Source organism: Pan troglodytes, chromosome 8 (assembly GCF_028858775.2).
Source record: "Pan troglodytes isolate AG18354 chromosome 8, NHGRI_mPanTro3-v2.0_pri, whole genome shotgun sequence".
NCBI lineage: Eukaryota > Metazoa > Chordata > Mammalia > Primates > Hominidae > Pan > Pan troglodytes.
The window spans coordinates 81,983,700-82,054,719 of record NC_072406.2 but is presented as its reverse complement, the minus strand read 5'-3'; the positions used below and the strand labels follow the sequence as shown (position 1 = coordinate 82,054,719).

General features: G+C 50.1%; 1 protein-coding gene and 1 pseudogene across 1 annotated transcript; both read right to left on the bottom strand.

The window, feature by feature from the left end:
- Positions 1-15,027: 15,027 nt before the first annotated feature.
- LOC129136120 (collagen alpha-1(XIII) chain) lies at positions 15,028-35,783 on the bottom strand. Its single transcript, XM_054659683.2, has 3 exons — positions 35,373-35,783; positions 34,803-35,106; positions 15,028-15,132 (listed from the first exon to the last, which is right to left on the bottom strand). The coding sequence occupies exons 2-3, from the start codon at positions 35,094-35,096 to the stop codon at positions 15,043-15,045; spliced, it is 384 nt and encodes a 127-aa protein (XP_054515658.1). The 5' UTR covers positions 35,097-35,106; positions 35,373-35,783; the 3' UTR covers positions 15,028-15,042.
- Positions 35,784-61,214: 25,431 nt separating this feature from the next.
- On the bottom strand, positions 61,215-61,966 carry LOC107966926 (large ribosomal subunit protein uL18-like; annotated as a pseudogene).
- Between the last annotated feature and the right edge of the window lie 9,054 nt (positions 61,967-71,020).

Here is a 71,020-nt window from a genome sequence, read left to right as displayed (position 1 = left end):
TCTTTTAATGAACAGCAGGGGTGTCACCTGTCAGGAAGGACAGGCTGTCTAATGGACAGATGAATCCGGAACCAGGTGCCCAGCTTGGCTGTAGCTCTTGGCCTCAGAAGGTGTCAGGAGTCTGTGGCGTTGGCTGACACACCAGTGCCTCTGAGTGCCAATGAGCAAAGAATGATACAGCTGGAGCTGATGTGGTCAAGCATTTGGAACTAGAACTGTACAGAGACCCACCAATCAGAACCGACACCAGCCAGGATCATTGGTAAGGTCCCCCATGGGATGCTGATGGGGCCTCATTGTCCAGATTCCCGAACACCCCGAGGGAAAGTAAGTTCTTTGTTGAGAAGGACTCACATCCAGGTTCTAAGCCTATAGGAAAATGAAGAGGACATTCAGGCTGTCAAAGCTCTTGGGCCCTGGGCACCCTGGAGCCGGAGCCCTGGCATGGAGACCCCACCATGACCACAAACAGGCAGGTCTCGGGAACACACGGCACAGCTGCCCAGTACCTGCTGCCCCTGGGAGGTTGGGACCCGCCCCACCCTCCCTCCGGCCTGTCATGGTATGCCAGGTCACCCCGTGACAGCTCACATAACTATGTGGGAAGCTGGCATCCACTTATACCCCCACCACCTGCTGGGCATCTTTCTGTGGCTGGCATTTCCTCCCCAGTTGGGGTTTAAAGAGGCAGGCAGGCACTGAGGGAGCCTCTGCCCATACTTGGTCCTCATTCTAGCTCCAGGAGGCTCCCCAGGGTCTCCACGAGGCTGAGGAGCCAGCCTGCCAAGGATGTAGCTCTGTGTGCCCCAGATTTGCCCATCTCCAGCTCTGTCAGCCACACACCTTGCCTACTGGAGACATTCCAACAGTGCCCTGCCTGGTGTACCTGCCACACAGACAGATGGCAAAGGCTGGAGGGGTGGGAGGAAGTGAGTTTGTGAAGTGAGCTGGAAAGAGAATGAGCAACTGGAGCTCTGACCCTCCCCTCCCTCCCCTGCCTATATGTGCATAGCCAGCTCCCCTTTGCGTGGTAGGGGGGCCTCTCACCAGGAAGCCGAGTCAGCTGAGCTCTGGAGTCCCTTCTGAGTCCCAGATCTGATGTCTCAGGGCCAAATGCCAGCTGCACAAGCCACCAACAGTGTGGTTCTAGACCTGTGTCCCTGCCTTGGCCCCGCCTTGCTTGGGGCCGGCCTCACAGGGCTGGAATCCTGGAGGATGCGGCCCTAGGACTGTAGCCCACACTGGGCACCGCCTAGCCCCACCGGAGCCCTGGGTCTCTGCAGCAGCCACTGAGTTACCCGTGTGTTTCCCCTCCCTGGACTGTGGGCTCTTCTCTGTCTCCTGAGGATGGGGCATGGCACAGAGCCAGTGCTCAAAAACTGTTTGCCGGGGAGTGAGGGAGTGAGAGAGAGAGATAGCTAGAGGTTGGCGGGGGGAGCTTCTGATGCTGCTCTGGTTTGCCCAGACTCAGACTACTTAAATTCTGGCTTCAACACACACTAGCTCTGTGGCCTTGGCCCCGTTACAGAACCTCTTTGGGCCCCAGTCTTCTATGGAAATGGAGATAATAATAGTACCTGCCACATAAAGTAATTATGAGGATCAAATGAGACAATGCAATAAAGTGCTTATCACAGTGCCAGGCGCAGAGTAAGCCCTTAATAGATGTTGTTGTTATCATTACTAATTAATGTCCTCCAGCCTTATCTGACTCCATGCTCCCTGGACAAGCATCACGGCCACTGCCGAGTCCTCGGTTTGCCACTGTGCTCCAGGGTAGCACTTGGGTCCCTGGGGGGCATTTGCCTTCTGATGTTTCAGAGCTTATTTCCAGTCCCAACCCTGCCACTGCCTAACCCTGTATCCTCGAGCAAAGAATTCTGAGCTTCAGGGTCCTCATCGGGAGAATAGGGCAGTGTGAGTCGTAAGCTGGAGAGCTGGTGGGAGCGTGCAGTGAAGAGGGCCAGGTGTGTGGGGACAAGAGTGCCACTGCCAGCAGAGGCCACCCAAGTCGCCTTAGTGGCTGAACAGGAACTTGCCAGGGAGTAACAGGGGAGAGGCTGGCTGGGTTATGGCAAGAGTCGGGGTAGTCATCGAGGGAGTGGGCAGCCTGGGTGGGTCCAGGAGGAAGAGCCAGGGACTGCATCCATGGGTCTGGCATGTCCCACCTTCTAGTCTGTTATAACTGCCCAAGCAGATGTCGTGGGCTCTTCCCTCTTGCTGCTCCTTTCCTCCAAAGGAGCATCTGGCATTCCTTTAGCATCACTGTGGCAGAACCTTCTCCTTCAGGGCAGAGCAGGTGGTGGCAAGATCAAGGGACCCTCCACTGGGTCTAGGGCAGGGAGCTCATCTGCCCCCAGCAGCCTGGGACAAGCTGCACAGCACCCATGGGTGCTGCGGGCAGGATCGTGAGTCCTGGGTGAAGGGGCACAGGGCCCTGGGCTCTGGGCATGTCCTGGGGCAGAAAGTCTCCCATCTCAGTGCTTCTAGCCAGCTCTCCAGCAAGATGCACTCCTGTTCTCTCTTCTGTGAGCAGTGCTGCTGGCAGGTGGCTACAGGTAAGGCCACTTCCCTGAGCATTGTCCCCAGACGATGGCTACAGGTAAGGTCTTTCTTCTCTAAGTCCACAAGCTCAGAATGGGCTTCTAGCCCCTCTCCCTCTGGACGAACTGTTCCAGGGCCCTCAGCACTTCCATGAGGCATCCTGCATCCCCCACCTCCCAACCTCCAGCTTGTCCCAAACAGAACCTTGACCCTTCCTCTCCAACTTACCCCCTTCTGCTCTGCCTTGTCCGGAGGGCAAAGGCGCTGGCATTGAAAGTCCTGGGTTCAAGTCCTGCCTCTGTCCCTTAGCCATGGACCTCAGGCAAACCCTGAACATCTCTGAGCCTCAGTTTCTTCATTTTTGAAATGTGGATAGCCATAGCCTTACATCACAGGGTGCTTGATCAGAATGTAAGTGATATTGTATTTAAAGCACAAGGTCCAAGGTCATCTGTTGAATATATGCCATGGTTATTATTAGTTACCTGGGCTCAGAGGCTCATAATTGCCTCAACCTCTCCTTGGCCCACACCTAGTAGGTAGCTAGAACTTGCTAATGTTACCTCTGCAACCTCCCTCTCGTTACTCCCCTCACCTGCTTCCTCTGCTTCTCTGTGTCTTCTCTTAGATCGGGGCTCCCCAAGCGCTGGGCCATAGATCAGGACTGGACTGTGACCTGTTAAGAACCAGGCCTCACAGCAGGAGGTCAGCGGTGGCAATAGATTCTCATAGGACCCCAAACCCTATTGCAGACTGCGCATGCGAGGGATCTAGGTTGCAGGTTCCTTGTGAGAATTGAACTAATGTCTGCTGATCTGAGGTGGAACAATTTCATCCTGAAGTCATCCCCCCATCCCCATACATGGAAAAACTGGCCCCTGGTGCCAAAAAGATTGGGGACTGCTGCCTTAGAGAGACCATTGCTGTCCATTCCCAGCTTCTCTCCTGCCCCTAATTCACCCTCTACACTGAGCTATACACAGCTGGATACATCATATCCCTCTGAGAAACCTTCCGTGGTTTCCTGCTACCCACCAAATAGAAGCTGGCTTTCAGGGTGGTGTCCAACTCTCTCCACGGTCTGCCTCCCCAACCCTCAACTTTTCTTTCCAGCCGTACCTCCTACTCCATCCCTCCACGTGAGCTTATTACAACCACTCCAGATCATTCCTCATTTCCCAGAGTGGGATGTGGGGTGTGGGGGTGTGTGTGGAAAAAACACAGTTGTTCAGGTCTCTATTCTTTATTATGTTGTTTCATTGTTTTAAAATGTCCTCATGTACATTCTCATTTACTGAAATCTTACTTGCCATTCAGGGATTCCTTCAAATGCCACTTCTTCCACGCAGCCGTTTCTGATTCCTCCCTTCAGGAGTAGTCACTCCTTTTCTTGCATTTTCCAAACTAGATGCCTATGCTTCTGTTTAGCACTTGCCCAGCCCTGAACCAAGGAACTGTGCCTGATCACCTTGCATCCCACGGCACTGAACACAGGGCCTGGAGCAGCCATCTACCCACAGGTGGACCCAGGCTGCTTGCTGATGTAGTTCGTGTTCATCCTGGAGCCCTAAAGAGCACATAGGCAGTCCAGAAGTCTGGCTGCTGATTCCTGGCCTGGGCTGAGGTGAGGAGTGGAGAGGTGGGGGTGCTCAATCTAGTTACTGTAACTTCCAGTTATTGTAACTGCCCAGAAGGGCAGTCCTTCTTCACTTAACTCCTCTGGCTGCAGTTTCCACCCTCACAGGGCAGGTGCTAAGGGAAAGGCTTCTGATGGGTGAGGGTGTGATACAAACACATGGAATCATTGTGGGAGTGAATGACGCCCCTGGGAGCTGGAACAGGATGGTGTCTTTCTTCCTCAGGACTCTTCCACTGGTCTCTCTGAGACAGGCAGCCTGGCAGACAGGGAGAGGTGACCAGGCAGTGCGTGCTGCGGTCTACCTTCGAGGCACTTGCAGTTGCCCCGCGTTCTCCTACTGACTGTCCCTGGAGAGTTCCCTGGACAATGGATTTCCTGCAAAATCCAGAATCACTTCCAACCTAACTACAGCTGCTACAAATGTAGCCCATTCCCTCTCAGGATGTGGAGAGAGGATGCCCGACTCTGTCTGGAGAAGGGGCACAAACACAGCCTTTAAGGCAAGTCCCACTCTCCAGAAGCTCCTGCTCCGCATGGTGGCTGGATGGAGTGGGGCAAAGGAGGGCGAGTCTTTCTTCATAAACCAGGGGTTCCAAGGCCCTCCAACACTAAGTATCACCAGCAAGTTCCAGTGTCTCCTCCAAGGAAACAATGGTCACCTGCACTTGTAATTCACCCTTCCTCTGCCCTGTCCACAGCCCTTTATTTATATCCCACAGCACTCAACAAGGTCTACCTTCTACAAAATAACTGGATTGTGCACCAGTCCAACTCCCCTCCCATAATATCCTCCATCTGGAGTCAGACGCACTACCATTGTGCCACGAGGTGGGCCAAATATCCTCCATTTGTATCTCCATGGTTGACCAAGAACTTTCATAATAACCCTGTAAGATCCTTATTTACATGTAAGAGATGAGCCAGTGAAAATTCAGAGAGGGTAGGTGGCTTTTGCTGTGCTGGAGAGCTAGACAGAGAGCTGGGATTCCAACTAAGGCCCCTAAACCTGTGACAAATCCCACATCACATCTTTAAGGGCGGGTATACCTTTCGCCCATCTCTTGCAGTGCCTTAGCACAGTGTCTCATAAATAGAACATCCAGCATTTTTCATAGCGTTGGAAGGGCCTAGCCGTCCACAGGGCAGATCAGGGAAGTAGGAGTAGGCCAACGCTTTGAGCAGCCATACCACATTACCTCCTTGCATTCAGTGGCAAGCGTGCCATTGCCTTCGGGACCTCACATGGCTGAATGCAACTGGGCAAAGACTATGACCTCTCCTCACAGCCCCAGGTCACCCGAAGCCCTTTTCCACTCATGTCATCATCACCATCATCATGGCAACTAACAATCATTTCCCGCCAAGTGTGTGTCGGGCCCCACATTGAGCCCATCAGTCCAATAAGGTAGGTGCTGTCATTCCCATTTTATGTGAGGTCAAGAGAGTAACCCATCCACAGTACCATGACTAACAAGGAGTAGAACTGGGACTACTGGGATTTACTGGGAAGTCAGAGCCCACACCTGTAACTGCTGGGTTAGCCTGCCTCTCCCAGGGCAGTGGGTATTGCAACTCCTGAAGCCAGTCCATTGCTCCTTCCTGCAGACAGCACAGCTCGTGCCCAGGACAATCTTCGTGTCCAGTGAGTGAGTCAGAGGCACAAAAGCAAATCCTTCACCACCCCTGAAAAATTTCATTCATAACTTATCTCCCTGTCACCTCGAGTCTATCAGGCAAGCACCAACATCTTCATTTTCCTAGCGTGAGGACTGATGCTCAGAAGCTTGAGAAGCTTGCACGGCTGTAAGCGTGGCTGCTGCTCTCTCACCAGGGGACCAAATAGCCACCCCATGGTGAGTTAGTTTTCTAGCTCTAGGAACTGAGAAAAAGGGCCCCCAGCTGTGTCTGGGAGATTCAACAGAGACATCTCAGAGGAAGTGACACTGAGCACAGGCAGAGGAAGAGCAAGGGCGCTTCAGAGCACCACAGAAGGGGTCAGGTGTCAGAGTCCAGCTGAGCAGGGCTTGACCCCCTGGATCTGGGTCCTGGCAGGGTTAGAACCATTGCTGCCAGCCCACAGGTGGCTGAGGGTGCACACACACGGGATTTAGGCAGCAAGCAGTGATACATCCTTGCTGGTGAAGACCGCCAATTAGGTTTAGAGGCAGACATGAAGGATTCCTTCAACATCCCCTAATTCAACAACATCCGTTCATTAACTTTATGATTTAAATATGTTTTATCTTGAAATATTTCAGACATTCAGAGAGGTTTAAAAGCAATATAATGTATTATTTGGCAATAAAAAGGAATGAAGTACTGATACACGCTACAACATGGATAAACCTTGAAAACATTATGCTAAATCCATAAAGATGGAGAGTAGATTAACGCTTGCCTGGGGCTGGGGGTCGGAGGGCGGGCGAAAATGGAGGACGGCTGCTAAAAGGAATGGGGTTTCTTTTTTGGGACGATAGAATGTCCTAGAACTGATTGTGGCGATGGTTTCACAACTCTGTGAATCTAAGAAAACCCATCAAATCGTACACTTTAAATCGACCAATTGTATATGGGAATTACATCGCAATAAAGTTATTACAAAAAATATGTACTGAACCTGGCGTACCCACCACCCAGCCTAATAGCTACCCGTGTAGCTGAACCTCCCTAAGCACCCCAGTCTCTACCCAGTCCCTCCTCCCTGCTGAATTTGATGTTTACCATTTCCATGCATTTCTTTACATGTTTACTATCTATGCATATAGTTGTTGAAGATTCTATTGTGTTGTCTTTATGTTTTTAACTTTTGATAAATGACTTATATTGTAAATATTCTCTTGTCGTTTGCTTTTTTCCCTCCAGAGGAGGAGATCCAGCCCTGGAATTGCTGAGTCTGAAGGTCTCGTTTATCCTGTTTACTGTGTGTGCATTTTCATTGATGAAAGTACTGCAATTTAATACTGCACAACATATCTCTGCACACTCCTGCTGACAAATATTTAGGCTTTTCTTTTCTTTTCCTTTTTTCTTACTACAATAGTGTTGCAGTGAGCATCTCTTCTTCCTTTACGCACAGACGAGCGTTTCTCTCAGAATTGCCTAGGAAGGGAGCTGCTTTATTGGACACGATTCTTTACCAGATACTGCCAAATGATTTTTCAGTCATTCACCTTTTTATATCAGCGAGGAAACCAAAGCCCAGAGAGAGGAGAGTAATCTGCTCAGAGTCCCTCAAGGTCTGGGACTGATTCCCAGTCCAGGGCTCTTCTGGCCTTTCCGGAACCCTCCATTTCCTTATTTTTATTTCCCTACAAATCTCAGCCGACCACCCCAGTGTTATCGGAGCGGATCTAGGAGAAACACATTATCAGCAGCGTCCAGGAGGGCTGGGGATCTGGAAGTGCTTTTGGGAGGAAATGGGGAAGAAATGAACTTTGGAGAATTCCCCAGGCATTTCTGAAACGCAGAGCCAGAGGGCCTTGAGAGAAAAGGCTCTTCCAGGGGCAGATGGTGGAGCATTTTAGCAGCCGCGCAGCACCTGGTCTCCCAGCAGCTGTGGTCATTTTGGCCTCACCCACGCCAGTTACCTGACCCTCCACCCCATGAGGGGCATAGAGAGCTATGGCTCTGGGGGGTGGGGGTGCTCCTTAAACCCAGGGCCCTCTCCAAGGTGATGGTCAACCTTCCTTGTGGAGCAGGCCAGTTGCCTGAAATGGGGCTGCAACGGCCAAGGAAGGGTCTTCGTTTGGAGCCAAGAGTCCAAGCTTTATGAACTGGCTGATTTCTAAAGCATAACGTTCTGTCTGGCTTGGCCAGGGCTCCCGTCAGCCATAGTCTGTTACTCCAAATGTGGTCAGACAACCAGCAGCACCAGTGCTGCCAGGGGGCCTGCTGGGAATGCAGAAGGGATCCTGGCGAGGGGGGTCAGGGCAGGTAACAAGCTGTGTTAGGGATTTAGGGCTTTATCCTAAGGGTGATGGAAAGTATTGAAGTGCTTTGGTTATCTGGAGTTATGCAACAATGTTAAAAATACCATTCTGGCTTCTGTGTAAAGAAGGGTTTGGAGGAGGTCAGGTGGCAGCAGCCTGAACAAGGGTGATGACGGTGGAGGTGGAGGAAATTGACAGAGTGGGATGAATGAGACTTGGTGATTGATGGGGTGTGAGGGAAATGGTGGTGTTCAGCCTGATGCCCAGGTCATGGCTTAGATGCTGGGAGAGGTTGAGAATGTTGGAAAGGGCCAGGTGGGGGGAAGGTGCTGGCTTTCATTGTGTGCTGTTTGAGGATCCAGGCGGAGATGGCAAGGAAGCTGCCCAGTGTGGTTTGTAGGTGGGAAGGCTCTCCCTGGCTGGAAACCCACAAAAGCTACTCTTGCTGTGTAAGAGACTCATACTACATGCTGCTCTCAAGCACCTACACCATCTAAGGCAAATGGTTAATGCTAGCAGTCAGGGAGAAACCTCTGCAGGTGTATACATCTTGGCCTGTTTGCACTTCTCATTTTAGGACAAATTACTTGTCCCGGTGGGTGGTTTTGCCTGGATTGTACATCGAGCATACACCAGGCATTATGTTAACATACTCATCAAACAGCAGAACTCATGGCCAAGGCCAAGTGGGGAGGAGAGGATGGAAGGAGCTGCAGGGATGATGTAGCTGACATGGAGGGGTGAAGAGTTCACTGGCAGAAACTGAGAACAAAGATACCAGAATAGCATGAGTTGTGTGCAAGTGGGACACTGTAAGTTCTGGCAGGGGAGCAGCCCAGTTTTACAGAAAGAAAAGCAGGACAGCGGAAGACTGGTCAGAGATCAGGCTAGAGAGACAAAGTGGGCTTATCTTTGGGATGGGGGGTATGAGCACTGAGGAGCCATGGATGGTTTTTGAGCAGAGGAGTGGAGTTGACAGAACCTGGCTGATGGAGTGCAGTGGGTGAAGGCGAAGGGGGCACTGATGTTGCTATTGTGGGTTTGCACCTGGGTGTCTGGGAGGCCAGATGGGACATGCGGTGGGGCTGCAAAGTCAGGAGGAAGAGATGGGGGTGGGGAGGACTGAGGCTAACATCGCAGGGGAAAGCACACCACTCTGGCTGCAGCAGAACAAGGGGGAGTCTGAATATTGACGAGAACAGCAATCGAACAGTAGGATCTCTTAGTAGGCTGGCCCCAAGGGATCTGCTTTAAGAAATAGCAAGAATGACCCCGAAGTAGCCCATCAATTATTTGCATGTAAAGCAGGGTTTTGGAGCTACCTGAAACAGTATACCTTTAGTTTAAATATTCTCCCTAAAATAACCATCAACTCTTGAATCTTTTCTTCATTGATAGAAACAAAGGACGCTTTGGTCTGCAGATTCCTGAGATCTGAAATAAATCAAGTCTGAAATAAGAAGGACCACAAAGAAGGGGGGCTCGGGGTCTGCGCTGCTGCAGCACAGGGGAGGTAAGAGGAGCCTGGTTTGTGACCAAAGCTCTGGCTACAGGTCCTGCCCATGTAAATGTCATGAGGCTGTTGGGGGCAAAGTCTGGTGCCAGGGAAAATAAGGCAAGGCTAGCTAGAGAGTAGGGTTTAGGATGTGTGGGCATCAGCTCTCATCAGCTGTGGAAAAACAACCAAGGCTGGAGAGGCCATTACAACCCAAAGGTAAATAGCAGCTCATAAGAAAATAAAGCCCTATTCGTAGGATCGCAGACTCTCGTTGCCGGAAGGGGCTGCTCTCCCCTCCAGGCCAGCCTCCACATCACTGCTAGTTATTGTTCTAGAATACAAATTGTATCAGGTGACATCCCTGCTCCCCAAACCTTCTCTGATGCCACATCATCTCCTGTGAGGACAGCACAGCCAGGGCAGAGGCACTGCTCCCCCACCACTCCTGTATCCAGAGCAGACATCAATAAGCAATTACCACATTTTCTGCTGAACCTGGATACAGCCTCAGAAGCTGACTCAGCACAGCCCCCCAATCAATCAGGCAGCCATTACCAATCAATCACCCTCTGGATGAAATCATTTGCCTCCTACTGGACAGAGGGAGCCGGGCAGCCTCAGCCTGACCCTTTGTAGTCTTGACATCTCCTCCCACCCTCATTTCTCGTTACCGCTCTGAGCTCCAGATTTCTTCAACTGCGTGTCATCCCGAAACTTACTGCCTTTTTCTTGCTCCTCCGAGTTTTTGTCCATGACAGTCCCTCAGCCAGCCTGGAATGTCCTCTGTGCAGTATGCTAGTTGTTCTTTGATATCTGTTCTCCCACCTACCATCGTAATAAAGTTCTATCTGGGCATATCGCCACCCACAAAAAATACTGCCTGGCCTCCCTTGAATCTGGGGGTAACCAAGTGACTAAGTTCTGGCCAATGGGTTGTGAGCAGAAGTGATCTGTGTCTCTTTTTTCAAGTTTTGCTCTTGAGGGTTTGAGCACATACTCCACTTGTCCCATTTCCCTTTTGTGTTGGTCATGGGGTGGCAAGAACCGAAGCATCTGCCAGAGAAGGATGCCACAAGATGAAGATGGCAGAGCCAGCTCCCAGCCCTGGCCTGCTAGGGAAGGGAGACCTCCACCTCCACCTTGTCTAAGTCCTTGTATTTGGGGGGTCTCTTGTTATGGTGTCTATGTGGACACCATATGGAGTCTATGATGCCCTAACAATATGCCTTCCTACTTGCTTATTTGTTCCTTTTGAACAACCTCCAAGGCCTCTCCTTGGTGAAGTTTTCCCAGAGCCCCAGCTCCTTTGGCTCCTGGGCACTTCATGCACCTCTCACCAGCACATGACCCGGAAGGCAGCTGTGGCTTCTCCCATTAGGCTGGCTGAAGGCGACTTCTCTGCTTTCATCCGTCCTCTTTGCAGTGCTGGTCATGGCGCTAGTGCACAAGCCTGACCACATCACCCCCATGCCACCACTGCTGCAGTCCAAAGCCCTTTGGCCTGGCAGTCAGGGCATGACTCTGGCCTACCCTTTCCCTTGGAGATGAGGCCCCGACAGCGAAGTGATTTCCTTCAGCAGCTGAGCTAGCCATTCTTCCCTCTGGGTGAAAAACGTGTCATCCTTCACACTGCCTGCCCCACCCTGGACTTGACACAGGCCAGCCCCACCCAGCCCCAGCGTGGCGGGCCTGAAGTAGCTGTTTCCTTGCTGGCTAGACTATAATGTCCTGCTCCTCATTTGTTAATAAGAAAAGGGACAGATAATGCGAAAGTTTCCTTGGTCTTTGTATTTTTCTCAAGTGGCCTAGGAAGTCTCATGGTATGTATATCTGTTCCCAAGACCATTCTCCTATCCCACCAGGCCATATGCTGTGCAAATGGCCCACACCTATTCCTCTGAACTTCTGGCAGCCATGACCCTCCTAACTGAGGGTTGACCTTTGGCATCCTTCTCAGGCCTGCAAGCCCATCACTCCCTTGGCAAACAGCGCATGCAGCCCAGAAGCAGGATGCAGCCAGATCTCAGCCAGTAGATGGCTATTTTGGGACAGGGAGGATCCCAGGAGGATGCTGGCAAGGTCAGATAGAAAGGGAAAGAGGCAGGTTTTCTGCCCATGATTATGTGTCCCAGGCCTTCTGGGTGCCGCCCAGGGCCCCAAGGCTGCCACAAGGAAGAATACACCCACCGCAGGACTCCGGCTTGGCCTAGCTGGCCACAGAGGGCAGGCACCACTTTGAGGATCGAGGCTTCCATCTCAGCAACCGCAGTGGGCAGGAAGAGTGTGTTTGTTTTGTCCCAATAGCAGCAAATTCAGCATCAGGCAAGATTTGGGGTGGGGTGAGGGATAAGGTGTCTGAAACCAATCAGATGGCAGAGGGAGAACACGAGGAAGCAGCCAGTCATCAGCAATGACTACTGATACTCATTTATTGAACATTCACAGAGCATCTACTATGTATGGGGTACAGTATTAGGTGCTGCAAGACAAAAGTGAGTCAAGCTTTGAATTTGTATGTGGCACTTGACAATTGTATGAGTCCTTCTGCAAGGATCAGGAGCCTTAAAGTTGTTTATAAACTCCGACCCTCAGGAGATAATCGGAAATGCATGATGTAAGGGCAAGAATGACAGTGATGTTCTCTTTGCGAATTTGAGGATGTTCAGACATTCCAGAGTGTTAGAACTGAACTCCCTTCTACCTACTTTTAGTATTTTGAGGAAGGTTACCAATGCACATAAAGTGCTCAGTCCTGTGCCTGGCACATAGTAGGTGCTCAAGTGGGACACAGCGGCAGTAACTGCTATTATTTATAATAGGTTGGGTTTGCTGTTGAGGAGGTTACTGTACCAAGGCATGAGAAGCCTCAGGTCAGTCAGAGAGAGGCAGGGCAGGGGACCCAGCAGGACCCAGACCATCCTAGGAGATTTTGCTGTGATTCCATGATGTGAAATGCTTCCGTGTGGCCATTCCAGTCCTTCCCTGACTCAGTTACGAAAGGCCGGAACAGCATCTTAGTTCCCTCTGATTTTGCCTGAGTTTGGGGCCTTCTCTTTAAATTCTTCAGGCATTGCCCACTGGCTCTGATGTATGCTTTGGGCCAAACTGCCTTTTTAGAAATTCTCAACATGCAGGGGTATCCCTTCCAGGAGCCCCTGCCCACTCTTCCTCTATGCCTGGCCAACTCAGTCCTTGCTGCTGTCCCCTCCCCGCAGAGGACCAAGGTCAAGCCCTTTCTTCTCCCCATGGTGTTTCCTCCTCCCCTGACCCTCTGAGCTGCTTCATGGTCTTCTCCTCACTGCCCAGGACCCGTGGGTTCCACACAGACTCCCAGCAGGCAGGGAGAAGAGAAGCACTCTTCCAAGTCCTTCCCCCTCCTGCCACATTCCTCCCCAGCTCCCAGCCTCCCAGGACTACCTGAGCCTGACTTTCTGAGGCACAATATTGAAACCTCTTGAGAACCACCCACTCTGATGATGGACTTGAAGGCCATCAGACAACTGATGTGCTTTCCCCAATAAGGCAGGGAAGGGAGAAAGGCAAGTCTCTGCCTGGCCACAAATGTGCCCCCAACACTAGGACATGGCATTTGATAAGGATTTCTCTGCATCTTTGAAGTGCGAGAGGCACTTGAGAAAATAATAATAATCATGCTTACTAGGAATCAGAGAAGATGCTAAGCAGTTCCCAGGATTATCTCGAGGAATCTCTACCTTGCTGGTGTCTATTGTCCCTGTTTTTCAGACAAGGCAACTGAGGCACAAGGAGGTTAAATAACTCTCTGAAGGTCATAAGACTGGTCCATGTTGGAGATGGAATTCAAACCTACATCCTCTGTGGCTTCAAATATCCTGCCCTTGACCAGCATTCTATACGCTGAGCAAAAATCGGTTGTCATCGCCCAAGAGTTATAAGGGCAACAGACATGATCCTTGGAAACATGGGCTGTCCCATGAGCCCTGATGCGAACGGTCTCTCTGCCCAGGCCCCATCACCCAACCCTTGCCTCCACCCCATCTCATTAATCTTGGCACTCCTCTCCTGAAAGCTTTCCCAGACCCCCGGGCCCTATCTTCTGGGCCCAGAGGGAGGGAGGGAGCTTTCCAGGGCTTCTGGACACCCTTTTAATTAACCCGGACGACCCTCTTCTCACCGGGTCCAGCTGAATCTTTTCACGGTCTCCTTGTCTCCCAGGGCAGCATCCTGGAACTGTGACTCCCACCCCAGCCCATTCACTCTCCAGCAAATGCGGTCCCTCGTTTCCCATATGCTTAACATCTGTCAGCCTCTCTTCCCTGGCTTAGGGACCTGGGTGAGTGTTACTTGGGTCCCTCGGCTTCTGGGGCCAGAGGAGGGCCAGCCAGACAGCCCAGTGAGCACCCTGCTAGTGCCACCTGCCACCGTGGGTGTCGAGGAGGCCACACGCTGAGCTGGCAGAGGCCAGTAGCAGACCAAAACTCTCTGCCATTACTTAAATGTGATACCTTGTCTCCTGCAACTCTTCTTTAGGCCTTCCTTCCCCACCTCTAAAGAGGTACAGTGCATTCTAGTTCCTCAGGGAAACAGTGAAACTTCCTCATCTGTCACTCTCATGGCTTAACAATAACAGGCACCTAGAAAAGTAACAGGCACCTAGAAAAGTTCTCATAAGCTGTAACTTATCACTTGCATTCATGGTGGACAATGCACTTGAACCCGACACACTGCATGGTGCCCAGCAGGTCCTTAGTACGCAGCTGTTACACAGATGAATAGACATAGTTGAGGAACAGGCCCAAGGATACAGAGGAAAGCACTAGAATAGACACGTCAGGGCTCCACCCATACAGAGCTAGTAAGTGGCGAAAGCAGATTTTTATTCTAGATTAGACCAGTTCACTGTATTACACAGTATCACCTTGCGACCTTTGGCTTGTGCCTTCATTCCTTGCATGTAAGCATGTGTGTGTTGCATGTAGCCTAGAAGCCATATAGTGAACACACATTGCCCTAATCCAGCTAGCTATAGAAAATAAGGTCTTACAATTATGGGGTCATTCATTCAGGTAACAAACATTTTTGTATACTTGGGAAGCTGGGGACACAATGATGAACACAGCAAGCAAGGTGCCCCCCCTTGGGGGGCTGATGGTCCCTTTGACGCTGCATAGCACTTCATAACTTTCAAAACAGTCATGCCCATCATCTTATCTGACTTCACCACAACCTGGTTCAAAGAGTATCAGGCCCATAAAATACTCTATGAACAAATGAATGGTGGGTGGACTGATGGATGCAGGGCGGGCAGGCCAATCTGTGAGCAGATGGAAGGCAACCACAGATATTGTCACTCCTGTCTTTCAAATGAAAAGTGACGGCCTGAGTGAGGTGTGGCTAGAGCATGGCCACCAGGAAGAGCCTCTGGTCTCAGTCTTAGGAACATCCGCGGTCACCTATTTGCAGGGCTGCTTACCTGGTGGGCAGTTACATCCTGGAGATGTCTTTGGGGCCTCCCGGCGCCTCCTTGAGTGGAGCTTCCATTTCTGTACAAGGAGACAGACAAGAGGAGTCACCAGGAGCTCGTAGACACCAAGCCCTGGAAAGCAGCTGTGGGCTGACGAGGAGGGCAGGAAGAGGGGGAAACCGGCAGAACTCTTCCTGGATCAAAGACAGGCAGTTAATGGCCTTCCACTGGCCACCGGGCATCTGGGTAATAACAAGCAGACAAGAAAGCCCATCCCGGTAATCACAGAGTCTGATGTCTTTGGAGCACTCTTAAAGAAATTAACCCCAAACACAGGATCCTATAAACCAGTTGCATCTTCCTGCACCTCATGCTCATGTGCACAATGACATGCTTTTCTCAGCTCTCTGCTAATTGTTTCCTGCCTTGGACTGGGCTCCTGATGGACCCCTGGGCAGGGACAGTGCCTTCTGTTCTTCTGGTGTCCCTTACAAAGCTAGCATTTGCAGGCTGGGCAGGGGTGCAGCAGTAGGGGGATGGCAAGGCTCTCTGCACCCCTCCACCAAATATCTTCCTCACTTCCCTTCAAATCACTGAGCCTACCTGGAAGGTCCCAAAGAGGTGGGAGCATCAGAGAGGTAGAACACCCCGACCCTCGAGGAGTTGTCATGTTCATGGTGGCAAGTGGAGAAGAGCAAGCGTAATGACCATGCATGCAGGATTCCCCTGTGTGTCAACTCTGCAGGCTTACACTGCACAGGGCAATGTGACAAGGGTCTCATAAGGACTCTTACTTGATTCTTGCAACAAAGTTGGCCAGACTAGCAGTTAACAGGGATATTTCTAGAGCCAGGCTGACTGGACTAACACACAGTTCTCAGACTCTGGGCTAATAAGAGTCCTCACTTCATTGGATTACTGCGAAGTTAGAAAGATTAATGCATAGAAAGAATGGCACCTGATACCCAGGAAGTTCTCAATGAATGTTAGCTATTACCATGTTCATGTCACAGGTAAGGGACTTGAAGCACAGAGAGGAGACTGCACCTGGCCAAGGTCAAGGCTGAAGTAAGGTACAGAGCTGGGATTCAAACCCACACTGTGATGCTCATGCAGCCATAGGAAGCTGGTAGCCCCAGGGCCAAATAGGCCTTTCAGTGTATTTTATTTGGTTCCCACAGTGAGCTTTAAATCATTATTATTATTGAATTTGTTGCCAATATTTTGAAGTGGGTGGTTTCATGTGCAAATCTGCATTTGTAATTTCTCTTGAAAAACTAACTGAAAGATCTGGCCACATGAAGCCTGTGCTCTGGCTGGCCAGGACTGACTGCACCTGATGTACTGTAGTCCCTACCCTGACAAGGTTGACGAGTTAGGATGACAGCCAGAGCTATTTGCTTCCTCTCTACTGTGAAATTTTGCCGCTCAGTGTGGGCCACAAGAGAGGTGAAGAAAGTAATATGGGAGGTGTCATAAGGGTGGTATCGCCTCTGGTTTGGGGGTGGGGAGGGAAGGTCAGAAAGCTTCACAAGGATTCAGAGCAAGTAGAGTGATTTGCTGAGGGTCACACAGCCAGGATGTAGTGGATCTGAGGTGTGAACTCACGCCTCCTGGCACAAAGCCCGCTCCACCTGCTGGAGGAAGGTGAGTGCAAATGCCTGGGGAGGGAACACAGTGACAGGTGGGATGGGGGGCTCTGAGGGCAGAAGGGGGCCGAGATCAAGGTAGACCAGAAGAGGGGAAACACCCCAAAGTGGGGACCCTCACTTAGAAAGGGGAGGCTGAGTAACAATTAGGAGGATGAATGTTGAGGCCAAGGTACAGGTGGGCACAGAGCGGCCGCTGGGCAAACAAATGAGCCCCCAGGCCAAAGTCTGGTGATAGCCCCTCTGGTGATAGCCAGCTCTGAGCCTGGCTCATGAATGCTGCTTTCCTGTAAGGGACTGTACGAACCTGCCTCCACATCCCTCCCCACCAATCACCTGGGGGCCTGGCACCCAGAAGGCACATGACACAGGTCGGCTAAATGACTGACAAGCCAAGACCAGAGGAGTCGGCAGCATTTTGGCTAAAGGTTGTAACCATCGGAGTTGTCACCCACTCAGCAGCAGCACTGAGCAAGCTGCCATCACAGGGTTGGGCTGGAGACAGAATTTGTGGCATGAGTGGGTGGCGCCCCTGCTCCATCCTCATGGGGCACACCCCTAGAGGGGCATAACTTCTTGTGGAAGAAAAAATCAATAGAAAAACAAAAAATGTATAACAGGCAGTGATAAATGCTGGGAGAAAAATAAAGTAAAGCAAGGGGACAGAGAATGATGGAAGGTGGTTTTTTTATACCAGGAGGTCAGGGAAGGTCCTCTTTTTGAGGGGACTTTGAGCAAAAACCCAGAGGAAGGTAAGAAAATGAGTCATGCGGTATTTGGAGGAAGTAAGAAAATGAATCCTTTGGTGTCTGGAGGAAGTGTGTTCCAGTCAGAGGGAACAGCAGAGGCGAAGGCCCAGAGACAGGATTGTTCATGGAGCATCTGAGGAACAGGAAGGGGTGAAGTGTGGCTGGAGTGATCTGAGTGAGGACATGGGATAGGAATGTAGGGGGCAGGAAGGCAGGTCATTAAGGCAGGGGCAGAGACTTTGAATGTGTAACATGGATCCCTGCCACTGGTTCCGGGGCTTGTTGACAGCCATAAAGCACCACAGCTCATGGGTGCTGTGGTGGGCCATCCAGGCTCCCAGGATTAGACCAGTGGTTTAGCTGTTGGGAGTGTTGGCTGCTGATGGCTGAGCCTCTTTCTGGGAGCTGCTTTCAGCTCAAGGACGCAGCCTTGATCAGGGTCACACTCTCCCCCAAAGGCAACCCATATTCAGTTACTGATAGACAGGAGGAATGCAGACCTGGTCCCTCTGCCTCAAATTGGACTGACTCTAGGGCCACCCCAGCTATGGAGCTCCCACAGGACCAGCTGGGGCCTCTGTCATGACTGTATCACAGCTCAGCCCCTCCTCTGCCCAACTGCTTCCCTCACTCCCCCTCCTATGTTGATGCCAATAAGTCAAATAAGTAAGTCATCTACTCATAGACCTCCACTTTGGAGACTGTTCCCTTGGGAACCCAACCTAAGGTAGACCTCCATGTGACTTTCACATTTCCTGAGACTTCACCTGACCCTCATCACTGACCCGTGCAACAGGCAGGCTAGAAATCAGCCCCATTGTATAATCCAGGAAACTAAGTCCCAGAAAGGGAAAGGGAATTGCCTTGAACAAGTAAACCCCAGAGGGCTTAAATTCTGGGTCCTCTAACTTCAGGACCCAGGAATAAAAGTTCAATGCTTTTATTCAATAGATCCTATATTTATTTTCTACTAATTGTGAGACTGCAAAATAGAGAATGAGTCACAGTCCATCAGCAAACAGCTGAGCTTGGTGTGGGAGAAGCATACTCAGATGTGTGCAGGTGACTGTAGACTTCGGAGGGCCTGGGTGTTGAGTTGGGAGTGGGAGCTGTGAGGGTTAATTTTATCTGTTAACTTGCCTGGGCTCAGGATGCCCAGATAGCTGGGAAAACATTCTTTCTAGGTATGTCGATTAGCACTGGAATTAGTAGACTCAGGAAAGAACAGTGTCCTCACCATAGGGGGTGGGCATTATCTGATCTGTTGAGGGCCTGAGTAGAACAAGGTAGAGGAAGGGAGACTCTGCTCTCTCTGCTTGAGCTGGACCATCCATCTTCTCCTGCCCTTGAACATTGACTCCCCCTGCACCACAACTGGTTCTTGGCCCTTCAGGCTTGGACTGGAATTTACACCATTGGCTCTCCTGGCTCTCAGGCCTTCAGGTTTAAGTGGAGCTACACCACTGGCTTTCCTGGGCCTCTTTCTTGCAGATGGCAGATTAAGGGACTTCTCATCTCCGTAATCACATGAGCCAATCTCTTCTGATAACTCGCTTTCTGTGCATCTATATACAGCCTATTGCTTCTGTTTCTCTGGAGAACCATGACTAATAACCAGGCCTTGTGTGCCCAGGTAAGGATTCTAGCATGGAGGAACCATTCAAAGGTTTTAAGCAAGGAGGTCATGTGGTCAAATTTGGGTGGTATAAAGGGCACTCCAGCAGCCCGTTGAGTATAGACCAGTGAGACCGCTTGGGCTGAGGTCCTCTCTGGAGGATGTCATGGTCATCACCCAATGGAGAGATGTGGGAGGAAGAAGGAACTGGGCACTGGATGGATTTGGGGTGGTTGTGGGAGCCAGGCCTTGCCTTGGGCAGCCAAGATGCCACCTCTAGGACATAACAGCGGCAAGAGCACGTTGCGGGAAGACGGCGAGTTTGTGGAGCCCAGCAGGGTAGGCATGGGCAGCTCTGGAGTTTGGGAGAGAAGGCAGGTGGGAAAGGTGGACCCGGAAATCGGGAGCCTTGATTGGAGGGGATGGAGGCATCTGAGCAGGCAAAGCTACCACAGGCACAGCTAGAAAACCAGGTCAGTTCAGGGTGTAAGTGTTTTCTTGGCCTGCCCAGAGTTTATTTTGAAAGAGTATTAACTCAACAGCACCATGACCCATCCACAGTCTAGGCTTCAACACTCTGCCCACAGATCTCCATTTCCCAAGGACCTAACACCCCGGCCCCAGGGACCCTCGAATCCCACAGGGCCTTCAACCTGCGGGTCCTACCAACTTTTTACTGTCCATTACTACCATGTGTCACTTCCCTCCATGCCCGGCTCAAATTCTGTGGCCAGTGATTATCACCACCCCCTGTCTGCACCCTCCACTGCCTTGACACCCGCCCTGTTCACTAAGCCACGAGCCTGGCTAGATCCAACGTCTCCTCCTACCCCACCCCTGCACACAGGCAGCAGGGTAAAGCGGGAGAAACACACGACCTCGCCGACTGATCTTACTTTAAATTCATGATCCAGATCTCAAACGGAAGCCCAGCAATCATTCTGTGGTTCCCTCAACCCTTCACCATTGCACTGTCCTGGGAGTTTTCACACTTCCTCTCCCCAAACCACCAACGCCCCCTCCCCCAACTTCATTGTCAACTGATGACCTTGAGAAGAAAAGCAAGCAGAAGAGGGCTTCCCGAGGCAGCCACCACTACACGTGCCGTCCATCTGCATCTGCGCCTGCCAGCACCCTTCTCTCCTCCTAAGCTCCCCATCTGTGCTTCCACGAGGGCCAACCCCTCCTGTCGCCAGCAAGTCCCCTGCCTTCCTGCCTCATCAATCCCCTCCTCTAGATTGGATCATTTACATCAGGGGCCGGCAAACATAAATATTTGAGGCTGTGTGAGACACATGATCTCTGCCACACCTACTCCACTCTTCCATCGCAGGCCAAAGCAGCCATAGTTTGGAAACAAATCAGTGTGGCTGTGCTCCCATAAAAAATATATATTTACAAAAACGGGCTGCAAGCTGGATTTAGCTGTAGTTAGCCCACCCTCACGGAATCATTATGCAAATATGCTGTTGTTGTTCCCAGCATAAAAACAGAAAAGAGAATAATCCTCTTTTGACTCTGGTTAGCTCTTTCCCTAGAAAAACTCCTGGATGACAATCTTCGCTGCCTCCTACGTCTCTCCTGGACCACTCCTACCTGGCTTTTCCCCTACTGTCCCCTAAGAACGGTCCTGCAGGTTGCCAGTGACCTCCGGGTTGCCAAATCTGGTGGACAGTCCTCATGCTTCCTCTCAGCCAGGCTGCAGCCTTTGCTCACCCCCCCTCCTCCTTGGGGCACTTCTTGCCCTTGGCTCCCAGGATACGCGCTCTCCCCATTTCCCTTCCACCACCCTGGCTGTGCCCTCTCAGTCTTGTGCTGATTCCTTCTTATCTACTTGATGTCTAAATGTTGGAAGTCACAGGGTCCACATCCAGGGTCTCACTTCTTTCTCTAGACACTGGCTCCCTAGGGTACCTCATCCAGTCTGATGGCTTCAAAGCCATCTATGCAGGATGACGCCCTCCAACCTATACCTTTCTTCAAAACTTCAGATGCATCTATCTGGCTGCCGGCTTGATATGGCCCTTCATAGGCATCTCAGAATTAGCCTGGCAAAACTGAGCTTCTGATAGACTCTCCCAACTCCTCCCTGGACCTGCCCCTACCATCAGCTTCCCCATCCCACCAGTTGCTCAAAACCTCACAATTATCATTGATGTCTATTTCTCTCACCCTACACCCATTCCATTAGCAATTCCTGTTCTTTACGTGCCAGACGCATCCGAGATCTGACCCCTTCTCACCACCTCCATGACTACCACCTGGCCTAATTACTGTGATAACCTTCTAACGAATGCCCGACTTCTGCCCGTGCCCCTGCAGACCTTTCTCAACACGGCAGCCAGGGTAATCACACAGGCCTCTGAAGCTCTCATACATGCTGGGCTTTCTCTACCTCAGGGCCTTCACACTTACTGGGCTCTCTGCCTGGGTGTTCTCTTCCTAGCTACCTACCTGGCTTGCTGTTAGGCCTTCCTCACCTCCTGCACCCCTTCCTCCAAAATTCTTCCTCCCCCAGCACACCCCTTTGTTTTATTTCCTCCTTAGGATTTTTTTTTTTTTTTTTTTTTTTTGCTTATTTATCTTACTTATTGTCTCTTTGTAGCACTAGAATGTAAGTTCGACAAGGACCTGGATACTTTTTTCTGTTCTGTTCTATTCACTGCACCTAAAACAGGGCTTGGCACATAGTAGGTGCTCAATAAATATTGGTTGTTCACACATCAGGAGATTTCACATCCAGTTCTGGTCTCTCTTGCACAATGGGAGACCTGGCAACACTGAGCATGTACAATCAGGTGGTGCTGTGTGGTGGTTGCCCCTTTCAGATGGATATGTGCCATCTAGGCTACCAAAGTACTCTCTCTCCAAAGCCAGCTTCACTTACTTAGGCCACCAGCCTGGCCCCCTTGACATCTGACTTTGAGACCCATGGTGAGACACCCCCAAGATGAGGCCCTAGGGTGGACCCTCAGCTACCCTGGGCAGAGAAGCCTTCCTGTTTTGCCCCTGCTGGCAGCCGGGGCCTCCTGGAATGCCCTATGTGGCCAGAGCTGAAACATCACCCGCCTGATCGGTTGCAGCTATTAAAATGCCTGTATCAGTATCAAAGGGAAAATGCCAGGCAGCTACTCACTCCCCCCAGAGAATGTGGCTCCAGCCTGGTCTTGGCTTTAGGGAACACTCCCTCCCTGTGTCTCAGCCTCAGGGCTCTTAAAACGTCCTAGCTCAACCTGGGCCTCTGCAATACGTGGGGTGGGTCCAAGCTGTGGCATAGACACAGCCCAGAGGGAGAAGCCAGGTGAGACCTGCAGCTGTGACCTTGAGCCTGGCACGTCCCTTCAGGGGGAATCTACAAAATAGGGATATGACCCACCACCCCCTGCCAGCTTCCTGAGTGCCAATGTGGAGACCGAATGAGATAACGCAGAGGCAAGTGCCTGGGAAACCACGGAGCATCTGTCAATTTTGGGTGGAATTATTAAACAAGAGTTAATATTAGTGATAACAGCTATGCACATTGAACACCATATATCAGCCACTGTGCTAAGCACTTTAGGTGGAAAATATCATTTAATAATTGATTTTTGACATTATTAGTGCATGCCTCCTATTCCCTTGGAGGCTGGAGTGGGACTTTCTTTTGGGTTGGCACAGATGGCCCCCAAACTCCAGTGAAGAATCTATTGTAGGCAGAGCTTGGCAGTGTTGAAATCATATCATATCAGCTTGACTACACTTGGGAGTGCCAGAGCCTTGGGGTCTAGTCTCAACTCTCCTACTAACTGTGTATTAAGCAAAATCTATAACCCCTCTGGACCTTGATATTCTCATCCATAAAATGGAGATAATCTAAGTGATCTGCTAGACTACGCAAGACAGCTGGCAGGATAAAATGAGATGAGGCCAAAAAATAAACAGAGGTATCCAGATGTGAGGAGGGTGAGCACCTGTTTCACCAGCTTGTTTTGTTTGGTGGCCAGGTGAAGGCCACTTCTCTCTTGAGCCAGTGCCAGGCCTGCCTCCTCCCACCTGCTGTAATAAGGCTGGCCTGACCCCTGCTGCCCTGGCTCCATGGCATGCACCTCTGCGACAAGTGGTCAAGTTTCCTGCACTTGCCATGTCCCTCCTCCTCCTCCTGGGAAACTCAGAGCCCCTCTTCCTGAAAGGGAGGGTGAGTGAGGAGGGTCTGACCTGCAGCCCTGCCTTTTGACTGAGAACTAGGAGTTGAAGGAAGAGGAGGTGCCCACTGAAATGACCACAGCAGACAAAGCTCCGGCCCCTGTGCCAGCACTCTGATCACAATGCCTGCCACAGGGCGGGGACCTGATCCCATCTGCTAGAGGCCTTTTGATCATCCTGCAGCATAACTGCTGCTGGGTTGGCTGCCCCGTTGCAGACTGAGCTGGCCCTCAGATGTCAGGGGCCCGGGTCAGATGTCTCAATCCACACTTGAACCAAATTACTTACTTTTAGGTCAGCCCTCTAGGACTCATCCCTGTGGTCCCAGGAGGAGGTGGGCTTTGGCAGAATTGGGACAAATGGGCATGGGGGAGGGAGGGCATTTCCGTGAGGAGGTACAGAGGCAGGACCTGGCTGCTCAGTGCTGGCTCCATGGGCTACATCCCAGGGACTGCAGGAGACGGCTGGCTCCACCACAGGGGTTAAAGGGACAGGCCCACTCGTAGCCACATGCCCCAGGGCACAGGCAGCTTGGCAGGGTGAAATCAAAGTGGAGGAAATCAAGACATCCAACCCACACCCACCAGAACTGGACTTGCATGGGCTGCTGCAGGGGCCTGTGTGCTGGGGACAGGGAGGGGGTGCCACGGGGGTGCCTTAGGAGCTGTCTTCTCCCTACCTCAACAGTTCTCTTCGTGCAGTGGACTTGGCACCTGATCATAGACTCCCAGGGCCATGAAACAGGGGCCTGCGGGTCCTCCAGATACCACATACTGCCTCTGTCTCCCTCTGCCTCCCTGTCTCACCAGAACCACAGACAGATGTGGCCCCAGGCTCTATGGTTCAGGAAAAAAGTCAGGGACAGGAGGCACATACCCCTATGTGAGCTTTGCAGCATTCGTATGAGGAAGTCCTTCCTTCTAGCTAACCCAAGGCCCTGCTACTGCCACAAGGAGTCAAGGAACCGGGCCCCAGAACTGATGGTGTCCATGGGAGGCAGATTGGCAAGGGGCCCAGGACCTCAAGGATCTCAGGGGTTCAGGGGTCATCTCTAGGCCTGGTGCAGGATAAGGCAGGGGCCCCCCACCACAAAGAAGTCCTGGGGTGAATGTTGGGGACCTCTTTCCTCCTTTCCTGCCTTTCACAAATGGGTATTGACTATCTACAATGTTCTAGGGGTTAATGTTGGGAACCTTGTTATGCAAAGCAGACTGAGGCTGCTCCCATGAAGTTTATACTCTAGGGAGGGAAACAGAAGAGCCTACAAACCACACATCAATGTGGGGCAGCCATTGTCATCAGAGCTGTGGCCAAAAGGGGCAAGGAGCTGAGAGCCAGCCGGGGCATGGACTAGTCTGGCTCATGGCAGAAAAGTGAGACATGAGCCAAGATCTGAAGCTGAGCAGTAACTCACCAGGTGAGGGGCCCAGGCACAGGGGAGAGGCTGAAAGCTAACCCAATAATGCACTTCTTAGGAGCCAGGCAAGCATCTTGCATGGAGTAGGTTGGTGCAAAAGTAATCGCAGTTTTTGCCATTACTTTTAATGGCAATTAAAAGTAATTACTTTTGCACCAGCTTAATGTTAATTCCTCCAGCACTCACTGCAACCCATTACATGAGTGAGGAAACTAAGACAGAGAGGGGCCAAGTAACCTGCAAGACAGCACACAGCCTGGAAGGACAGAGGCAGAATTTGAACCCAGGAAGCCTGGCTCAGAGCCCACACCTTGACTCTATGCCTGTGAGAGGTGAAACTTGGCTCTTTCAAGGAGATTGGATGATCTATTACTGGAGTACCAGTCACTACTCAAAGCACTTTGTATCTTAACTTTTGTTTAATCCTAAACACAACCCTCATAAAAGTACTCTTATTATCATTACCCTTATTTTACAGAGGTATAACCTAAGGCACAGAGAGCTTGAATAACTTGCCCAAGGTCACGTAGCCAGTAACTGGCAGAGCTGGTCTTGAACCCAGCAATCTGGTTCCAGAGCCTGTGCTCCTAGCCTTGACAGCGTGCCACCATGTAGCTGGACTCCAGAAGCAAGGGCAGGTGAGCCATGAGGCTGGAGAGAGTGACAAGGGCTGCACCTGAAGGCCATATGGGTCGCATTTAGCAATGCGGTCTCTAGCCTGAGAGCAATGGGGAGTTACTGAAGAGTTTAATCAGGGAGACGGCGTGATTACACTTAGTTTTTTAAAAGGTCCCCTCTGGCTGCTGTGTGGATAAGAGAGTCAGGACAGCATGGGTGAGAGCAGAAGAGTTAGGGGGGCAGCTCGGGCTGGGGAGGGCAGGCAGGGATGGAGAGGAGAGGACAGGTCTGCAGAGGCTGAGAAGGTGTGGGCAGGAGGGCTGGGGTGGGTGTGGCTGGAGGTCATCGTGCTCACATATGAAGGGATGCTGGTGAGGGGTGGATTTCCTGCTCAGTTTAGACATGTAGAGTTTGAGGTGCTTTCAAGACATGCTGGAGTTGTGGGTTGGTGGGTGTAGAGATTGGCTGGGCCTCTGATGACATTAAGAGCCAGAGATGTCCTACCGTGGAACAGTCAGCAATATAAGGTAGTGAGCTCCCCATCACTGAGGTGTGTAAGCTTGAGGACCAAGGCTGCTGTAGGAAATTCCTAGAGCAGCACCTGACTTATGAAGGCCCTTCCTGATTCTATGGAGTCGGGTGAGGCTGGAGGTGTCCGGAGCACCCTCTGACCTCCCATGTCACAGAGCTTCCCCCAACTCCAGGAAACCTCAAGTGCCAGTTCAGGGGGAGGTGGATGAAGCTATTCCTGGAAGAGCCCTGGCAAATGCCCCTTTAACCCAGCCCCCTTTCTTCATCCCTGTCCCGAGAGGTCACCCTTTCTGACCTGCCCTACAGGCCACCTTATCAGAGCATGACCTGGTGCTAAAGAGGTGCCTTCGCAGAGCATCTGCAGCCTGACAGAGGGCAGCGGGTGCAAAGTCCCTCTACGGCAGAAGCTCAGGACCCACAACAGCCTTTAGGGGCAGCAAGGTTCTCCTGCTGCAACCCAAAGAGCAGATAAAAAACCGAAGCGCCTGAAGGGAGGGGGTGGTGGGCAGGAGGAAGGAGCGTGTGGGCAGAGGGAAATGCCTGGACGAATGCTCAAAGGAGAATGACCCAGACTTGAGGAGGCAGGCAAGGCTGGGGTGGGAGTGAGGATGGGAAAGGGCCAAGGAGGCAGAGGCCCAGCCTACGTGGGCCCCAGCCATGTGGGGTTTCAGGAAAACCTACAATAGCCGCCAGGCAGGGAGACAGGGGCCCAGTGTCCCCTCAAAGGCCATGCCCAGCCTCTCTGGCAGGCAGTTCTGCCCCTTTGTGCTTGGCTGGCCCTTGCTCTTTGAAGGACCAGGAGAGCACCCCCTGCCAGCAGGCCCACCCCTTCCGCCACAGACAGCATCTCTGCAAGGAGGCCCCACACCCAGGGCTGTGGCTGGGAGAGCGGGAGTGTCAGCAGGGGCTGCTGCTGGGGCCTGCCAGTGGCCCAGACAACACCCAGCGCAGCTGGTGACCCCATCCACCCTAGTCTTCCCAGACCCAGGCCTCAGTTTCCCTTGGAGAAGCCTGCTGACTTCCCTCTGACTGAGGGCTCAATAGACTGTTTCTGGGAGGGGCAGAACCCAACCCAAAGAGGTGGGAGAAGGATTTCTGAGGCTTCCTGGAGGGCAAACCTCAGTTAATTTTGTTTTTGGAAAACAACAGCAAAAAGCCTGCTGCTTGCCCTTCTTCAAACCTCCCAGTGCACACGGAGACTTTTGTTGACATCTCACCGTGAGCTTCATCACTGCCCCTCAGCCCCTCGAGCACTGCTTGGGACCCGGGTAAGGGGGTCTGGGTTTCACTGCACAGGGAGCTCCAGGCACTGGGCCACACAGACTCTCTGTCTCTGTCTCTGTCTCTGTCTCTGTCTCTCTCTCTCTCTCTCTCTCTCTCTCATTCTCAGGGCCTGCCAGGCCCAGCCGCAGAACACGATCACCCGTGGAGCTCGTTAGACACTTACAGCCAGGCCCTACCCACAGACATCTGCAGCAGGTATTGGGAACAATTGGCCTGGCGTGTTTTGAAAGCTCCCCAGGCGATTCTAATGCAACCAGCATCACCCGTACAAGGGCAAGCCTTTGAGGACAACTGGATCAGTGAGAAGGAGGGGAGAGTAACTTTAAAATGTTTAGTTACTTCAGATCTTTTACCCCTCTCTGGCTCTAAAAGGGAGCATTCAGGCAGCTGATATAAACAGAGAGACAGACAGTATACAGTGAGGTAGAAGAACAGCAAAGGCAGAGTGATCAAATAGGATCTGGGATCAAGGCTCATACAAAAGCCTTTGCCACTGGCTGAACCCTAGATTTGCTGCTATGCTTCCTAGTGGCCAGTTCAGAGTCCGAGAGACAAGAACAAACCCATCCACCCTGGGAAGCCCAAGCATTCCAGAGGCCAAGACTGGACAAGGGCTTCCCTCAGAGTGCTCATCACCAAGGCCTGATGTAATTAGCAACACTCATAATGTCTTTCTTACAACAAAGATGGTGGCGCGGCCCTAACGCCAAGGCAGTTCAGTAAACACTGCCTCTGGGAGCCAAACCAAACTGAACAGATCCCCAGCCCCTGGCTGGTTTGACTGACCTCAGCAGAGTTAGAGAGGTATGGTACTTCATACAGACAAGTACATCCTAGTGGCTGAGGATGCCAGCTCTGGGCCACACTGCCTGATTTCAAGGCCTAGCTCTGCTACTCACTTACTGTGTGACCATGGGAAATTTGCTTAACTTCTCTGTGCCTCTATTCTCTCTTCTGTAAGAAGGGAATAGTAACAATAGTAACCACTTCATAGGATTATTGTGAGGATTTAGTGAATCAATAGATGTAAAGGTCTTTGAATAGTCCCTGGTACACAGTGTAAGTGTAAGCTCAATACACAGCGTAAACTCAATAAATATCAGCTACTAATAAAAGTTGTAGACAAGGTGCATGAAGCCCTATATTACCGCCTCCAATGATGAGCGAGGTGGCAATGGTTACAGTTGCCATTAGCCAAATGATTTCATTTAATCCTACAACAACCCTGTAAGGAGGATGTCATCATCTCCATTTTTCAGATTAGGGTACTGAGGCTCAGGTCACACAGTTAGTGGCAGGGGTTCAAATGCTATGGTGTTACCTGCTTCACCATTTTGCCACCCCCCGACTCTGTAAAGAAAAACCTTGGCAGCCAGCTGGGGCAGGTAAAAATGAAGCTCCTGACCTTGGGAGTAGAGGATGGGAGGGGGTGGGTGCCCCCAGCTTCTCTGCCCAGTGGGGAACACATCACTGAGCCTTTCCTGCTCTCCCAGCCAGGACAAGGCATGCAGCCTGGACACACAGAAGTCAATCATCTCATCCTCTGCTGGTTGCTGAGAAACACCCCCTGAGCAAATGCTGAGCCAATTGCTGGGTCCAGGGCCAGGTACGCTGCGAGGAGAGCTGACTAATAAACCTTCCCCAGCCTCTAACAGGGGGACCTTACATCAACAGCTAATTTGTGAGAGCTGCGTATTATGTGCAAAGTCCTGGGCTAGAATTAATAAGGGACCCAAGACAGCATGCCTCTATCGCTGTCATCGGGTCATGGGTGGTCACATGGAGAGACCGTTGTACAATGTGGTTGGGTTGAACCATGAATGGCAAATGGATTTCCTCTTGTGCACTGACTCTAATGGACGGGAGCGGCAGCCTGGGTTGCCATTCTCCATGCCACTGGAGGACTGTGTCGAGAAGGATTCCGAGGCCTACCTAGGCTGAATGGGAAAGAGTGTGTTGAGCGATGAGTAGTATCTGCTACCGTTTGGGATAAGGAAAGCCAACAACACATGCTGTGTCTATTTTCCTTCTCTGAGCTAAATGTCTGGCACAACCTAGGAAGAGCAACAGGAAGTTGGAGCAGGGAGAGAGCCCACATTGGGTTGGAGTGGTTCGAGGAGGATTTCCAGAGGGCAGTGGGGCAAGTCTAGAGTGATTAAGAAGAAGGGGAAAAGACATCTTTCTGGGAGTTATCAAACCGTAAAGCTGTGCTTAGGGCAGATGGAATGGTGTTTGAGATGCTTTTGGTTTTCCCCACCACCTTCCTATGAGGGTTGGCTGCCTCCTGAGGTCCTCAGTCTGTTCAGAGCTATCTGCTAGTTCGAAGACCTTTGGAGAAGCGGCAGAGCTCTAGTAATTCTCCCTGCCTTTATAGTAAGCACCTGTTATTAAAAAAACAAAATCTAGAGTTATGAAATAGTTTTTCGTCTTGAACACCAACCCTCACTAGTAAGTAGCAGCTTCCTGAACACTGTTGAAAAGGATTCTGAGGCTGCATGTAAGCTCCATGGGAAAGTGTGCAGCAATTGATTAATAATGTCTGCTGAGGGCCCTGGAATGGAGAGCAGGGCACACCCAAGCCATGTATGGGCCACTGCTGACCTAGTTAATTGTCTGGAAAGGGGAAGGTGTGGTGAAGGAGAGATGCCTGCTGGGGTCTGGATCCCACCCCTGACTCCTCTGGTACCACCTTGTGCTGGCTGCATTTGAGGAAACCTGGATCCAGAGTCTGTCCATATACTGAGGTCCAGTCAGCTGCGGTCAGCACAGGACACTGTGCACAGGTTACCCACCCTAGCACACATGTACATCCCCTTTAAGAGTCTCTTCCCATCCTCATCCCAGCATTTCAGTCCTAAAGGACCCCATCCACAGCCCCAATCTTTCAGCTGCTGCTTTGATCCCTCCCCTCTATCTGTCCCCTACATCTCTTTGCCATTACTTTCAATGGCAAAAACTGAAATTACTTTTGCACCAAAATCACCGTATAAACATGAGACATGTTATTATAATTGTTGTTATTTTTAGGGATGAAGGAGTCTGCCTGGGGTTCCTTAACATTTTAGCTTGGAAGTTTCAACCACTTCCTCTCCCAGGAGATTCCTTAACATCCAAAGGAATGAATCACAGATAGTGGGAGGGAGGTACAGTGACATCAGTCTTCTCATCTGTAAAAGGGGGTGGTGTGAATGTCAGTCCCTTAGGGAAGTTGTGAGGATTGAAAGAGATATAGTGGTGACACGCATAGCATTGGCCCCTGTATGCACCCTATAACTACAGGACATTTCTATTACAGTTTCTGATGTTATTACTGAGGTTAGGGAGTCTACCTGGCATCTCTCAAAACTCACCTTAAAGATGGCTGCTGAGACCCTCCTCTGCTTCCCCTTGGGCCTAGAAGATGGACTTGGCTCTTTATTTTAATTTTTATTTTTTGAGACGGAGTCTTGCTCTGTCGCCCAGGCTGGAGTGCAATGGCTCGATCTCAGCTCACTGCAAACTTCGCCTCCCAGTTCAAGCAATTCTCCTGCCTTAGCCTCCCGAGTAGCTGGGATTATAGGCGCCCGCCACCATGCCCGGCTAATTTTTGTATTTTTTAGTAGAGATGGGTTTTCACCATGTTGGTCAGGCTGGTCTTGAATTCCTGACCTCAGGTGATCCACCAACCTTGGCCTCCCAAAGTGCTGGGATTACAGGCATGAGCCACTGCACCCGGCCCAGCATTTGGCTCTTTTAAATTCCACTCCCTTCTCATTCACTGCACACGGCTGCCCAGTCCTAGGTGTCATCTGATTTTCTCCATTTGGGACATTCCAGCTTCTTTCTTCACAGCAAGCAAATCAAATAACAGGCAGCTGGAGTGCTCGTTAAGGGTCCCAGACCAGGAGAGAGGCGCTGATGGGGGAAGAGCTGGGGCCTGAGGTCTGGAAAGCACACTCCTGGTTCCCCACAGAGCTGGCTCCCGCCATCCTCCAATCCCGGCTCTGCACCACCCCCGTCATGGGCTGGTCCCCTCAGATCTGCCTCTGGCTCCCCTCTCAGGCCTCCTGTCCTCCTGGGTCCCCTTGGCCGGCCCTCCCTGCAGCTCCCTCTCCCTTCTGCCTCATACACGCAGTCTCTGCCCCCTCACCTGCTTTCCCCATTGGCATGGGAGTCCCACCCCCAGGCCATTGCACAGGCCGTGTGCCTCACCAGGCTTGCCCTCCCCAGTGTCCTTCTCCCATTCTTCAGGAAGTGGCCCAGTCCTGCCTGCTGCAAAGATTGCCTGCCCCAGATCCCTAAGAGCCCTCCCTGAGCACTCATCTGGTCTTGTGCATGGCCTTTGGTGATGGCACCTTTTAGTGAAGTCTCCGATCTGCCCCCAATCCCAGGAGGGAGGCAGGGCCTAGATTTAATGGAAGATGAACCTGAAGGGCAGGGGTGTAGCGTGGCTTGCCTAAGGCCACACGACTGGCAAAGCCCAGCTAGAATCCTGGTCTTGGCCTCCAAACTCACCAGATGCCTGTGTGTGCCCCATGAGGACAGGGACCTTCTGCACCTCCATTTTGGAGAATTGTTTTGTAACAAAACCATTTCCCCTCTCTTGTCTCTGAATTCTCCTCTCCTGTGGCAGGTTTTTGCCTGTCCCAATTTTCTGCCTTACCCATTGCTCTCCTCTGCCCTTTGCTCAGACCTGGGAGAACACACCTACACAGGGAAAGGCCCAGGATGGTCCCCTCAAGTTGCTTTGCAGGCCCAGAAGCTGCTCGTAGCACAGCGCTGGCCAATAGAACTTTCTGCGAGGATGTACAAGTTCTTTCTCTCTACTGTCCAGCTCCATAGTCCCTAGCTGCAGTGTCCACTGAGCACTTGAAACCAGGCTGTTGCAACAGACAAGCTAAAATTTAAATTTTATTTAATTTTAGTTAGTTTAAATATAATGAGTTGCATATGACTAGCAGTTACTGTATTGGACAGCCCAACCCTAGGGTGTCCCTCCAGGAGCACAGACAAGGCCCCCACAGATAAGGCCACTCACGCCATCCACCTGTGGGACAGCTCCTTTCCTCTGGCTCCAGCATCTTCCCCTATTGACCTCAGCCACCATTTCCAGTCACCCCTCTCTGACCCTACTTTTACCCCCATTCATTGTCCCCTCTGGCCTGCAGCAGCCTTCTGTTTTTGGCCTTACTGCTTTGCCAGCCGTAAGCACTCACTCTAGGGGCATAACTGCCTTCCTGAAAACCCTTCAATGGCTCCCCATTACTCTTATTTAGATCTAACTTTCTCTAAGGCCCCTCTTGACCTGGGCTGCCTGTCTCTCTCCAGGCACATCTCCTACTTCCTCACACTCCCAGTCCTCTGGGGTCCTGGACTTCCCCCAGTTCTCCCAATTCCCTCTGGCCCCCAGCCTCAAAGGCTGTTCGATTTGTCCCCTTAGAACAAGGCTTCACACTCACCCGCTTTTGCCTGGCAAACTCCTATTCATCCTTCAGCTCTTCATTTGAAAATCACTTCCCTAAGGAAGCCTGCCATGACTGCCACCACCATCAGACAATGTTGCATGTAATGCATTCCCCAGGCCCCTCTCTTTTTTCACTATTGTAGCTTTTTTTTTTTTTTTTTTTGCACACGACATGGTCACTGCCCATTTTCTTTGTGCACTACCTCCCTGTATGTAAGTTTAGGAGGGCAAAAGTGTCTCCCACAATGCCTGACCCGCAGCAGGCTCTCAGTAAACATTTTCTGAATGAATGAATGAGAATAGGCCAAAAAAAAAAAAAAAAAAAAAGGTGGCAGGATACAGCGCAAAGAACATTGTATACAGGGCCAGGAGGCTGAGGTTCTAGTCCTGGGCCTTGCCATGTGACTCTGGGCTCAACTTCCCCATCTGAAAAATGGGGTTCAGTTCAGATGCTCTCTGGGATAACTTTCATATCTAGCAGTTGAAAAGATTATATTCAGTAGGGTAAATATGGAGCTGCAGCTTGGAGGGAAGGAGTGAGCATGTCGGATACAATAGTTAGCCCCAAGGCCCCTAGAGTATGCGACTTGGCATGTCTAAGTCTGAAGCAGTGGAAGCAAGAAGCTAGAAAAGGCCAGGGCATGGTCAGGCCAGCAGGAAGGTCTGGGAAGGGGAAAGCATGGAGAGAGGGGCTGTGCTAAACCCTGAAAATCAGATGCTTATCCCTCAGCAGCCAGGACCCCCGAGATACCTGGAGGAGCTCTCACTGCCCTGACACCTTCTTCACTACCCAGCCAGTCTGGGCTCATTCTGCCCGAGCCCAGAGATGCCCCACCTCCACCCCAGGCCCAGGGAACCATGGACGGCCCGATGGAGTTCTCCGGATTCCCTGGAGCCTGGCAGGGGCGTGGGAATGAGCTGACAGCAGCAGTCATGGGTGCACCACTAGCACCAGTACGCTTGCCCTGTGACCGCTCTCTCTGCTCTGGCCCTGCAATCTCCTCCTTGGCCACCCTGGAGAACTGCTCCAGCAGGTGCCAGCCTGGCAGAGGCAGCTGAGAGGAGCCTGGCTATAGGGAATAGGTACATCTTGCCAAAATGCTCACAGCACCCCACCCACCACAGTTAGAGCTGTGCTCCAGTGTTTGCTACATCAGCACTGTTTCGCATGTTCAGAGGGGTTGGAGCGTTTGTCCCAAGCTTCCAAGTAGCAGAGTGGGGATAAAAACCCAGGGTTGCTGGACTCTACCACCGTGATCTTTACTGCTGCACACTCCCTCCAGCTAAGTAAGATATCCTCTCCCATTTCTTCCCCATGGAAACCTTCCATGGCCAGGACCTTCCATGGCCAGGGCCTGCTCCAGGACCTCTTCCCAGACTGCTGCGGCCCCCACCTGCCTGTCCTCCTCTCTATCTGGGCCCTGAATCCCCTGTGCTGTCCAGATTCCCACAGATCATCAAGCCTCACCCTGTCAAGGCCCAGCCTTTCCTCTGGTGGCATAAAGAGGCTGCATGTCCCTCCTTCCTGGGGAGGGTACAGCCTTTTCCTGTATTCCCAAGATTGCCATAGCTACCTGACACGCTAGTAGTGTTTAATCTACTTGGATCAAAAAAATTTGGAGAATGGAAGAAAGCATCCTTTCTCCAGAAAAATAAGAAACCTGGTTTAGGAAAAAGAAGGTGTGGACTAATTTGTGGCCAAGGACAGCAGAGCCAGGCGACCCACACTTGGACCCTAGCGGCCTGGGCCAGTGAGCAGAGACCAGGGCACCACCCCCTGCAAGAACTGTCCCCTCTCCCCGCACCCCCCGGGTCCTTAAGGGGTGGAGGGGGAGGGCCATGGGGGCTCAGTAAGCCTCGGCCTGGGCCTCTGGGCGCGCTTGCCGCTGCGCGGGCGCGGGGCGGCTGTCACACCACCCTGGCCGGGTCCCGAAAGGGAGGAGTGGAGCTTGCCCGCCTCCGCGCGCCTCCGCGCGCCCAGCCTTCCTCCACCTGCCCGGCGTGCCCAGGGCGCTCCCAGCGCTGGAGGCCGGGAGCGCTTGCCCGAGGCGGGAGTCGCTGGGTCATGCTCTTGCCCACCAGGTCCTCCGAATCCCTGGTAGGGCAGCGTCTGTCCGTGTCCCCGACCCCTCCCGCAGGCAACTCGCGCGAACCTGGGGCTCGCAGAGAGCGAGCGCCCGCGGACACCGGCTGAACAGTCTGGAGGCTGCGCGAGGGGGCGCCGCGGCGAGGGATAAAAGCCAGCAACAAAGAGCACAGACCTCGTCCAGCAGTTGATTGACTCGTCCCAAAATAGCCGTCTCCATTTGCTGCTCCCCGCGCTCCGCTTCCAGGCGCAGCACCCGGGCCTGCAGCTCGGCCGTCCGAAAGTGGGCGAGCAGGCTGAGTGCCAGCGAGCAGAGGGCCAGCGCCAGCAGCCCGCACGACCCTGGACTCGGCAGCCGTGCGCCGCGCTCCGCCCGCGCCGCCGCCAGAGCCACCGTCCCGGGCGCGCCCAACTCCCCAGGGCCGCGGGCACCGGTGGCTGCCGCTTTGTGGGTGCGCTCCGCTACCATCCTCTCGCGTCTTGAGAACCAATAAATAAATAAATAGAATAAATAAAGGCGACAGCCGCTGCCAAAAGGCTCTATCCAAACTGCGGGGCAGGGGGAAAGGGCTTGTATCGCTGGAAAACGTCCCTTTCCGCTGCTCCCGGCAAAGAGGACAGAAAAATTAGCAGTAGGAGAGGAAGTGCCGAAAAAGCACAACCAGCGGTAATTGGGGTACACCTAGGTGAGAAAAAAGTTATTTCGAAGAACGTTCCAAGTCCAGGAAAGTTAGGGGAATCTGACCGGCTCTCCTTCTCTCCGCCCAGTCTTTCCCTTCAAGTGTCTGCAGAGCAGTTGGTGCCGCGCTGTCAGTCCTTCTGGGCGCCTCGTGTCTCCCGGGCCAGTCAGTTTCAGTCCCCGGGCGAAGGGGCGCACATGGAGGGCCCCATGGGCAGAGGTGGGTCGTGGCGGCTGGCGAGGAGCGCAGGGGCCGATTCCGGCGCCTCTGTAACTTGACACACTCCCTGCGGCGGCACGGATCGGATGAGCAATCCGTGCTACTTCCCAAACTAATCTCTCCCGCCCCCCTCCCTCCTCCTCCCCCTCACTCCTCCTCCACCTCCCGCGGGGCCGACGGCTTGGATTTGTTTATTTATGCAAACTCGCCCAGGGTGGGGGGCGTGGTGAGCAGGTCCGGCGGCCCCAGCCCGCCGGCCCGGGAGCCCCTCTCCCGCGCTCCCCGTCCTCTTTGAAGTGACACTTGGGGTTATTTATAGGCAGGAAGGGGGTGTGGAGTGGAGCTGGCGCTGCACTTCTCTCTCTTTCTCCGGATTCACACCGAGGGCTCGTTTGGCCTTCCACGGAGGCGGTGAGGCGGGCACCACCTTCCATGGACGCGTTGGGGCAGGCACCACTCCACCTTTCCCAGCCCTTGAGACCCTCCAGGAACTCGACTGAGTTATTGTCAGGGCTTGTGGGTGGATCTCCACGTCCTGATCAGGACTACCTGATCCCTTCAGCCACCGCTCCTCTACTCCCAAGCCCCCAACCTCTTTCCCCTTCCTTCTCCCCCGACAACCGACTCCCCGGGGGCTCTGTACCTCCTGAGATCTGCAGCTCCTCCAGTGCCGGGCGGCCAACCACATCTTTACTCTGGGGTGAAAAGTCAGCCCTCCAGCGGGCAGCAGAGCTGACAGCCCTTTCTCTCAGGACCAAGACCTGAGATAGTATGAGACACTGAAAACTGAGCAGAAGATCTTATTCCAGGTATCTGAGAGGTGGCTCAGTGGGGCCGCCTGCCAGTCCTGACATCTCCCCTTCTTGCCTGCCATTAATCTGAGACCCATGCCATCTATCCCTGTGTGGTGAGACCAGCCTGCCTCAATCATCCCAGTCATCAAAGGTGAGCAATTCCTACACAAACTCAGGTTCCATCCCTGCGGGAGGCTTAGGGCTAACCAGGCTCTCTCCTGTTGTCATTTCCTATATTCCACTAGAGAAAAACTGGTGGCCTGAAGGGCATTTGGTAGTTTTCTCTCTTCTCTTGTCACCTCCTCCACCCCCCACATTAAGTAGCATTTGTATCCCAAGAGACTTTATCTCCTTGTGCCTGTTGACATTCCTGTGAATGTGGTGGGACTGAGTTTTTGGGAGAAAGCCTGTCTTCCTGGAACAGCGGGCAGAGGAGAGAAGACTGGGTTTTCAAATATGCAGTGGAGGTGGGGGCAGCAGTGGTGCTGGGATTCCATTTCAAAATAACAAGGCATGCCAGTACAAACTTCCCATTTTCTATATTGACCTGATGGAACTTGATATGTAATACAGTGTCACTGCGCTTCTAATAAAGTGTGGCAAACTTAATAGTGCGTATTGGACTTGTAACATAGTAAGTACTTAGATCATATGTAATAAAGGTAACATTGACTGCTGGGCCAGTCAGCCACTATGGAGGACAACAGGAATAGAAGGTGATGCTGCTAAAAGAGCCGGTGGCCAGGAGCTCTGGGTTCCAGTTCCAGTTCTAGGATTTCCCTGATGGCTTCAGTGGCAAGGGCACTCTGTTTTCTCCATCCCTGTGATGGGATGTCCCAGTCCACTCTACAGAGGAATGAATCCTTGGGAGACTTGGATGGTATTGAAGAACACCAGGGGGCGTTGGAGAGTTTCTGCACTGGGAGGTACAGGCCAGGAAATTCAGGGACTTTGGACTTCCCCCACTCCCCTCCCAGGCTAGTCTGAATGGAGGAACTGAGGTGGGGAGTTAGTTTCATTCCCTCCTTATTCTGCAAACTGATCTTTTCCCTTTCAGGACTTTGGAGGCCCTCAGGAATGCTCAGGCAGTGAAATCTAAACAGTTTGGAGCTGGAGCATCCTTGTGATTGGGAACTGAAAGAGGAGGGTGTTGCGCTAGCCTGACCTGGCCCCAGCATTGCAAACCCTGGAGCTTCCAGGGGGACTCTGGAGTCAGAGAAACCTGGGTGTAAATCTCCCTTTTGTCAATGTGGAAGCTGCTGAACATCTCTGAGGCTCAGTTTTCTCATTTGTAAGATGGGCTGATAATAAAAGTATCTACCCGTCTGGAAGGACTGAATGAGGTAATGTATGTAAAGCAGTGAACACAGTGCTGGCACAGGGCAGGCACTCAATAAAGGGCATCGGCCTCCTTCTTTGGAATTCATGGCTGCTAGGGCCATCTCAGACACAGCTAGCTCTGGGCTCCCAGTTGTGAAACAGGAAGAAGTTTCCATCCCAGAGAAAGCAAATCGATCACAGTTAACCTCCATTTTTTCCCTACCTGACAGCTGAGAGTAGCAGCTTGTGAGCAGCAGGAGTTAGCTTGTGTTGAGGGGCCTGATCCCCAGGTACCCCTCTTCTTCTTCCTACACTGCTTAGAATTCTTACCCTGGGAGATTTTTCTTTCAGGTAGAGCATTGTCTACCCCAGGCACAAGTTACAGCCTCATGTGGCTTATCTTGAACCCTTCTTTCTTCATAGGTGGGGGCCAGGACCTGGGGACACTGAGGTGAAAAGAGTGCCTTCCAGGAGCTTTAAAAACAATTGATTAAGGAAGACAAGTCATGTTCACATAAAACCGCCACAAAAGGCAGAATAGTGAAAATCCACAAAACATGTAAAGACCACAAAAGGTGCTTCAGGGCTCCCAGAAGAAAGGCGGGGATTCAGATGCCTCAAGAAAAACACCAGGAAATAGATTTTCTTGTTTGCAGTAAGAAGAAAGAGGGCCTCCAATGCTAACCCAAAGACTTTGATTTTAAACTGTAGTCTTGGTTACACACCTAGACAAAAATGAAGAAAAAATGCCCCAGGCATACAGCCTCTACTGTTCTTCAAGTCTTTTCTGTGTTTTTCCACTTTTTTGCTCCTGCTAGACCCTCTGCCAGTAAGGCCACCCTTCTCTCTCCTGTTTTCTACACCTTAAAATCCTGTCATTTGCTCCCAGCCCATTTTTATTGAGCAAACCCCATTTCTCTTCCTCCACTGTGGCTTTGACAGCATCAAAATCCTTCCTGAAACCAAAACTACCAGCGTGGCATCTCCGAGACCCCACTGTGCTGTCTCCCACTGCCTCTTCCACTGCCTCTCCCACCAGCTTTTCAGGCTTCCCCAAAGACTCAGCTTCTGCTCCCCATGACAAAAGCGAAGGTCAGCCCTCCTCCAGAAGGCCACAGGTCCTCTGTCCTCTACTTGGCTGTTCTGCCCATGGCTCTTGACCTGCCTCTCCCATTTCTTCCCCATGGAAAGCTTCCATGGCCAGGACCTGCTCCAGGTCCCCTGTAGAGGCCACAGGGGAGCCAACACCTGTCATTTTATTTGCCCTGAGCCTAGTCCCCCTATTCCTAGTAACTGTGACTCAGTTTCCTTTGGGGAACTTTCTTCTCCCCAGGACATATGGCTCTGGTGGAGTTAACTCCATACCTGGCATATGAATAGGAAGTAACCTCACCAGTTGTCCTCTCTCATCTCCCCTGGCTACTGTGACTAGGTCAGAGAGGACATGTGGCCCAGTTCAGGCCAGTGAGAGTTGGGCTGGAGTGACTGGGAGCTACAGCTGTTTCCTTGGAAGGGCTTTCTAAAGGGATGAGCTGGAGCTGCCGCGGGTGTCTTGCCACTGTTGATAAATGAGGATGAAGCCAACACGGAGGCAAACAGAGGTGGAGAGTGACTGAGTCCTGAAGACATCATCGAAACCCTTCAATCAAATTGTGCCAGAAGCCCGGTGACAGGAGTCCTTTCAGTTCCAGCCAGTTTGAGTTGGGTTTCCTTTCTTGTAAGTGTAAGAGCCCAGTCACATATAGGGCCTCAGGCTACCTTTCTGAGTCAGAATCTCTTTGTGGTTGGTAGGAAGAGATGGCAGGGAAGTCCAGGTTCCTGTCTGCTTCTAAAAACTTCCCAAGGGATTGGGAGGTCCATCCAGGGAAGAGACTGGACTGAGCGCTCGCCTTGGGAGAACTTGTCCATCGTAGGCTCCAGTTTCTATCTCTCTTTGGACAACTCTCCCACTCAAACACACAGTTCATGTCCCACGCACAGCTTGCTCGTGGTAGCTCTTGGAACACCCCTCCCCTCCACCTCACACTCAGCTTCCTCACACCCTCCCTGCCCTTTGTTCCCTCGGTGCCAGGTATGGCATCACCCTGTGCTCAGCCGGGATGTTTGCTTTCTCCCCTGCCCTCCCTTCCCTCACTCACTTGAGTAGGGACTAGTCCTGGAGATTCCACCTCCTTCCCTTTTTTTGGATCTGTTCCTCCTCTCTGACCTCTCTGCTTCTGTTGTCTGCCCCAAGCCTCAGGTTTTTTTTGTTTTTTGTTTGCTTGTTTGTTTTGAGATGGAGTCTTGCTCTGTCACCCAGGCTGGAGTGCAGTGGTGCAATCTCGGCTCACTGAGGCCTCCACCTCCTGGGTTCAAGCGATTCTCCTTCCTCAGCCTCTCAAGTAGCTGGGATTACAGGCATGTGCGACCATGGCCGGCTAATTTTTGTATTTTTAGTAGAGATGGGGTTTCACCATGTTGGTCAGGCTGGTCTTGAGTTTTGATCCACCTACCTTGGCCTCCCAAAGTGTTGGGATTACAGGCTTAAGCCACTGTGCCCAGTCCAAGCCTAGGTCTTTAAACAAGCCCAACTTTCCCATATCGTAGCTAGAACAGGCAAAACCACGGAGGTGTGGACGGGGACCTGCCAGAGCCTCCCCAAGGAGCTCCAGACTTTCTGTTTCTTACTTCTGTCCCAGGCTTTATGATCCCTGGCATGACACTCAGTTTTCTAGCTCTGCTTCTGACTCCTGCATCAAGCAACAAGACAGAAGGGTACCTGGGCCCCTGACGGCTTCGTGGAGTCAAGTTGCCAAACAAGCCTAGACTTTCACATAAATGAGAAATAACTGAGTTCATTTGAGCCGGTTATTCTGGGTCTGTCTTCTGTAGCATAAGCCACATGTGACTGTGACTTGCATCTGTCCCCTCCTGAGCTGTGAGTTCCCAGGGGGCAGGGATGACTGTACTCATCCCCATATCCTCAGCATTCAGCACAGCATAGATGCCCAAGGAATGGTGGAGTGAAGGAATGAGTGAGCGAATGATGGAATGAATGGATGGATTCTAGCTCTGGCTCTCTCCTAGCTCTGTTACCTAAGGTGTGCATCTACTTCTTCTTATATAACATGTAGAGATTGCTCTCCCTCTCCCTCTCCCTCTCCCTCTCCCTCTCCCCTTTCCACGGTCTCCCTCTCATGCTGAGCCGAAGCTGGACTGTACTGCTGCCATCTCGGCTCACTGTAACCTCCCTGCCTGATTCTCCTGCCTCACCCTGCCGAGTGCCTGTTGCAGGCTCACGCCACCACGCCTGACTGGTTTTGGTGGAGACGGGGTTTCGCTGTGTTGGCCAGGCCGGTCTCCAGCCCCTAACCGCAAGTGATCCGCCAGCCTCGGCCTCCCGAGGTGCCGGGATTGCAGACGGAGTCTCGTTCACTCAGTGCTCAATGGTGCCCAGGCTGGAGTGCAGTGGTGTGATCTCGGCTCACTACAACCTCCACTTCCCAGCCGCCTGCCTTGGCCTCCCAAAGTGCCGAGATTGCAGCCTCTGCCCGGCCGCCACCCCGTCTGGGAAGTGAGGAGCGTCTCTGCCTGGCCGCCCATTGTCTGGGATGTGAGGAGCCCCTCTGCCTGGCTGCCCAGTCTGGAAAGTGAGGAGCGTCTCCGCCCAGCCGCCATCCCACCTAGGAAGTGAGGAGCACCTCTTCCCGGCCGCCATCACATCTAGGAAGTAAGGAGCGGCTCTGCCCGGCTGCCCATCGTCTGAGATGTGGGGAGTGCCTCTGCCCCGCCGCCCCGTCTGGGATGTGAGGAGCACCTCTGCCCGGCCGTGACCCCATCTGGGAGGTGAGGAGCATCTCTGCCCGGCCGCCCTGTCTGAGAAGTGAGGAGACCCTCTGCCCGGCAACCGCCCCGTCTGAGAAGTGAGGAGCCCCTCCGCCCGGCAGCTGCCCCGTCTGAGAAGTGAGGAGCCTCTCCGCCCGGCAGCCACCCCGTCCGGGAGGGAGGTGGGGGGGGTCAGCCCCCCACCAGGCCAGCCGCCCCATCCAGGAGGGAGGTGGGGGGGTCAGCTCCCCACCCGGCAGCCGCCCCGTCCGGGAGGGAGGTGGGGGCATCAGCCCGCCGCCCGGCCAGCTGCCCCGTCCGGGAGGGAGGTGGGGGCGTCAGCCCGCCGCCCGGCCAGCCGCCCCATCCGGGAGGGAGGTGGGGGGGTCAGCCCCCAACCCGGCCAGCTGCCCCGTCCGGGAGGGAGGTGGGGGGGTCAGCCCCCCGCCCGGCCAGCCGCCCCGTCCGGGAGGTGAGGGGCGCCTCTGCCCGGCCGCCCCTACTGGGAAGTGAGGAGCCCCTCTGCCCGGCCAGCCGCCCCGTCCGGGAGGGAGGTGGGGGGGTCAGCCCCCTGCCCGGCCAGCCACCTCGTCCGGGAGGTGAGGGGCGCCTCTGCCCGGCCGCCCCTACTGGGAAGTGAGGAGCCCCTCTGCCTGGCCACCACCCCGTCTGGGAGGTGTGCCCAACAGCTCATTGAGAACGGGCCAGGATGACAATGGCAGCTTTGTGGAATAGAAAGGCGGGAAAGGTGGGGAAAAGATTGAGAAATCGGATGGTTGCCGTGTCTGTGTAGAAAGAAGTAGACATGGGAGACTTTTCATTTTGTTCTGTACTAAGAAAACTTCTTCTGCCTTGGGATCCTGTTGATCTGTGACCTTACCCCCAACCCTGTGCTCTCTGAAACATGTGCTGTGTCCACTCAGGGTTAAATGGATTAAGGGCGGTGCAAGATGTGCTTTGTTAAACCGATGCTTGAAGGCAGCATGCTCGTTAAGAGTCATCACCACTCCCTAATCTCAAGTACCCAGGGACACAAACACTGCGGAAGGCCGCAGGGTCCTCTGCCTAGGAAAACCAGAGACCTTTGTTCACTTGTTTATCTGCTGACCTTCCCTCCACTATTGTCCTATGACCCTGCCAAATCCCCCCCTGTGAGAAACACCCAAGAATTATCAATAAAAAATAAATTAAAAAAAAAAAAAACATGTAGAGATTGATGGGCAAGGGAGGAAAGGAGAAGTGGAATGGCTAAGGGCCTTCCCAGCTCAAAAATCCATTCATTCAACAAGTATTTATGGAGTGCTGTCTAGTGCCAGGCTCTGTGCTGGTGTTGGAGACACAATCGTAAATGAGACAAGGCTGGTGGTGAGGGCCAACCCTGAGAAGCACTACCATGCAGGAAATAGTGGGAGCGTAGAAGAGTATTCCCTAATAGGCTTGGGACATAAGACCTGAAGGGTGAGTAGAGTGGCCAGATGAATGGGGTATAGGGAAGGCATGCCAAACAGGAGAACCTACCTGTGCAAAGGCCTGTAGGTGAGAAAGTGCATAGTGCTTTGGGGAAGCCAAGTGGTTCACCAAGGCTGAAATGTGGAGTGCAGAGGGAAAGGACTGAGGGCTTCTTCACTCTCCTGTTTTCTGCACCTTTGTGTGCTTGTGGTTTCAGGCCGTGAGTGACCATGTTCACGTGTGTGTGTGTGACTCCCATCTGCCATCAATGTAAGATTTTGGGGTGTGTACATGCCTTTTCTGCTCTTGTGTTTTGCGACACAGAAGATCGTGCACATTTCTGCATGCACAGTCAAGCAGGCTTATGTAGGGGAGTGCAAATGCTGTGGGTTACCAGGGCTGCCTCAAGGTACACATGAGTTGGCTCCAAGCCATTCCCTGTGTGTGTGTATGAGTGTTTGTGTGCGTTGGCAGAAAGGGAAGTGTGCTAAGCTCTATGTATGTAATCTACTTTGGTTGAGATGCATATACAAGAGCATGTAGGTGCTTCTGAATGGTCAGGACTCCAACCATGTCTAGGAATGATGGTAGCCATAATTAGGGACAATATATCAGTCATCTATAGCTGCATAACAAACTGCTCCAAAACTTAGTGATTTAAACAATGATTTATTATTTCTTATGATTCTGTGTATTGACAGGGCTCAGCTAAAAGGTTCTTCAGCTTCAGGTAGTATGGCTATAGTCTATCCTGAGCCAGCATGGTCAGGACCCCAACCATGTCTAAGAATGATGGTAGCCATAACTAGGGATAGTATGTCAGTCATCTCTAGCTGCATAACAAACTGCTCCAAAACGTAGTGGTTTAAACAATGATTTATTATTTTTTATGATTATGTGTATTGACAGGGCTCAGCCAAAAGGTTCTTCTGCTCTAGGCAATATGGCTATAGTTTATCCTGAGCCAGCATGGGGGCTAGCTTTCATGAGGAGTGTTCCAAGACTGCTTATCATGCCTCTGCTTGTGCGACAATTGCTAATGTCTCATTGGCCAAAACAAGTCACATGGCCAAGCCCAGAGTCATGTGGGAAGAAACTAATCAATGTCATGAATACCAGGATGTAAGGTCCACAAATGTAAGTGTTTACCTGAGCAAGAATGAATGCCTGGTAGGGTGGGCTACTGGATCTGTCTAGAGGATTATTTGACCCTGAAAAGTAGGATTTGGGGAATGTTGTGGTTAGCAAAGCCCATGCCCAGCTGTCAACCCCAGTGCCCAGATGCTGCCCAGACCCACTGTCTTTTGTTGACTTCTTCCAGGAGCAGCTGGAGGTACTAAGCAGCCCATATCCCTCTGGACTTGGATGGTTTGAGAGTAATTCAGCAGAAATCTCCTACCTGGCACCTACCTGGCCTTATTCCAAGGCCAGGTGTAAATGGCTCTGAAACTAATTTTCTATTCACTTGGAGGCTATTTCAGGTAGTTTCAGGTTCTGGCTCCATTGTGTGCTCCCTATGTGACTTTGCAAATTATGTGGCCTCTCTGCATCTGTTTTTTAAAGCATGAACTATAAGGAGAAGAATTCCTATCTCCTAGAGTTATTGTGAGAATTGGATGCAATAGTGGATGCAAAGTGCTGAGTCAGGACTAGGTTCATGGAAGCCAACCTTGACATTGTAATAACTGTAGAGACTGGGCATGTACAATAAAAACCAAACAGGGGTTCTTGCCTCCTCTCAAGCCCTGTGTTCTGGCAGTGGAGAGGAGGGCTACTGCTTGCCCATTTGCACGGTCTAGGTCATTGATATAAATTAGTCTGCATTTATTATTGAGCCTCCTAGTGGGAGCAAAACCCAGAGTTAGGTACTCACAGAACTCACAGTCCTGAGGGGCATCTGTGGGGACTTATGTGTGCAGAAGAAAGAACAGCAGTGCCAGGCAGCATAAGCTGAAGGCCAAACAAGTAGGCAGATGATTAGTGCCTTGGGACTCAGAGAAGGGAAGTGGGTGGAGACTTAGAGTTGAAGTGAAGGTTCAGGAAGGCTTCCTGGAAGAGGTGAATTCTAAGCTGGTCCTTGGAGCATGGCAGGATCCGGACAAAGAAAGGGACTGGGAGAATAGAGCAGAAGTTCCAAGGTTATGTGGTCCATCCTTGCCTGGGATGCATCATGTGACCTCCTGAACCCCAATAACCCCAAACACCTGACCTTCCATTCTTCTTAAGTGGTATGGTCTGGTCGTGTTTCACACACATGCCAATACTTCTTCCATTCCCATGCCACTGGCAGACATCACTAATCAACTACAGAACACCAATCCCACCATACACACACACACACACACACACACACATACACACACACACAATCCCTTATGCCCCTCAAAGCAGAAAGCTATTATCAATCTAGTGAGATTAGTACTTGAGATGAAACCATTTTGCTGATTCAGGTTGAGTTGAAACAAAGCACCAGAAGCTTTGCTTCTTTATCTACAAATTGTGTGCCTTTTGGTAAATGCCTTAACCTCTCTGGAACCTTCTCCTGCCCAGGCAGGGGAAGATGAATTCTTACTTAGGGGAATGCTGGAAGACTCAAATGAGATCATGTGTGCAAAGCCCTAATCAAGTGCAGAATACAGAAGAGATGTTGGTGATGGTCGTGCTGCAACCAGGCATCAGAAACCACAAGCAAATGCAGCCATTAGGGCCCGATTTGCAGCTTGCTGGAGAAAGAACAATCGGTTAAGGAGTGAGAGTGAAACACAGACCCTCAGAGCTGTCAGTCCATGGAAACAAGGGCTCAGAATCTGGGCCTCAGAGTTAGTGGAAGGGCGCCCCAATTATGTGCTCGGAGAAGGAATGCAGGACTTGAGCTCTCCCTGACAGGCAGGAAGAGCTGTCGGAAAGGTGGGCAACTGCAGTTTAAGAGACAGATGTTTCTGGTTGATGACCGATGGATAATGAAGAGCCCAATTAGTTTACTGATCCAGATCCCCGCTTACCAGAATTTGAGGTATGCAAGTTATAGCATTGTGTCTCTGCTCTCTTTCCTGTCCCCCAACCCTCTGCCCGCCCCCACCACTGTGGAACTCTTGGTCTTGACCACAGAACTCAGTAGTCAGATCTTATCTTAGGGGCTACTCTCCTGGTTTGAAGTGTGGGGCACCCCCACCCCTTGCCCAGAAGGACCTTTGTCAATCCTCCAAGGCTCCACTAGTATGTGGCATCTGCAGAAACTGAATACAGAGAGGTCAGAATGTGGTCCAAGGTTACCCAGCATACTAGTGGCAGAGCCAGACCTGCCACTCAGGGCAGGTCTTTTCCCTGCCAGGCAACTCACAGCCCCCAGGTTCAGGCTCAGCCCATTGTCTGGACTGTGGCCAAGGGCCAATGAATCCACAGGAGGCTTTGCAGTCATGACTGAGCTCTTCTCCCTCCAGCTCTTTCCCCAGCAGTAGCTGTGAAGGCAGAACCGCCTGAAACATTTGTTCCCATAAACCTCATTACAAAGGCCATTTTTTTCTTTTCTCTTTTTCCTAAAAACTGTTGCTTTGTTAAGGTCATTTCTGAAATGGGGAGGGATGCCCTGTTTATCTTTCCCGTACACTCCACCCCCATCAGGAAATGAGGGGTCTTGCTTTCCTTGAGTGCTCTGTTCCTGACATTAGCTAGCCGCTGACAGGCAGGTCTATGGATATATTAACTTGGGCCTTTCCGAGACTTTATTAGGCTCTAGGACAATGTCTAGAAACAGATGTTTGCTCAGAGGTGGAGCAGGAGTAGGGGGAATAGAGCCAAAAGCAAGTCCCAGCCCCCGAGGGAACAGGGCAGATGTGCTGAGGGCTCTGGTAGAGCACAGGGCAGTGGGCTGGGGTGGGAACTTTGTGAGTATGAAGGAATGGCTCCAGTTCCTGGCTGGGCACAGGCAGCTATTTGCCAAGTGGCCTGGCCATCACAGCACAGGCTTGTTAGCTTCCAAGGACTCTGGGTCTGTTCAGGGCTTAGGGCCAGTGCTGAAGAGGTGCCAGATGCTGCCCCTACAGCTTCCCTCTTTGCTCCCATCCTGTGGCCAAGGACTAGAAGTCTAGCTCCTTGAACAAGTCAACTTTCTTGTTTCCAGAGACAGTAAATTCCTGCAGGGCTGGAGATTTCTTCAAACTCATATTTGTGTAGTTCAAATGTGAAGTTCAAGGCTGGGCACATTATAGTTCTCAGAAAAAGAGTGATGATGGTGGCGGTGGTGGTGGTGGTGGTTATAGTGGTGGTGATGGTGGTGGTGATGGCAGTAGTGGTGATAATGATGCTGGTGGTGGTGGTAGTGGTGGTGATGCAGTGGTGGTGGTGACGGTGGGTGGTGGTGATGGTGACGGCAGTGGCAGTGATGGTGGGTGGTGGTGGTGGTGATAGTGATGATGATAGTAATGATAGTAGTGGTAATGGTGGTGGAGGCAGTGATGGCAGTAGTGGAGATAATGGTGGTGGTGATGGTGGTAGTGGTGGTGATGGTGGTGGAGATGGTGGTGATGGTGGTGGTGGTGGTGATGATAGTGATGATGATGGTAATGGTGGTAGTGATGATGGTGGTGGTAGCAGTGATGGCAATAGTGGAGATAATGGTGGTGGTGGTGGTGGTGGTGATGGTGGTAGTGGTGATAATGGTGAGGTGGTGATGGCAGTGGCAGTGAGGGCGGTGGTGGTGATGGCAGCGGTGCTGGTGGTGGTGCTGGTGGTGCTGGTGATGGTGGTGAATGGGATGTATGTCAACGTAAAGTAGAGTACTCACCTGTTCACCAAGTTTCCCCCAGTTGCCATGTTTTTACTAGGCACACGACCAAGCAGGGTCAATCACAGAACCACACATTTCTAGCCACTATGATTGGCCCAAAGGATGGCCAAGTGAAACCAACCAGGGACTTCCATTAGAATTTTTCAATCAGAGCTTGGGAGATAGAACTTCTTTTGCTTTTGAGTCACTATGCAGCTGTGTATAAATCCATGAAGCTCACATAGACAAGAGTTTGTCTGCAGAAGAGAATAAAATTGACTCTGGAGAGAAGTGGAGATGAGAGATGGAGAAAATGAAAGCTTTCTGTTGGTGTTTGAGTCCCTTGGGCACAGTCATCCCTCGGACAGTCTCACCCTTTCTAGTTTAGATCTGTGAACTACAATCCTTTCCATCTCTTTTCTTATGTCAGTGGACTTGGATTTCTGTTACTTACTACCAAAGGGTTCTGTCTGGCCCTGAGCATAGGTGATCTTGAAAGTGCAAAGATGATCATGTAAGATAGATCCTAACAGTGACAATGGCTGAGAGGAAGATGAAAAAGGTGAAGACAACATCAGTGATGGAGGTGGTTGTGGGATGGGATGATGTTGCTGCTAACAGAAGTGATGGTAATCATGGTTTAGATTAAATGGTGGCATTGATGGATGACATTGGTGATGATGTCACATTGGTGGTGTGATTGGTAGTGAGGATCATGAAGATGCCAAGGCTTTGCCAGCCTAGAAACACAGGCCCAAACGACCCAAGAAAGGACCACCTAGAAAGGGCAGGGTGTTGGGGGTACAGACAGAGAGAACAAATTCTTCCAAGATGGCAGGTGCTGGTTCTTTTTTAAGCTGGGTAACTCCTAGCTAAACCTGGACCTGGAGGGGTAGAAGGACCACAGGTGGTATCCCATAGAGCTTCAGAATTATATTGAAACCTTCCGGAACAGAGAGACCTGGGGTCCCTAACCCCATCAGGTCCTTTTGAGAATTCCAAGTGCCTCTAGTCAAGAGGAGTAGCCAGGTTCAAACAACAGGCAAGATGAACTTGGGCGTAGGGGTTGCATTTTTGGTCAGTGGGAGAACAATCATAAAAAAGCACTGTGTCTTATGTCTGACCATTTATACTTCAGCTGTGTATATCTGTGAATATTTGTTCACCGTGGTCTACTTGGTGAAAATGAGTCACTTCTGGAGAATAATAATAACTAATTTTTGTTAAGCGTTACTATGGACTGTTCTAAGTGCTTTACTACACATCATCTCACAAGATGAAATCTGCACGAGAGTAGGTATTTCTATTTCCCCATTTAACAGATGAGAAAAACCAGGTACAGAGAGGTTAGGTAACTCACCTAAGGTTACACTGTTAGGAAGGGAGGGTGGGAAGCGAAGTGGCCTGGGCCCTGGATGCCACCTCCAAGTCACCACAGTTACGGGAAACTGCCTCCGCCACCCCCACAGCAAGGCTTTTGATCCAACCCCTTGCTCAGGGGCCTCCTCTTTTATACCCTGCTACCCAAAAGAGCATTTTCCATAGGAAAGCTTGCGGCCAAGAGGGAGGAAGAAAACTTCTGTGCATCCCACCAAAGAAGCTAGGGGGTGGACTGGTCCTAGCATCCCTCATGTGGAGAGAAGAAAGGCCCCCTGCCTCTTCCTTGGGGTACAGTCTGTCCTCCCACACAGTGGGCTCCTGCTGACAGTAGTGACCACAGAGGTCCAAGATTCTGCCACAATAGAAGACTATAGTTATGACTTTGCAGTCGGTCAAGCCTGTGCGTAATTCTTGCTTTACCAGCCTGGACTGGTAACTACTTCTCTGAGACTGGATTTTCTCACCTGTAAAATAGAGACAATGAAAGCTATTTCCTTGGGCTATCATAGAATACTTTGCACAGTATTCAATTTGCAAAGCTCCTAGCCCAGTGCCTGGTGCAGGGTAAGTGCCTGATAAATGTCAGTCACTCTTATTGTAGTAATATTTTAATTATCTGGAATTCAGCTCTCCTCTTCGTCATTCTCCTTCACATCCACGAGCAAGATTTCTGTTCTGCTTAAAGGAAAGAGGCCTAGGAGGGAAGAATCAAATGGCAAAAGAAACCCAGACCCAGCTTTCACAGTAGGAGGGTCAGTATTGGCCCTTGAGCTTTCTCCCTCCCCCAGAAGTTATATATCCCTGTGGCTGGATTTTTAAAAATAAACACATGCCATTTCCACAATGGAAAGTTTTCTTTAAAAAAAAAAAAAAGAAAGAAAGAAAGAAAGTAAAACATTCCCCTGTCGTCTCCCTTGGCCAAAGAGAATTACAAAAGATAAATTAAGCCTTTTACACAGACGCACCAAGTTCCAGCTCTGGGGTTCCACCCTGTCACAGTTCTGGCTTTGTTGGAGGCTCCTGCAGCCCCTGGAGCCCCCTTCTCCACTGCCCGTGGGAGACCCATGGGGGATCCACTGTGGGAATATTGTCTTCTGTTGGAGGAGGGGTGTCCTAACTCCCCGATTTTAGGGCTTTTCTTCTCAGTGGTGCCCCCTTCAGGCAACCAGAGCAACTGCACTTGCTAACCCTGTCCATTTTCATAGCGCCCAACAGATTGCGCATAGACCCCACAGCCTTCCCCACACAGAGGCCCCAGTCAGGAGAAAATACTTATCTAAGATCAACCAGTAAGTAAATGGCAGAACCAGGACGAGAGGGAGGGTCCCATTTTCTGGCCTAGGAACTTTCTTCCATATCTGCCACCCTCTTCCCCATTGAAGAACACGCTCAGAAAAGCTGACATCGACTTGGTGGTCTGGGGTGTGATGAGGAAAGCTCTGAACTTGCAGTCAGAAGCTCTGTCTGCTTGCTGTTTGCCCTCTGTGTTAACTCCACGGTTCTGAGTGTCTCAAGTCTCATTGGCAAAATGGGAATAATGAGGTCTACCTCATGGGGTTGTTGGGAGCCTGAATGGCCTAGGAAGTAGGAAGGACTCCATACATAGTTTCAAATTCAAATGCACAAAGTCATCATTGTGTTTCATGGAAGGATGTGTTTTGGTGTCTTTTAATTACATGATTAATTTACTTGGCTTTTTGGAATTTTCCAGTTTTTTTTTCTCAATGAGCATACATTGTTTCTTTAATAATAGAAAGTTCTTTTAATTTTAAATAAAGTATAAACAAGCCCGGCGCGGTGGTTTGCACCTGTAATCCCAGCACTTTGGGAGGCCAAGGCAGGTGGATCGCCTGAGGTTGGGAGTTTGAGACCAGCCTGGCCAGAATGGTGAAACCCCATCTCTATTAAAAATACAAAAATTAGCTGGGTGTGGTGGCAGATGCCTGTTATCTCAGCTACTTGGGAAACTGAGGCAGGAGAATCGCTTGAACCAGGGAGGCGGAGGTTGCAGTGAGCCGAGGTCACACCACTGCACTTCAGCCTGGGCAACAGAGCGAGACTCCGTCTCAAAAACAAAAAACAAAACAAAAAAAACCCCAAAAAACATAAACAAGAGGGTCTGTGCTTCTCAACTCCTTCTTTAGCACTATTCCTGTCAGTGCAGGAAAAGAAGTGATTGGGATCCAGTCTCTCATATCAGGCCGCACAGACACCACCTGCCTCACCTGGTGCCATGGCTTGGACTCTTGAGGAGGCGGACTCTGGGACAGAGATTTGCATGCAGGGGATATACTGGGGAACATGGGAAGGCCCGGGCAGAGGATGAAGTTTAATTGTAGTGCGGTAGCAAGAGAGGTCTCAGCCAACCCTGAGGGGAGCTTGTAGCTGGGATGCCCTTCAGAGTTGGCCTGGATTGAGCTCAACTCTGGCTCTCTGTGTAAACACTGGCTGTCTGTGTCTACACCCCAGCACGAGTCCTAAGGTGCAGGCTACCCCAGGCGGGAGCATGGTCTTGTGTGCAGCTGATCCCTTTAGCTATGTGTGAGCCATCAGCAGCTGTCACCCTACTGCAGAGGGACTCTGGGTGGTACATTCCAGCACCCACTATACCGAGATTCAAGCTGGCCCTGCAGGAGGCAGCAGGAACAGAAGCTGACTCTTGACGAAAAGGCCCCGGTCCCTGCCCGAGCTCTGACCCATGTGCACACACCTGACTTCTTGCTGTCACATAGGTGGCCACAGAAACCAGGAAACTTAGAAACGAGGCATTTCACCAGCTGCATCTAAGCTCTTCCCTTCCCCACTTTCCCCATCAGAGCCCAGACACTTCATCCACAGGGCACCTGGGGAGGCAGGCACACAGCTACCCACCTGAGGAAATCTAACCCTCTTGCCACAGGACCTTAAAAGAGATGTATGTTGAGCATCTTCTCAAATGCTCAGGAGCACTGCATCTCTACAGGAAAGTCTGCCTCTCCACACCTCTGGCTCCTTCCAGGAACTCTGTGGGGAGTAGCCCTCCACCTTCTATCTGTCACACCTGGGGCAGGCATCTCTCTATACAGCCATTTTCATGGGCTGCCTAGACTTGGAAGTAGCTCACAAGTATTTTGAGTGAATCAGTTAGAATGTTTTGGATTACAAGTAATAGAAAGCCTGACCCAAACTAGTTGCTGAATTGGATTTTTTGTTTTATTTTGTTTTTAGCAATGGGGTCTCACTGTGTTGCCCAGGCTTGACAAACTCCTAGGTTCAAGTGATTCTCCCACATCACTCTCTCAAGTATCTGGAACTATATGCCTGTACCTCCTAGGACTTCAGCCTGGCTTGCTGAATTTGACCCTGGGAGGTATAGCCTGGAGCTGCTGACAGCCATCTTACCCCAACTTGAAAATGAAGACAACAGGAAGAGAGTAGGGCTGAGAAATGGACCAAGACTGCTCCCTAGTGACAATTTGAAGTCCTGGAACAAGCTGCACCTGAAGCTAGAGCTATGTTGGGCTTTTTAGGAGTATGGTCTAATGAATTCTCTTTTGGCTCAAGCCTGATGAGTTGGGTTTTCAGTCACTGGCAACCCAAAGAGTCCTAACAATAGGGCGGGCAGTCGACTTACCTCCACCCCCACCTTGCCTGACCTAAAAACTCCTGATGTGTTTTGTGTGAGGCTCGGACTTTCAACGAGAAAGCTGTTTCCCTGCCAAATGCTTCTGCTTGGGGGTGCTGAAACATGGGGCCTGTTAAGAAGGAAAAACCAGTTGTCCATAATGGGTCAAAGTCATACTGTCAGGCAATCTCTTCCTCCTAGGTAGGAACATGGTCATTACCATGAAATGCTGGAGAAGGAGGTGCTCCAAAGGGAGGCAGAAGAGAACGGCAGGCAAGGTCCCCCCTTATGAAGGCATCAGCGGGGAGCTATGTATGGGTCACTCCCTGGGGAAACTGGCCTGGCTGTTGGGAATGTTTCCCAGGAGAATGCACGGCTCTGCTGCACATTCCCACTCAGGCCCTTCCTCAAATGGCTAAATAAACCGAAGGGCTTTGCTACGTATTTTTCATTCCACATACTATTTGCTCTGCCTGCCTGCCCCAGCCAGCCAAGTTTAACCCAACAGAGACGTTCTTCTTACAGAATTCAAATTTATCCCATAACTCGAGGCACCACATGTCAACTGTCACACTGTGTAGCTTTGTGCCCAATTCAGCAGATATTTCTGAACATCTTCAGCCAGGCCCAGGTTTGGTCAGGCCCTCTGTGAGCAATGATGTGAGTTAGATGCAGCTCCTGTTTCTCAAGGAGCTCAGAGTTGGGGGAAGTAGGATGTGAAAGAAACGAACTGTTACACAAGGTGGAGAGAAGTAAGGGCAAGTGAGAATTGGGGTTGGAGCCCTGTGTTTTCAGAATCTCGGGGAAAGGGGTGTGTGGGGAGGTAGGGCTGACAGGATTCATGGTGAGGGGTGGCTTGGGGCTTACCCTTCGAGGGTGAGTTTCACTCTGGGGAGTGGGTGGAAGACTTCTGGGCTGCGAGGCAGTGGGAGCTGAGACACAGAATGATCCAAGGCCACATGTTCATCCCTTCTTCCATCTTCCTCTGGCCATGTTTCCACCACTGGGTTTCTGCCTCTCAAACTCAAAGGGGATTGCGAAAACATCATACTCAAGGAGCGAAGGGTTGAAACTGAGCCTTCATGGGTCACATTATGGCCCTTCTCCCTAATTAAGTTCTTGTGTTTTTGGTTAGGCCTCTTCTTTCTTTGAGCCAATCTGAGAAGCTCAAAGCGAAGCCAAGAATTACATACCTTTATAGTAGCATGATTTATAATCCTTTGGGTATATACCCAGTAATGGGATCACTGGGTAAAATGGTATTTCTAGTTCTAGATCCTTGAGGAATCGCCACACTGTCTTCCACAGTGGTTGAACTAGTTTACATTTCCACTGACAGTGTAAAAGTGTTCCTATTTCTCCACATCCTCGCCAGCATCTGTTGTTTCCTGACTTTTTAATGATTGCCATTCTAACTGGGGTGAGATGGTATCTCATTGTGGTTTTGATTTGCATTTCTCTGATGGCCAGTGATGATGAGCATTTTTTCATGTGTCTCTTGGCTGCATAAATGTCTTCTTTTGAGAAGTGTCTCTTCATATCCTTTGCCCACTTTTTGATGGGATTGTTTGATTTTTTCTTGTAAATTTGTTTAAGTTCTTTGTAGATTCTGGATATTAGCCATTTGTCAGATGGGTAGACTGCAAAAATTTTCTCCCATTCTGTAGGTTGCCTGTTCCCTCTGATGGTAGTTTCTTTTGCTGCGCAGAAGCTCTTTGGTTTAAGTAGACCCAATTAATCTATTTTGGCTTTTGTTGCCATTGCTTTTGGTGTTTTAGTCATGAAGTCCTTGCCCATGCCTATGTCCTGAATGGTATTGCCTAGGTTTTCTTCTGGGGTTTTTATGGTTTTAGGTCTAACATTTAAGTCTTTAATCCATCTTGAATTAATTTTTGTATAGGGTATAAGGAAGGGATCAGTTTCAGCTTTCTACATATGGCTAGCCAGTTTTGCCAACACCATTTATTAAATAGGGAATCCTTTCCCCATTGCTTGTTTTTGTGGGGTAGATTGCATTGTTGTAGATGTGTGGTATTATTTCTGAGGGCTCTGTTCTGTTCTGTTGGTCTATGTCTCTGTTTTGATACCAGTACCATGCTGTTTTGGTTACTGTAGCCTTGTAGTATAGTTTGAAGTCAAGTAGCGTGATGCCTCCAGCTTTGCTCTTTTGGCTTAGGATTATGGCAATGCAGGCTCTTTTTTGGTTCCATGTGAACTTTAAAGTAGTTTTTTTCCAATTCTGTGAAGAAAGTCATTGGTAGCTTGATGGAAATGGCATTAAATCTATAAATTACCTTGGGCAGTATGGCCATTTTCATGATATTGATTCTTCCTATCCATGAGCATGGAATGTTCTTCCATTTGTTTGTGTCCTGTTTTATTTCACTGAGCAGTGGTTTGTAGTTCTCCTTGAAGAGGTCCTTCACATCCCTTGTAAGTTGGATTCCTAGGTATTTTATTCTCTTTGAAGCAATTGTGAATGGGAGTTCACTCATGATTTGGATCTGTTTGCCTGTTATTGGTGTATAGGAATGCTTGTGATTTTTGCACATTGATTTTGTATCCTGAGACTTTGCTGAAGTTGCTTATCAGCTTAAGGAGATTTTGGGCTGAGATGATGGGGTTTTCTAAATATACAATCATGTCATCTGCAAACAGGGACAATTTGACTTCCTCTTTTCCTAATTGAATACCCTTTATTTCTTTCTCCTGCCTGATTGCCCTGACCAGAGCTTCCAACACTATGTTGAATAGGAGTGGTGAGAGAGGGCGTCCCTGTCTTGTGCCAGTTTTCAAAGGGAATGCTTCCAGTGTTTGCCCATTCAGTATGATATTGGCTGTGGGTTTGTCATAAATAGCTCTTATTATTTTGAGATACGTCCCATCAATACCTATTTTACTGAGAGTTTTTAGCATGAAATGCTGTTGAATTTTGTTGAAGGCCTTTTCTGCATCTATTGAGATAATTGTGTGGTTTTTGTCTTTGATTCTGTTTATATGATGGATTACATTGATTGATTTGCATATGTGGAACCAACCTTGCATCCCAGGGATGAAGTCAACTTGATCATGGTGGATAAGCTTTTTGATGTGCTGCTGGATTTAGTTTGCCAGTATTTTATTGAGGATTTTTGCATCGATGTTCATCAGGGATATTGGTCTGAAATTCTTTTTGTGTATGTGTGTCTCTGCCAGGCTTTGGTATCAGGATGATGCTGGCCTCATAAAATGAGTTAGGGAGGATTCCCTCTACTATAAAGACACATGCATATGTATGTTTATTGTGGCACTATTCACAATAGCAAAGACTTGGAACCAACCCAAATGTCCATCAGTGATAGACTAGATTAAGAAAATGTGGCACATATACACCATGGAATACTATGCAGCCATAAAAAAGGATGAGTTCATGTCCTTTGCAGGGACATGGATGAAGCTGGAAACCATCATTCTGAGCAAACTATTGCAAGGACAGAAAACCAAACACTGCATATTCTCACTCATAGGTAGGAATTGAACAATGAGAACACTTGGACACAGGGTGGGGAACATCACACACTGGGGCCTATTGTGGGGTGGGGGGATGGGGGAGGGATAGCATTGGAGGCATGCCTAATGTAAATGACGAGTTAATGGGTGCAGCACACCAACATGGCACATATATACATATGTACCAAACCTGCACATTGTGGACATGTACCCTAGAACTTAAAGTATAATAAAAAATAAAAAAATAAAGTCTATAAAAAAAAGAATTAGATATCTTGAAGCATCATGGTGGTTTCTGAACCAGCGTGGTACATGAAAACCTGCTAGCAAATATTGCAGCTACCAAGTCTACCTGTCACAAATTGGCCACATTGGATGACATTAGGCACAAGTTGTGATCATTACCATCTCCACATTGTATGTGGTTAGGTTTTGAGCACAAAGGATTTGAGAAGAGGGGAGAAATAAACCTGTTTCCAAAAGAGGTGATGATGGTGGGGACATAGGAGCATGGGCTAAGTGAAGGTATGTTCTAAAAAGGAGAGAGGTAGGTGAAGAGGTGAAGCAGATATAGGAATTCTATATAAGAACATAGAAGCTGAATATTGTATTGAAGCTCTGCTGTGTGACCTGGGACCACCACCCAACTTCTCTGTTCTTTATTTAGGAGGGATAAAAACATTGGAAGCTCTGATAGTGGGTGGTGATGAATTAGTGATCAAATACTGCATAAGAAATCCCCCAAAACTTTGTGATTTAAAACAAAAATAATCATTCATGATCTTTCACAATTTCTATGCATCAGAAATTATTTGTGACTTGGCTGAAGTTCTAGCTTGGGTCTCATGTGAGGCTGCAGTCAGAGGTCAGTCCAGGCTATACTTATCTAAAGGCTTGACTGGGGCTTGAGGATCCACTTCTAAGGTGGCTCAATGGTGTTTTGTGGCAGGACTCAGTTCCTCTCCATGTGGACTCCAAGGCTTCTTGAGTATCCCCAACACATGGCTGCTGTCTACCCCCAATGCCAGGTATCCAAGAGACCAAGGTGGAGGCTGCAATGTCTTTTATGGTCTGCCCTTGGATGCCGCACAATCTCACTTCTGCTGCATTCCATTGGTCACACAAGTCAGTCCTGATTTAATGTGGGAGGGGACTACCAAAGGCATGAATATCAGAACATGAAGATCACTGGAGGCTAACTACTGTAGTGCTCCCTCTAGCTGCAATGATGCAAGACCCTCCCACATGGAAAATATACTCACCCCTTCCTAAGCTCCTCAAAAGTCTCATCCCATTATAGCATCAACTCAAAGTCCACAATCTCATCATCTACAGCAGGTCCAGGTGTGGATAAGGCTGCTCAGGGGCAGGTGGCAGGCTGCCACCATGGTAAAAACATAATCACTGTCATTATGGAGTCTCTCTTCTTTTCCATAGTGACATCTAACTTCCTGGAGGCTCAAGGGGCGTCCAGGCACCTAGTCTTCAATGTCATTTGTGATGCCCATCACTGTGCCTGTCCTTGTTCATTGGTCCCTGCAGGTTGTCCCTTTGCAGGGCCCTTGCTGATCTGCTCTCCTTGTCCAGTCCCACGCTGCTCTTATGAGCAATGGGGTCATTCTGTTTTCCAGGTCCATGCTAGTGTTTGGGAAAGCTCTGCCAGGCTGACTAGGACTTTGCTGCTGGAACAGTCCATGAAGCTATTTCTCTTGCCTGGGGTCTTGCCACCTCCCAGTGCTCTCTGGATAATGGGACCCAGGTCTCGTCTCCTCTCAGGTCCTCCAGTTCTCTCTGGTACCCTTTTCTGGAAACCACCATTATCTATACTCTTGTGACTCCTGACCTCTCTCAACTTTCCACTCCACCCCCAAGATGGGAGCCCCTTTACAAATCTGAGAGATGGAAGCATTGCCTTACTCATGTTTTCTTCCAAATTTTGCTGGTATGGGGATTTTCTTCTGCCTCACTGGCCCAAGACTTTTCAACTCAAAGTCAAGAGACTCCTTGCTCTGCTTTCTGGGGTCACACCTCTTCTCTGAGACAATGAGCACAGGACAGAATTTGGGTGATGGTGAGAAGGAAAGGGGCAAGCTGTGAAAAGGAGAAATGCCAGAGGGATAAAACATTGGTTAATATTTCCAAACACTAACCTCTGTCAAGGTTTCCCCTGAAACTCAGACAGGACCTGTGAAAGTAATGCTGCTAGTCACAGACAGATCCAAAATGAGAATCTGGAGCCTCTTTCTGCACACTCAAATACAGTCTTTGATCACCTATTTGACTTATGCTTAGGAATGGGTCTGGGCACAGAAATGTATTTGAGCACATGGTCTGGGATGAACCCCTCACTTGGGTAGGCTGTCAACAGCAAAGATGCCAAGGGAACCTGACATCTGGACAGAGAATGATGAGAAGACCTGCAAGACCACCAGTCTGATCAAACCATCCTGGGAGAGGAAGAATTTCAAATAAGTTTCCATCAATTACACATGAACATTGGGTGGCTGCGAATTGCCAGGCAAGCACTTTGGGGAGCTCGGAGGAAGGCAGGTGAGCCAGGTCATGGCTGAATCTTGAGGACCAATATTGGCCTGGAGGAAATCTTGGGAAGAAGGCAGATCTGGTGAGGGGTCAGGAAATCTTGTGAGATAAGGGAGGGTGGGAACAATGGAACATTTATTCTAGGGGAGAGACTAAGATCTCTGAAGGGCTTCCAGGTAGTACTTGCTCTAGGATTCCCTGTAGGACCTTAGGGAATCAGAGAGTGAGACGTCACTATTGAAGGAAAAGCTTAAGGATTTGAAAATGTTTGGAAATGGAAAGACTTCCTTAAAGGTAGCGAGTTCACTGTCAGTGGGATGATGACGCAGAGGATGGATGAACTATTGATGGTGAGACAGACCCTTGGATGGAACATCGCATGAGAACTCAGAGGTCTCTGCCTTGCTAAGATGTCATGATTCTTCACACCCACTGAGTTCTGATACCTCCCACCTCATTCATTTCCATTCCACTAACCCATATCTTGTGGTAACTCAGGTGCTGTCTGAAGACATCACTGATGGTGAAAAATGAGTTTGCTGAGAGATAGAAAGTACATATGAGAGCACAAGGGAAGGGCTTGCCCTGCTGATGAGAACAGACTGTTTCTGAACCTTCCTTCATGTGTAAGCAATCACCACGGTAATTGACATCATTGTTCACTCTCAACTCACTACAACCTTGCCTCCTCCTCTTTCCAAGAAAGTTGAGGCCATCAGATATGAATTCTCAATTCCCAGGCATCCTCACCATCAAGTCTTGCCCCAGCCAGACTCATCCTGCCTCCCTCCCTGCAGCCTCAGAGGATGAGGTGTCTCTCTGTTCAAAGCCAACCAGCCCACCTGTGTCTTTGACCTCCAATTCTCCTGCCTCCTCCAAGAGGCTACCTCATCAGTCATCCTTCCCTCTCCTGGATCTTCCAGGACTGGACTCTCCCAGTCCACTGGCTGCTTCCCCTCTGCCTAAAAATATACTCGAGCTCTCACATCCAAAAAATGAAATCTTCCCCTGTCTTCCTCTAGCTTTTATCCAAATATCCCTTCTCCCCTTCTCATCCAGCCCTCTTAAAAAAGTATGGTTGACCCTTGAACTATGTGGTGCTTAGGAGTGCTTACCCACTGTGCAGTCAAAAATATGCATATAACTTTTGACTCCCCCTAAATTTAACTACTAATAGGTTACTGTTGCCTAGAAGCTCCATCTAAAACATAAATGGTTGATGAACACATATTTTGTATGTTATATTTATTATATACTGTATCTTTAGAATAAAGTAAGCTAGAGAGAAGAAAATGTTAAGAAAATCATAAAGATGAGAAAACATATTTATTATTCATTAAGTGGAAGAGGATCATCATAAAGGTCTTCATCCTCATTGTCTTCACTTTGAGTAGGCTGAGGAGGAGGAGGAGGAGGAGGAAGGAAAAGCATGGGTCTTGCTGTCTGAGGGGTGGCAGAGGTGGAAGAAAATCTGCTTATAAGTGGACCCATGCAGCTCAAACCCATGTTGTTCAAGGGTTGCCTGTAGTCTACACCTGCAGTTCTCCACTTGCCCAGCATTTACTCAAACCTCAGTCCACAGCAAACTGGTCAACTGGAGTTGCTCATAACTGCTCTGAATGTAATGACCCTGATTGACAAATCCAATGAGTATTTCTCAATTCTTAGCTGCTGGTTCTCACTTTTAATTTTAAAAAGTATTGAATGCTTCTCTTCTGGAACTCTCCTCTCTGTGGCCTTTGATAACAGGCTCTTTAGGCTCACCTGAGGTCTCTTGCTGTCTTCCCTGTCTCCTTCAAGGGCTCTGTGGTAGCCAGTTTCCAAGATGGTCACCAAAGACGCCCACCTTCTGGAGTTCACCTTGCATAGCCACCTCCCCCATTGTACCACTTGGACAATGTGACCAATAGAATCTGACTGAAGTAATGGTATGTCATGTCCAAGATTAGCTTATAAAAGACAGTGTGGTTTCCATTTGGTCTTTCTCTCATTCTGTCTCATGGATCACTTACTCTGGGAGAAGCCAGCTGCTGTACATTGAGGACACTCAGGCTTTCAAGTGTCTCGAGAGGCCCACTTGGCACGGAACTGAGTCTTCCAGCCAACAGCCAGTGACGAATGAAGGACTCCAACTAGCAGCCATATAAGTGAGCCCTCTTGGAAGTGGAGCCTCCCCCAGTTGAGATGACTGCAGCGCTGCCCATCAGCTTGACTGCAGCCTCACAAGAGAGCTTGAGTCAGAACCATCCAGCTAAGCTGTGCCCAGATTCCTAAACCTCAGAAATGGTGACAAAATAAATGCTTATTGCTTTAAACTACTAACGTTTTGGGGCAACTTGTTACTAGGAACTAGTAAGACTGCCTTTTCTATACGTGAAGTTCCATGAATGTTGGTGAAATATTGTCATACGATCTAATTTCCGCCAATGGGACCTGAGGAGTAGCCTGCCAGGTGTTATTGATTTTTGTGTTTTTGTTGTTGTTGTTGTTGCTGTCAATAAGTTTACTGTCTTTATCTGAAAATTTCTCATAGAAAATTGGGTTAGCTCTCAGCAGCCCGCTCTTGAGCTCTGAAAAAGCTTGCCTTCTTTTGAGCTACCTGATCTTTATTCTGAACAAGGGACATTTTGGGGCAGTACCACCTCTTCTTTTTAACTTCTTTCTTGGGCTTCTTCTCCCAGGCTGGATTCTCTTATATAGCAGCATGAGCTTTCTTATACATCTCTTCCATCATGTCTGGGGTTATGCCGTTCTTTATGTATTGACAGAACTATTCCTTTTGAGCATCTTCATCTTCCTGCATTAAGTAGCAAGAGTAATCTGCAACATTCTGGCCCATGATATGCTTCTGGTGTACTTCTGCATTAAATTCCTTGCTTTCAGAATCATAACTAGGGAGGCATTTGGTACTGTGAGGGATAGAAAAGCCTCCATCCACACCTCCCTTCAGTGCCCCCAAAACTTTATTGCAGTTCTAGCAAGGCCTGCATCCAAATAGCAGGTAAAGGCACGTGGCTGACCATCAATGCCTTCCACATTGTATTCATCTCCAGTCACCTCCACTTGGCGTTCACAGATCTTTTCCATGCCAAACTTATTGAGAAGCCTGTGGGCCAGCAGCAGGACAGTACAATACATTGCAGCATCATTTGTCAGGCCAAACTTCATGCCATATTTTGGCAGTTCATGTGCATATGCTGTGCAGACTATCATATCCCCTTCTAGATGGGAATAAACAATCTGACAAATGATATCTCTATTTGTTACACAAACTATCATCCTGTATTTGGGTGTGTCATGTTTATTTTTATCCTGTATCACCAGTGTTTCTGAGCATAATAATCAGTTTTACCCTATCATCATCTTCTAAATTTCACTTGGTACCTCTTAAAGTAGGACTTATTCTTAACAACTTTAACAAACTCTATCCTGTGGGACAGAGGCTCGACAGAGACCTGCAGGCCCAGCAGCACTCCTGGGTGTTTTGAGAAAGATTTCTCTCTGATAAAAAGAGGGAGATGAGTGAAAGACTCTCCTTCTGCCTTCCAGCTTTTAAGTGTCATCATGCAGGCGTGATTTTTGGAGCTACACAATTTGCCATTCTGGAAAGTACATTTTCCCCCCATTATCCTCCTTGGATAAGGTAAGCATGGAAAATATGCCCTTCTTGGGGGCTGAGTAGTTTTCTCAAACTGTAGAATTTTGCAAGCCCAAGAGTTAAACCTTGAACAACGGTTTAAGTCTAAGTGCCTGATTTTTGCGGGGAGGGGAAAGGTGCAATATAACTAACTTTAAAATGTAACAGTCTTCTTATCTATTTGATTCTGGAAAACTCCATATACCAGTAGCCTCATCCATAGTTTTAATTTTAAACATACATTTAAAATTTTCTGAACCTCTCTCTTGTCCACATTGACCTCCAGTTTCTTTCTTTCTTTTTTTTTTTTTTTGAGACAGAGTCTTGCTCTGTTGCCCAGGCTAGAGAGCAGTGGTGCAATCTTGGCACACTGCAAGCTCCGCCTCCCGGGTTCACGCCATTCTCCTGCCTCAGCCTCCCAAGTAGCTGGGACTACAGGCGCCCACCACCACGCCCGGCTAATTTTTGTATTTTTTAGTAGAGGTGGGGTTTCACTGTGTTAGCCAGGATGGTCTCGATCTCCTGACCTCGTGATCCACCCGCCTCGGCCTCCCAAAGTGCTGGGAACTCTACTTTCTTTAAGCCAGTAAGTTTTGGGGTACTTTATTGTAAGTAAACCTATCAGACTTAGGTGTGAGCACATTTCCTCCAGTCTCTTTGCCTGAGTCAGCATGTCTAATAAAAAAGATTCATCTCTTAGTCCATTCGCAATTTTCAATAATGGATATGACAATGATATCATCAATTTGATCCTTGCCACCAGGCTAAGATTTTACTCTGGCTGCATTTCAAGTTTTTTGCTTCATCATTTGTTTTTAGCATTTTTACTTGATGTGCCTTGGTGTAGTTTTCTTTGTGTTTATCCTGACTGAAATTCATTGAGTGTCTTGGATCTATGGGTTTATAGTTTTCATCAAATTTGGAAAATGTTTGGCCATTATTTTTTCAAAGATATGGTTTTTTGAGAGAGGGTCTTGCTCTGTCGCCCAAGCTGGAGTGCAGTGGCATGATATTGGCTCACTGCCACCTCCGCCTCCTAGGTTCAAGCAATTCTCCTGCCTCAGCCTCCTGAGTAGCTGGGATTACAGGCGCCCACCACCATGCCTGGATAAGTTTTGTATTTTTAGTAGAGACGGGGTTTTGCCATGTTGGCCAGGCTGGTCTTGAACTCCTGACTTCAGGTGATCTGCCCAACTCGGCCTCCCAAAGTGCTGGGATTACAGGCGTGAGCCACCACACCCGGCCTGTTATCTTTCTTTAAAGAGTGTTGAGTTTTATTCCAGCAACTTATTTGAAGATTGGCTTGGTCCTTTCAAGACTTGTCTTTAAACTTAAGATGGGTCTAGGATAGCCTTCACTCTAGGATGGAGGCTTGTTAGTTTAGCTCTACTCCTACAGTGCAGCCTTTCTGAGTTTTCCACTAAATATTCTGAGGGCTCAATGAGGTCTCTCCACTCTGGTTGGCCTGAACTTGAACATCTCTCAACTCTGAGCACAGAATATTGTTCAGCTTACAACTCCCAAATAAGTACTCTTTCTCCAATATTTGTTCTTTGTCCAACCTCATGGAATCTCATCCTACTCATGCACACCTAATTTTTAGCCAAAGACTCAAAGTGCCTCCTATGCAGTTTCTGAAGCTCTTTCTCTGCGTACGTCTCTTCAGTATTCTGCTCCGCAAATTCCAGCTGCACAGTTCTCAGAATTGTGATCTCTGACTCCTCAAAACAGTGAGGCTTCTGTGCTCTGCTCTCCTTCCTCGTCCTAGAGCCATGGTCTGCTAAATGCCTCTAGGCAAAAAGTCAGGTTGATCACGGAGTTCATCTTATTTGTTTACTTTCTCTCAGGGAACACAGTCCCATTCTGAGGGTTAGTCAGTGTCTGAAAACAGCTGTTTCATATATTTTATCCAGTGTTCTACTTGTTTATGGTGGGTGATGGCTAGGCCCAGTATCTGTTATTCCATCATTGTCCACAGCAGAAGTCCACACAGGATAAGTTTAAATCAGCCTTAGGGTTAGGAAGCAGTTACCTCTTCCAACCCCACAAGCACTAACTAGTGGACATTTAATTCCCTTTTCAATTCTGCTTCTTAACAGGCCAATTATTTTCTGAGCCTATTCCTTTCTTGTATCCTACTAAACACAGCCAAAGACAGGCATTTCATCTGTGAACAAATTGTTTCCTAATCTCTTCCCCTGGGGCTACCCATCCTTTGGGTATGTCATCTGCCTTCTATGTTATCACAAGGCATATGCTTACGGATGAACTCAGACGGCAGAGCTGAAATAGGTAAAGGTTTGGGTCCCCAATATCATATTGAGATGATGAAGAAGCTACTTCCAAATGGATTAAGCACCTACTTCCAAATGTATTCAAATGAAATAAATAAATAAATGATCTTATTGTTTGAGCAACTTTTGAGTGTGTTCTGTTCCTCGCAACCTACATCACCTTGATGAACGCATAGGTGGGCCCCTCCCCTTCTGTGCTTCCTAAAGCTCATGCCCCTCAGGTCTTAACTCCAGCCTGCATCTTCCTCCGTAGGGGTGAGTCCAGATATTCACCTGCTGGCTGGTCATTGCCACTGGAAGTCCCACCCGCAGCTTCCTCCAACCCCACATCCAAAATGGATCCTAGTTTTCCCCTCCTAAACTTCCTTCACCCAGAATTCTTCATCTCAGTCAAGGGTAGCACCTTCCACTCATGCTGTAAGTCTGGCTTTCATCCTAAGATTCTCCCTCTTTCTTCTGTCCTTGTATCCGAAAACCACCAAGACCTACTATTTTAGCTCCCTAAGTGTTTCTCAAATACATCCCCTTCTCTCCATTCCCCCAACCACTTCTCTAGGACAGTCTCCTGACATTTCTCTCCTACTCCCAGCTGATCCCCCAGCTTCCATGCATCCTTCATACCACTTCTGCACCAGCACCTTTTCTAAAACACAAAATTATCTATATCTCTCCCCTGCTTGGAACCTTTCACGTTTACATGATGAAGTCCAAACTCTTACCAAGGCTTACAGGCCTCCAGGGTCTGGCTTCTGCTGACCGCTCCAGACCCAACATTTGCCACTACCCGTCTTCACGTTACATCCCTTCAACTCCAATTTGGGAGTGTTTTCTTGGTTAATCCCACTTTTCCTCCCCTTTGGGCCTTTCTGCATGTTATGACTCTTGCACAGGTTATCTCTTAGCCGGCTCCATCCTACCGCCCCCGCTTTTCTCCTGTAAGTATCTATTATTCCTCCAAAAGCATGAGCTCCCATTTTCCTCCTCCTAGAAGCCTTCCCTGGTGACCCCACCCTCCAACCTTGTTCAGTTCTCCTCTTCTGTGTTCTGGTAATACTCCATGCACAGGGCTCTTGCTGTAGTGACCACTCTGCTTGATACTCATGGGAATGTGTCTATCTCCCTCTCAGACTGAGCTCCTTAAGGGCAGACACTGAGACTGACTTAACCTTGTACCCCAGCCTCTGGCCTTTGGTGGCTGCCCAGTAAAATGTTGAATGACTGAATGAATCCGCAATCAATCTCTTCCAGCAGTTCCCCTACAAACCATTGCTGTGGAGTGCCTCGTGGTTAGTTCACTCGAGTAAGTGGATTAACTTAAAAATAATAAAAACTGTGTTTCGGTAAAATCATTTTTTCCACCAGCCCTTTCCTTCAATTAGTACCATCAGGGAAGGGAGTGTATTTGTGGTGAGGTTTCCATAGCACTTCTCTCAGAAGGGGGATTATATTTCCAGAAGCAGAAACCATGGCTTTAGGAGGAAAAAATGTGGAAAGAGCATGACATGGACCTGAGAAGTCGCTGAAACATGTGTCCAGGCCGTGACCATCAGCAGGGACAAGAACCACGCAGGGGGGTGACTGTGGATGTGGGTGGCATGGTTGGTATCTGATAGGCCCTTCTCCTCTAGTTGCCATACTTAACAAAATGTCACCATTAGAGGGCACTCCTTTTAACCACCCGTCACCCTTTCCTGTGGAACTCTTGCAAGCCAAATTTCCTGTGGAAGGAAGTCCCTCTCTCCTTCCAGGGATTGCGTTCTACTGCCTGGAAAGCATCCACCTCCCCCTCTGTCTACCCCAGTTTTTCCTGTTCTTTCAAATGTAGGTGAAATCCCTTCCCGCCCATGAAGCCTCCCTGGAGCTCTCTTTTAAGATGGTGGGTATCTCAGAAGCAGAAACCACATCTCATTCAACACTGGCTCCGGGTGCTCTTACAGAGCCTGGCCTGAGGTAGGTGTTGAACAAATAACCCGAAGGAGCTCCATGCACCGCCAATTCTCCGTCCTCACATTCCGATGCTTCCATTAATGCTGGTGATCACTTATGCCTTGTGAAGGTCTTTGGTTGCTCTAAGGTCTTTGGTTCCTCTGATGTGGCTTTTTGATGCTTCCTGAACATAGGCTAGGTTTCCCATCTGGGTAGAGGACTCTGAGCAGGCAAGGGCCATGCCTTAGACTGCCTTGGACTGCCCCTGTAGGTGGGGGACTGGGAGGCCCCTTGGAGACAGATGTTTCCCAGCTTGAATCAGATGGTGAGGAGAAAACTTCTAGCATATGGCATGTGGGACACCATTTGTACGCTTATCCTAGACCCCACCAGTGATGGGGCAGACGTCCTCCTATGTACCTTGGGGGTAGGTGATGGGATTTTCATCAGCCATCAGCTCAGCAAAGCCCAGTGGCCTGGGGGGTTGTTTCTCTCTGGACTGATGATCAGTTCATAAGGGGCTCAAGCAAAGTCATGGGTCAATCATTGTTGGCCTGCACCAGAGTGATGGGAATTCCCTGTTCTTAGGTTGTCAGGTGTGTCTCAGGGCCCATGTGGCTCCTGGACCCCCAAACATTATTTCTCAGTGAAGCCTCCTGCCAAGTCAGCTCACTTGACTCTTCTTGGGCAACCTTCCCAAAATTGGGTTCCAAACTTTCCCCAACCTCTGATCTTAGACTCTGGGGAAATCCCTCCCTATTTTAAACCCTCTCTTCACTTCTATCACCTGACAACCTTCCCAGACATTGAAAAACTCATTTCTTTTGCTTGATGATAAGGAGGGCCTAATAGTCAACTCTGGAAGCCTCAAATGAGGAAGTGAGGGGACATATTTGTATTACATCTCTTCCAGTGTAACAAAGAAAGAAAAAAGGAAAGGACAATCTGACTTCCATATCAAAGAGGCTGAATCATTTTCATGCAGTAGATTGGATGACCGGCACCGATCTTCACTGGCCCCGCCAGCCAGGCCTTGCCACGGCATCATCATGGTGGAGCCTGTGTCTCTGCTTCTTGACTCTGGGCAGAAGTGAAAATTTACTGGCTCCTTGGGAAGCTTCCTGTGTGCCTGCTTTCCTCTTCTGCTTCTGTGTGCCTGCTTTCCTCTTCTGCTTCTATAGCTGCCATGAGAGGAGCATGTCCTAGCTACTTCCTTGTCCTGGGAGGATGAGAGACACAGTGTCTCTGGGAGCAGAACGTCCCCAGCTGACCCAGAGACCTGCAACAAGAAGCAGCCTAGGGCCTAGCCCCTTGGCCAAGCCCAGCCTGGATTAGTTGAGCCACAGCCAGCCTCCTTGAGAATAACTGATTTTTGTGTTAAGCCACTGAGTCTGGGATCATTTGTTATGCAGCATTATTGAGGCACTAGCTAGCTGATGTACCTATCCTGCCAGAAGACCAGGGTAAAGCAGTTAGTAGGTACACAGCGTGGGTTGAGGGCTTAGTATTTGGTTATCAGTTGAGGCTTCCTGGCAGGCGTCATTAAAGAATACTAGAGTATTGGCCCTGGAGGAGCCTCTAAATGAATTTTGGCTGCAGAGACAATCCCAGAGTTGAGCTTTGACTTGTCCTAGGCCACATGGGGGATTTGTGCAGAGCCTACACTAGCACTCAGGGCTAGTGGCTCCTCAAGACAGTAAGCTGACTCTCCACTTCCTATGGACCAGGCTGATGATAACCACGTCTCCCTCTGCTTCCTCCTTGGCCATATGTGTGAGTTTCATGTCATCAAGCTGGAATTTTGACAAATATGAGGTGGTGGCAAGGGAGAAGGAGCAGGAAAAAGGTTTGGCCAGAGACAAGACTCCAGGTGCAAGAAGGGATGTTTTGTCTGTACCCACATTTCCCTTGGGTGCCAAATGCCCCGTGATGGGACCCCCAGCCCAGAGCCCAGGCTTCAGGCCAGCTTCCGCAGTCTCATCTTGGGAGGGAAGCTTGTGCTCAGGTGCCAGAGGCACAATGACTGCCTCACCTGTCACCATTAATGTCTGGCTTCCTTTCATCTCCCAGAAGCCTAGCACAGACAGCCACGGGGATGGACCAGAGGGAGGCTGGGAGAGGTGGGGACTAGAGCTCCAGGAAGGGAGCTGCTGCTCCTTGATGTTTGTGCCTTGCTGATGTCACTCCTGGCTTCAGGGCCTGGAGAGACACCTTTGCACACTCCAGACTTCCTTGGCTCAGAGTGGAATCAGCTTCTGAGGCTCTTACCGGGGGAAGAGGGGGCACAGCCCACCAATCTCCCCACTGTGCTGGGAGCTGGAGAAGAAGGGGGGCCTGGGATATGGATTTAAGGGGTTCTTTGAGTCCACTCTACCAACTCTGGGCAAAAGAGAGTGAAAAAGGCACCAACTGGGGAGTCAGCAGACTCGGATTTTGACCCTAATGTTGCATTTTATTAGCAACTCATGTGACCTTTGGCAGGCAGCTTCCCATATCTGGGCATCAGTCTTCCATTTTGTAGAATGGCCATAATGGAATAACTGCTTTGGAGGGTGCCTTCAGGCCTGATATCCAGTGATGGATTGGGGCCGGAATATTTCCTCTATTCCGATGGGAAAATAATAGCTCCTATTTATCCAGCCCTCAATATGTGCCAGGTACTGAACTAAGCCCTTGCACATATTAGCTCTGTTCAGGCTCACAGCAATTCTATGAGGGAAGTATTCTTATTGTCCTCATTTTACAGATGAGGAGACTAAGACTCAGCAAGGCTCAGTAACTCACTTATGGCCACACAGCCTGATGAGAAGCCATGGTTTCAGACAAGGCTGTCTGACTCCACAGCCTGCCCTCCTAACCTCTCTGTTGTGCTCTAGTGAGAAAGCTCTTTCTCTGGTCTCTTCCTTCCAAGATCCCATGCTCCTTCCAAGACCCCCCCTCCCTGTGCACTTCCACAATCAAAAAAACCTCCAGGCTTTAGGCTGGAAGAACTCAAGATGTCTGAAAGAAATCCCTTCAACAATGGAGATAAATGCAATCTAACCCATCATCCTTTCTATACTGGCCTCCCCCATGAGGCCAGTCCCGCCCCAGTGCATGATGCTAGGAGAGATGGAAGGTGATCCCTGCCATCAGGATGATATGCTGATAGCCTGGCTGGGAACCTAAGACTGACCCTGGGCAGTCTGGTTCCTCACCCAGCTTTGGACCTGGGGGGCCCACTACAGTGCCTGACATGCAGTAGGTGCCCAGTGAGTGCTTGTTGATTGCACTTTGGTGAGATGGAATAAGCAGCTATGGGCTACGGCTGGCAAAGGTGCAGCATTGCCCTCTCTAGGCTGGAAACCTTTGCTTTGCCCCTCTGAGCTGCCATAGCTCAGGAAACAGGGAGGCACCAACACCCTGAAGAGGAAGTGCCTCTGGGCATCCAACTCACTGAAGTTGAGCCACAAGTGCGAGAGGAGATCTTCTCACCAGCATCCCTTTCCTGGAAAACCCTCTACTTTCTTCCTTGAGGTCAACAGGCTGTTTGCACCCATGATCCCTTAATGAGCTGACCATGAAGTCTGAAGGTCTGGGTGAACAACGCTAAAGTGCTGCTTGGAAAGGGGAGGCACGCCGTGGAGAAACGGGTGGATGTCCAAGCCGTTCTTCCTGAATCAGCCTTGACTGTCCTTTAGGGTCAAGAAAACCCCTTTGATTTCATAGTCCAGGCATGGTGGGGACAGGGTCACAGAGACCAACCACTGTTTGGTATGATTGGCTAGAGATGGGGACACAGCACCAACCTCACCACCACTAATGAGCTGCATGACCTTTCCTGCCCATCAGGAACAGGAAGTCAAGGCCCTATGTCGCTCTGGAGGCTGTGAACTCAAATGTGACAAAATAGGAGAATTGCTAGGAGAAGAAGCCAAGTGCTGTATAGAGGCTGGGCAGGACTGGGACAGCTGGTTCTGAGGAGGCTTGCCCTGAGAATCCCAAACATATGCCCTCGGGTCAGACATGGAGCCTCCCTGAGCCTCTGTTCCCATTTCTTCATTTGTTGGTTCATTCATTCATTCAATAGCAAGTCACTAGTGACTCAGACAAGGGCATGCTTGCTATACCAATCTGGGCAGCAGTGAGGCTGTGGGGTGCCCATGTGGTATTTAGCTGTGTGATCTTGGTCAGATCATTTCCCATCTCTAAGCCTTACAACCTCCAGCCTTGCAGGGTCATAAGACCCTGGAATCAGCCCACCTGTGCTGCAAACAACCTGGTTCCAGAGGCTGCATAGTGTGGTGGGAAAGCAAGCTCTCCGGAAGCGGCAGGTGCGGATCCCTCTCCCAGCGCTGCCTCTTGCTCCAGCTGGTTCTGAGTGTCCATTCTCTCTCTGGGGGTTGTGAGAATTCCTTTACTGCAGGAACAGCACTTGGGAGGTACCTGGTACCTAGTCAGTGCTTGATAAGACTTAGCTCTGTCTTTCACAGAATTCGCTCTTCATGAGAA

Bases quoted from the DNA above. Each gene is read 5' to 3' on its own strand.
- LOC129136120 (XM_054659683.2), bottom strand. From the start codon at position 35,096: ATGGTAGCGGAGCGCACCCACAAAGCGGCAGCCACCGGTGCCCGCGGC. The intron at 15,133-34,802 runs GTCTGTGCTCTT...CTCCTTGTACAG, and splicing joins TCAATCAACTGCTGGACGAG to AAATGGAAGCTCCACTCAAG.